Source organism: Nicotiana tabacum, chromosome 2, assembly GCF_000715075.1.
Source record: "Nicotiana tabacum cultivar K326 chromosome 2, ASM71507v2, whole genome shotgun sequence".
Lineage (NCBI taxonomy): Eukaryota > Viridiplantae > Streptophyta > Magnoliopsida > Solanales > Solanaceae > Nicotiana > Nicotiana tabacum.
The window spans coordinates 116961792-117033880 of NC_134081.1; the positions used below are offsets into that span (position 1 = coordinate 116961792).

At 40.4% G+C, this 72089-nt stretch overlaps 1 protein-coding gene across 4 annotated transcripts; it reads right to left on the reverse strand.

The window, feature by feature from the left end:
• Window positions 1-46325: 46325 nt before the first annotated feature.
• Window positions 46326-51221, reverse strand: LOC107789997 (zinc finger CCCH domain-containing protein 18). Of its 4 annotated transcripts, none has more exons than XM_016611884.2 (8): window positions 50656-51221; window positions 49039-49986; window positions 48786-48953; window positions 48519-48698; window positions 47768-47844; window positions 47517-47687; window positions 47283-47409; window positions 46326-46868 (listed from the first exon to the last, which is right to left on the reverse strand). In XM_016611884.2, exons 2-8 carry the CDS (start codon window positions 49977-49979, stop codon window positions 46796-46798), a joined length of 1737 nt encoding a protein of 578 aa, XP_016467370.1. In that variant the 5' UTR covers window positions 49980-49986; window positions 50656-51221; the 3' UTR covers window positions 46326-46795. The 4 variants fall into 4 exon arrangements, with proteins under 4 accessions (XP_016467370.1, XP_016467368.1, XP_016467369.1 ...); XM_016611882.2 differs by having other exon boundaries at window positions 47505-47687; XM_016611883.2 differs by having other exon boundaries at window positions 49030-49986; window positions 50656-50821.
• Between the last annotated feature and the right edge of the window lie 20868 nt (window positions 51222-72089).

Genomic DNA, 72089 nt, shown 5'->3' on the forward strand with positions numbered 1-72089 from the left:
TTTTATGATTCCAAACTTGTTGGTATGTTCGGGTGGGGCCTCGGGGGTCCCAGGTGTTAATCGGCGAGGCTCGGACCAAGTTGGGACTTGGGAGCAACAGCTGAAGCTCCCAGTTGCTGGTGTAATCGCACCTGTACTTGGCTAGACGCAGGTGCGAGCACATGACAGTAGGAGTGTCCCAGCATGGGCTGCCCAGCCATCGCAGAAGCGGAAGAAGGACCGCACCTACGAAGGCACAGGTGCGAAGGCAGGCATAGCAGGAGCGGGCAGCGTCGTATGGGCGCTCTTTTTGTTGTTGGTGCGTGTCCACAGGTGCGATCGCCTAAGCGCAGAAGCGAGAGGGGGCAGCTTGGCCTTGGTCCGCACCTGTGTGATTTTTGTCCGTCGAAGCGGAATCGCAGGTGCGGCAGTGGCACCAGAGGTACGAAGATCGCTGAGGGCAGACCACTTTATTTAATACAGGACTTAGGAATTTTTGCTCATTTCTTACACTTCTTGGGGGAGATTTTGGAGATGGTTAGAGAGGTATTTTCATCAACTAATTGAGGTGAGTAATTCCTATCAAATGTGAGTTAAATACATAGCTTATGGGTTGATTATAACATGTAAATTAGTGAAAATGGTGGATTTAGGTGAAAACCTAGATTTTTGATAAAATTGGGATTCAACCACGAAATGGGTTATGGAATTTAGTAAAAATCATATATTTGAGTTCACGAGGTTATGGGTAACAACTTTATTCAAATATTTCAAGAATCCGGGCACGTGGGCCCAGGGGGTGAATTTTAGGGATTCTTCAAATAGGCTTGGGAAATCACTTTGATGGTTAGGATATGAATTTTTAAACGTGTATTGATCATGTTTTTTAAATATTTGACTAGTTTTGAGTCGTTTGGCACCGAATTGAGGGTTTGAGCACAATCTTGGACCGGGAAGTAGGCTTTGAGACGAGGTAAGTCTCTTTTCTAACCTTGTAAGAGGGAATTAACCCCATAGATGAATTGATTAATATGTGCTCCTACTTGTGGGGGCTACGTACGCACGAGGTGACGAGAGTCCATTCGTAGCTACTAATTATGCAATTGTACAGGTAGTCTAGGACCCATATCATGCTATACCTACAATGTTTTCCCCACATGATAATTTAATTGCTTAAGTCATATTGAAATTTTATAAAAGAATTTTAAAAGGTTAAATTTCACTTACTTGAAGTTCTGAATGGGACACTTGACTGTTATTGAGAATTTGTGCTTCTTTAAAGTATTTTATTTTGTGGAGCGCCTTCCGAGCCGTTCTGCAGCAGCCGGAGTCTTTCTTTTGTTATTGTTCTGTCTATTTCATTTCAGACAGTAGAGTAGTAACCTTTTGTATATTCTACCAGTAGTCCATACTCTTGTGACACCAGGTCTTGGCACACACTAGTAGACTTGTGGTTTTGGTTCATCCTATGGTTATGATTTCACTCAGTTGCTTCCGTTTTATTTATTTTAAATCTATATTTCTTAAATCTTTTAAATTAAGGAAAGTTTAATTACTTGGAAACTTATTTAAAAAGAGAAATCTCGTGGTTAGTTCACTGTTGGCTTGCCTAGCGGCAGCGCTGGGCCCTCTCACGGCCTATAATAGAATTGGGTCATGACACCGACAATCTCAATAAACCATAATTTCTCTTAAGTTTGAAAGCATAATATTTACATTCAATATAAAAATCTCACAAATACTGATATAAAATACTCACAAAACCCGGTGTCACTGAGTACATAAGCATCTAAATAGTAACAAGGACTGACTGATAAGTACACTGTCTGAAAATATAGAATAGTACAATAACTGAAAGGAAAGAGAGTCAAGGTCTACAGACGCCAAGCAGCTACCTTGATAGTCTCCAACAAATAAATCATCAAATCTGGCAACCGCCGTATCCGAAAGTACCTGGATCTGCACACGAGGTGCAGAGTGTAGTATGAGTACAACCAACTCAATAAGTAACAAGACTAACCTTTGGGCTGAAAGTAGTGACGAGCTCAACATGTACAGTCCAGTAAAGAAATAACAGTACAGAAATGTAGGCATGCTTTCAAGTTCAAAAGTTAAACTCAGTACTGTATATGGTCAAATTCTGCATGATATGAGGAATATGACATCTCTATATCTACATGCCAAAATATATGTTGTATGTGATGTACCACAATGGAAACCTCGTGTACTCACACTCTCAGAATACTCAATTACTCAGTACTGTATATGGCCAATCCAGCCCAGGGAAGATCCAAGAAAAATTCATCACAATACAAATAAGTAAGGCAAGTCCATGCCCTGAGAAATCCATCCCGAATATATAATCATCTACGCTCACTGGGGGTGTGTACAGACTCCGGAGGGGCTCCTTCAGCCCAAGCGCTATATAAAGCCGATATGGCCTACTGCGGCGTGCAGTCCGATCCCACAATAATAATAAAGCCTATGAGGCATGCTGCAAGCGGGCAACACCGATCCATATAATAGTAAAGCCTATAAGACCTACTGCAGGCTGGCTGCCCCGATCCATATAATAATAATAAATATAAAGCCAATATGGCCTGCTGCGGCGCGCAGCTCGATTCCATAAATATCCTCACAATGGATGAATATGATCGGCATGTAGCCTAAACATGATCTTTAATACGAGCCTCATCTCAATTTCTCTAACACGTGGAGGATATATAGATAATGACATGATTCTCTTATACAACTCCACATAATTTATTTAATCACAATTTCTATGGTGCACGCCCACACACCCGTTACCTAGCATGTGCGTCACCTCCATATGATTCATATAACACGTAATTCGGGGATTTATACCCTCAGAACCAAGTTTAGAAGCGTTACTTACCTCAAACCGTGTAATTCTCTATTCCAATATGGCTTTGCCTCGCGAATCGGTCTCCGAATGCATCGAATCTAGTCATAATTAATTCGATTCAGTCAATACAAATTATAGGAATTAATTCCATATGAAAATACTAATTTTCCAACAAAATCCGAAATTTAACTCAAAAACCGTCAGTGGGGCCCACATCTCGGAACTCAACAAAAGTTATAAAATATGAATGTCCATTCAACCACGAGTCCAACGATAATAAATTTACCAAATTCTGACATCAACTCGATCTTCAAATCCTTAAATCTTATTTTCAAATCCCTAGGCCCAAATCCTCGAATTACACCTCAAAAACATGTAATCTATTCGGAATACTCAATGATAATTCAATATTATTGACTAATAATGATTACAAGTGACTTACCTCAAGTTTTCCCATAAATTCCCTCTAAAGAATCGCCCAAAACCGTGTTGGAAATGTCCAAAATGACAAAAATGTCAGAACCCCTCTATTTTGTAATCTGTCCAGAGGTTCCGCTTCTGCGGAATTTTTAACCGCATCTGCGGTTCCTCTTTTGCGGTGAAGCTACCACTTCTGCGGCTACCTTCGCTTCTGCGGACAAGAAGTCTGCTTCTACGGTTTGCCCAACTTCCCTTGCCTCCGATTCTGCGACCTTGGTGTCGCTTCTGCGGACTTGCTTCTGCGGACCTCACGCTTCTGCGATGCCAGGCTCGCTTCTACGAGCTTGCATCTGGGAGCAAAATTCCGCAGGTGCGATAGCATCAGTAGGCAGTGAGTTTCAACTTGTTCTAAGTCCAAATTTGATTCGTTAACCATCCGAAACTCTCCCGAGGCCCTTGGGACCTCAACCAATTATACCAATATGTCCTAAAACATCATACGAACTTAGTCGAGGCCTCAAATCACATCAAACAATGCTAAAAACCCGAATCATACCCCAATTCAAGCTTAATGAAACTAAGAAATTTCAACTTCTACATTCGATGCCAAAATTTATCAAATCAAATTTGATTGACCTCAATTTTTGCACACAAGTCATAAATGATATAACAGACCTATGAAAATTTTCAGAACTCGATTCCAACCCCGATATCAAAAAGTCAACTCCCCGTCTAACTTCCAAACTTAAACTTCCTATTTTCGTCATTTCAAGCCTAATCTAACTAGGAGCTTCCAAATAATTTTCCAGACATACTCCTAAATCCAAAATTACCATACGGAGCTATTGGAATCATCAAAACTCTATTCCAGAGTCGTTTACACATAAGTCGACATCCGGCCAACTATTTCCGCTTAAGCTTTAAGTCTTGGAACTAAGTGTTCCAAATTCATTCTAAAACCTCCCTGACAAGTCACAAAATTATAATTTGATACAGGATAATGAGTAAATGGGGAAACAGGGTTGTAATGCACAAAATAACCGGCCGAGTCGTTACAAGATTACACCTTGATAGATGTTGAAACAGGGTTATATAATTTTAGAACAGGAATAGAAAAAATAGGAATAATAAAAAATCAAAAGGATTTAGAAAATATAATAAAAATATTAGATGAAATAGAAATAATAGGAGAACATTCTTTAAAACATTGGGAAAATAATAAAAGTATGTGTAAATTAGACATAATAAATCCAGAGTATATAATCAAGACAGCCTCAATAGAAGCCACAAATCAGGATTTGGAAGATTTTAAAATTCAAATTAAAGAGCTTATGAATTTAGGCGTATTAAGGAGATACCTCTAAACATAGGTCGGTTGCGTTCATGGTAAGGAATCACAGTGAAATAATAAGAGGAAAGGCAAGAATGGTAATAAATTATAAAAGGCTTAATGATAATACTAAAACAGATGGGTATAAGCTACCTGATAAAACAAAGTTAATAAATAGAATACAAGGAAAGAAGATATTTAGCAAATTCGATTGTAAATCAGGATATTGGCAAGTAAAAATGCATGAAGAAAGTATAGAATGGACAACAATCACTTGCCCTGAAGGACATTTCGAATGGTTAGTAATGCCATTTGGACTAAAAACAGCTCCACCTATTTTTCAAAGAAAAATGGATAGTATATTTGGAGAATATAAAAGATTTATTTTAGTATACGTAGACGACATATTAGTATTCAGTAAAGATATAAAGGAACACTTAAGACATCTACAAATAGTTTTTAGACTATTCGTAGATAACAAAATAATAATTAGTAAAAAGAAGATGGAATTATGTAAAATTTATATGAATTTTCTAGGAGTAGTTTTAAGGGATGAAAAAATTAAATTACAACCCCATGTAGCTAAAAAAGCTTTAGAAATGCCAGACAAATTAGACAATACTAAAGAATTATAAAGGTTTCTAGGAATAGTATATTACGCAAGACGTTTCATAAAAAATCTAGGCAAAATAGTAGGACCTTTATATGCTAAGACATGTTCTACAGGACAAAAATATTTTAATACAGAAGATATCAAATTGGTACAAAAAATTAAAGACAAAATAAAAAATATTCCTAACTTAAATATGCCCTTGGAGACATACTATTTAATTATAGAAACGGATGAAAGTTTTGAAGGATGAGGAGCAGTCCTAAAAGCAAAACCCAATAAATATAGTGATAAAAGTGAAAAAAACAATATGTGCTTACCAAAGCGGTAAATATAAAGAAAAAGAAAATATGAGCAGTATAGATGCAGAAATATTAGTTGTAATCTATAGATTAAACAGCTTCAGACTATATATATATATATATATTAAAAAACCAAAAATATTAATTAGAACTGATTGTGAAGCTATAGTAAAGTTTCACCAAAAGATAAATGAAAAGAATAGGAGTAGAAGAAGATAGTTGAACTTCGTCGATACTATATCAATCTATAACTTAATTGTAACGACCCGACCAGTCGTTTTAAGAGTTGTAGCCATGTTCCCCCATTTACTGCTCATATTGTACTTTATAGTTGCTATATGACTTACCTGGGTAGTCGGTTCGGGTCTGGAGAGATTTCGAAATGTATTGACACACTTAGTCTCATGGATGAAAACTTAAATTGAAATGGTTGACCGGATGTTGACTTATGTCTAAACGACCCCAGAATAAAATTTTGATGATTCCAATAGCTCCGTATGGTAATTTTGGACTTAGGACAGTGTCCGAAAAATTATTTGAAAGTCCGTAGTAAAATTAGGCTTGAAATGGCTAAAATAGACATTTAAGCTTAGAAGTTTGACTGAGGAGTTGACTTTTTGATATCGGGGTCGGAATTCGGTTCTGAAAATTTGAATAGGTGTGTTATGTCATTTATGACTTGTGTGCAAAATTTGAGGTCAATCGGACTTGATTTGATAGGTTTCGGCATCGAATGTAGAAGCTTGAAATTTCTTAGTTTCATTAGGCTTGAATTGGGGTATGATTCATGATTTTAGCGTTGTTTAATGTGATTTGAGGTTTCGACTAAGTTTGTATGTTGTTTTAGGACTTCTTGGTGTATTTGGTTGAGGTCCCGGGGGTCTCGGGTAAGTTTCGGATGGCTAACGAATCAAAATTTGGACTTAAACAGCTGCTGGAAATTTTGGCCTTCTGGTGCAATCACACCTGCAAAGTTTAGCTCGCAGGCATGGGTTGAGGCCGAGGTTACGACCTGGAATGGGTTGAGGCCGAGGTTTCAGAAGCAAGAAGATGGTCCAAAGAAGCGACCAGGCATGGGTTGAGGCCGAGGTCGTAGGTGAGCAGATGGTCCAAAGAAGCGACGAGGCGTGGGTTGAGGTCGAGGTTGTAGAAGCGAACAGATGGTCCGAAGAAGCGACAAGACATGGGTTAAGGCCGAGGTCGCAGAAGCGACCAGACATGGGTTGAGGCCGAGGCCCCAAAAGCGACTGCGCGACCGCAGAAACAACTAAGCTAGTCGCAAGTGCGAAAAGCGTTGGACAGAACATATAATTCGGGGGTAGGAAATGTTTACACATTTTTGGATTTTAAGAGCTCGGGTGAGGCGATTTTCAGGAGCATTTTCAAGAAAAACATTGGGGTAAGCGTTCTTAACTTAATTTTGGTCAAATTACCCGAATCTATGATTATTTTTAATATTTAATTGGTGATTTAAGTTGGAAGATTTAGAAAAACCCTCTTGGTTTAAATTGAAGATTTGAGGGTCGATTTGATGTTGGAATTTGGTAATTTTGGTATGGTTGGGCTCGTGGTTGAATGGGCATTCATATTTGGTAACTTTTGTCGGGTTCTGATACGTGGACCCCACGGGTAATTTTTGAGTTAAATTTCAAATTTTGTTGGAAAATTAGTATTTTCATATGGAATTAATTCTAATAATTTGTATTGATTGAATCGACTTAATTGTGACTAGATATGAGGCTTTTGGAGGCCAATTCGCGAGGCAAAGGCATAGCGGAGTAAAGAATTACCCGGTTCGAGGTAAGTGACTTGTCTAACCTTGTGGGGGGGAATTCCCCTTAGGATTGGTATTGATATGGAAATTATGATGTGTTGAAAGTCGTTTACGCGAGGTGACGAGTGTGTACACGGGCTAAATGTGAAAGATTATATCTTTAAATTGTGTAGATCTCTGTCACTTATTAATTAAATTATTTTATCCTGTTATATTCATTATCATTGATCTATTTTTATATTTTAAATTTTCCTGATATTTTCTTGCTAATTTCTTTACCTGTTTAGTTAAAACTTTGTTTCTTTTATTATGTGCATTATTTGAAGGTTGGATTTATTAATTTAAATATTATTAATATGAAGTATTTGATATTTTAAAATTTGGTGTTGAGGCAACGTGTTAAAATTTTGAAATATTATTTATGTTGATTTATTCCCTCCCAAATATTTTTATGAGATTTTTGTATTCATTGTGATTGAGCCGTGAGCTCCTTATTGTGGAGAATAATATTGTTGTAGATTTAGTTTGGCAATTGAAATATTTGGGCACTTGAGGTGAAAATTGTGATATATTGTGATATTGATACACATGCGCTGGTATAAGGTCTGGGTGTTGAAACGCATGCGGTGAGATAAGGGTGGCTTGATACGCGTGGCTAGTAGAGGACCTACTAGAAGTCATGCGGTGTGATAAGGATGGCTAAAATGCGGGATGCTATTTCGGGAAAAATAATTTTTTTTAAAGTTAAATGTGAAGGTTGTAATGACCCGACCGGTCGTTTTACTTTCTAGAACCCCGTTCCCCTAAATAAGACTTCCCATATGTGCTTTTACTATTTTATGACTTGCGGCATGGTTAGTTCGGGATTTGGAAGGGTTCAGGTTGAAATCGAAACACTTGGTTCCTTTAGGTTGGCTAAAAAGGCCAAGTTTGACTTCGGTCAACATTTTAAGTAAACGACCTTGGAATCAGATTTGATGGTTCTTTTAGGTTCGTATGATGATTTCGGACTTGAGCGTATGTTCGGATCGGGTTTTGGATGACCCAGGAGCGTTTTGGCGCCTAATAGTGAAAGTTAGTTCTTTGAAGGCTTTAGAAGTTCTTTAAATTTGGTTTGGAGCGGGTTTTGGTGAGATCGAGGTCCTAACAGAATTTCGAGACTGGTAATAGTTCTGTAATTTCATTTAAGACTTGCACGCAAAATTTGGTGTCATTCCGAGTAGCCTAAGTATGATGCGGCGCATTTGGAGCAATTTGGAAAACTTGAAGTTCATATGAATTCAATTTGGTTTTGGGGTGCGATTCTTAATTTCGTTGTTGATTTTTGAAATTCGAGAGTTCGAGCAGGTCCGTATCACGTTTTCAGACTTGTTGGTGCCTTTGGACAGGTCCCAAGTGGCTCAGGTGATTTTTGGACCCCTCGGAGCAAAGTTAGAAAAATCAGAAAATTCCAGTTCAGGTTTCCTTCTTCGCGAACGCGGAAGGCCTCTCGCGTTCGCGTAGAAGGAATTGGGGCTGGGAGATTTTATGCTACGCGTTCGCGATATCTAGTCCGCGTTCTAGAAGGTCTGGGACCGGTGACCTTCGCGTTTGCGTGAGGCAACTCGCGTTCGCGTAGAGGAGTCTGGGCTGGGCTTGGGCCGCTGGTTGTTCTTCGCGTTCGCGGAGCAACCCTCGCGTTCGTGAAGGGTAGGCCAAGCCAGCCTCCGCGTTTACTATGCATTGGACGCGTTCGCGATGTGTTGTCTCCGGGGGCCAGAGCAGTTTGCCTTCGCGAACGCGAGGACCCTTACGTGTTCGCGAAGAAGGAGGCAGTTGGGCAGTGAAGTTTTAAAACGGGACTTAGGCATTTTAGGGGGTCATTTATTACACTCTTGGGCGATTTGAGAGCTTTTAAGGAGAGGATTTCGACCTAGGTTTGTAAGGTAAGTAATTCCTACCTAATGTGAGTTTAATACATATATTATGGGTGGATTTTAACATGAAAATTTGTTGAAATCATGGGTTTAGATGAAAAATCTAGGTTTTGATAAAAATGAGATTTTACCGTGAAAATGGTTATGGAACTTAGTGAAAATCATATAATTATGTTGATAAGGTTATGAGTAACGACTTTCTTCGAAAATTTTTGAAAACCGGCATGTGGGCCCGGGGGTAAATTTTAGGAATCTTGCATTTAGAGTTGGGTAATCACTTTAATAGTTGGGATATGAACTTTTGAGCATAAATTGATTAATTTATATAATATTTGACTAGTTTCGAGTCGTTTGGCACCGAATTTGGAGGTTTGAGCACGACCTTGGACCGGAAAGTAAGCCTTGAGACGAGGTAAGTCTCTTTTCTAACCTTGTAAGAGAGAATTTACCCCATAGGTAAATTAAAACTAATATGTGCTCCTACGTGTGGGGGCTACGTACGTACGAGGTGACGAAAGTCCGTACGTAGCTACTAATTATGCTATTGTCCGGGTAGTCTAGGACTCATACCATGCTATACTTGAAATGTTTGCACTCCTACTTGTTGATTTAATTGCTTAAGTCATATTGGAAGTTGATAAAAGAATTGTAAAAGGTTAAATTCACTTACTTAAAGTTGCGAATGGAACACTTGACTATAAATGAGAATTTGTGTGTTATTTGAAATATTTTCTATTTGTGGAGCGGGCTAAACGCTCGGTAGTAGATAGATGCATCTATGGTTCGTGCCGTTCGACCCTCGGTAGTGCACAGTTTAAATATTATGTTGGATCGGGTCGTACAACCTCGGCATAATATGCGCATGAAAATCTTTGAAACTATTCATGATTTATATTGCTTAAAAATGCCTTGAGATACGAGCTGTTAAATAATGAAACTAAACTCAGGATCTAATATTTGCGAAAAAAAGAATTTACTATTTCCTGATATTTGAGGTATCAGTATTGTTCATGAAATCCATGCTTAGTATAAAATTTGATATATAATTGTTGGCCCATAGTAAGTGTCAAAGTCGACCCCTCATCACTACTTCTTCGAGGTTAGACTGGATACTTACTGGGTACATGTTGTTTATGTACTCACGCTACACTTCTGCACTTGAATGTGCAGGATCTGAGGCATGTACATCTGGTTACCAGTTCGGTGTACATATTTTATATCCGCTACGAGACTCTACGGTGAGCTGCCCTTCCGAGCCATTCTGCAGTAGCCGGAGTCTTTCTTTTGTTTATTTGTTCTGTCCATTCCATTTCAGGCAGTAGATTAGAATTCTTTTGTATATTCTACTAGTAGCCCATATACTTGTGACACCGGGTCTTGGCACACACACTAGTAGACTTATGATATTTGGGTTGTATTTCTACGGTTATGATTTCATTTAGCTGCTTTCGTTTTGCTCACTTTAAATTCCGTTATTTGTTAAATTCTTTAAGTTTAAGGAAAGTTAGTTGTTTGAAAAAAACTTATAAAAAAAATGGAAATCACTAGATTGTCCACTGCCGGCTTGCCTAGCAATGGTGCTGGGTGCCATCACGGCCTAAACCAGAATTGGATCGTGATAACATTGTATCAGAGCACTAGGTTCACATAGGTCTCACAAGTTATAGGCAGACCTAATAGTGTCTTGTGGATCGGTGAGGAGACGTCCGTGCTTATCTTCGAGAGGCTATAGGGTGTTAGGAAACTACTATTTGTTCATCTCCTATCGTGCAGTTGATGGTATACTAAGTTTCTTTCTCTCATTCTCCCACAGATGGTGAGAATGCATACGGCGGACGTTCCAGGCCCAGGAGAAGTTGCTCCCCCCGTTGCTAGAGGCAGAGGCCGGAGAAGGACACTGACCCGAGGTAGGGGACGAGGACGTCCCAGAGCTTCCCCATTTGTACCACCAGCGGATCTAGTGGAGGATCCCATCATTGAGGAGCAGGGCGAGGTGCCCGCAGCAGATCCAGCCCCAGTAGATTTCATGTTAGCACCGGGTTTTCAGGAGGTCATGGGTCGTATGCTATAGTTCATGGACACTATGACTCAAGCTGGTTTATTTCTAGCGGACCCCGCCACCGCTCAGGCAGGAAGGGGAGCACAGATCCCTACCGCTGAGGCTCCTAGGCATGCAACCGTTGTATATCATACCCCATGCACTCTCCCCGTGGGTGGAGCCCAGCCAGTCGCAATAGTTCTACCTGAGCCTAGACTAGCTGCGGCCGGCGAGCCGTAGAAGCTTTTAGATAGATGGACTAGGTTTCACCCTCCGGTATTTGGGGGTGAGTGACATGAGGATCCTCGGGACTTTATTGGACAGGTATATTCCACCCTCTCACGGGGTGGACTTCACTATCTTTCAATTGGATGGCCGAGCACGTAGGTGGTGGCAGTCTTATCTTCTTGGTAGACCAGCAGATTCTCCTCCCATGACTTGGGACTAGTTCACACGCCTCTTCCTGAACAGATATATTCCACCCTCTGAGAGGGAAGAGCTGCGGTATCAGTTTGAGCATCTTGAACAAGGTCAGATGTCGGTGACCGATTATGAGGCGAGGTTCTCTAAGTTGTCTCTCCATGCACTCATGATACTTCCCATAGATACGGAGAGAGTGTGGAGGTTCGTTGCGGGGTTACACCCTACTATTCAAGCTGGCATGGCCCGAGAGGTAGAGATAGGGACTTCCTACCAGCTAGTAGTGGAGATTTTCTCGGAGGATTGAGGGTTATCGCCATAGGGGTAGGGAGTAGATGTAGCAGGACAAGAGGGTACGTTACTCTGGGGAGTTCAGAGGTGCCCCAGCTAGGGGCAGAGGTCAGTTCAGGAGGGGTCAGCCCAGTAGGGCCCCATATCTAGCATTGCCGCCTCTACAAGGTGCTCCAGCGCGACCATATTTCAGCGCTATGCCGGAGAGTTCTTACCGACCGTCAGCTGTTCAGGGTCCTTCCAGTGGGTACTCCGGTCATCAGGGTTCTTCTAGTGCTTACTTCAGTGCCATGCTAGAGAGTTCATATCGCCCACCAGCTATTTAGGGTTCTTCCGATGGGTATTCAGGCCATCAGGGTCAGACTTCAGGGCAGCAGATCACCGCGCTGAGAAGTAGTTTTGAGTGCAGGGATCTTAGTCATGAGCGTAGATTTTCCCCAAGCTTCGGTGCAAGGCAGTGCAGCAGGGCCAGCAGCCCACGATTACAGCTCTAATAGTCGCACCAGCCGTTCGGCCGTCCAGAGGTGGAGGGTAGGTGTGTAGAGGTCATCCTAGAGGTGGAGGCCAAGCAGGCGGAGGCCAGCCAGGTGGCGCTCCAGCCAGATTCTATGCTTTTCTAGCCAGGCCAGATGCAGTGGCCTCAGATGCCGTGATCACAGGTATTATCTCTGTCTGCGGTAGGGATGTTTCAGTATTATTTGATCTTGGATCTACCTATTCATATGTGTCATCCTTGTTTGCTCATTTTCTGGATATTCCTCATGAGCCCTTGGGTACTCCTGTTTATGTATCCATGTTTGTGGGCGATTCTGTTGTTGTGGATCAGATTTATCGGTCCTGTGTGGTTATATTTTGTGGATATAAGACTAGAGCGGATCTTCTGTTGCTTGATATGACCGACTTTGAGGTCATCCTGGGCATGGACTGGCTATCCCCATATCACGTCATCCTTGATTTCCATGCCAAGACCGTTACCTTAGCGATGCCAGAGTTTCCTAGATTGGAGTGAAAGGGTTCATCTGTCAGTACATCTAATCGGGTCATCTCTTTTCTGAAGGCTCGACATATAGTCGAGAAGGGTTTCCTGGCATATCTAGCCTATGTTCGGGATACTACCGTAGAATCTCCGACGATTGATTCAGTGCCAGTAGTTTGGGAGTTCGCCGATGTGTTTCCTTCGGACCTTCCAGGCATGTCACCATATCGTGATATTGATTTCTGTATTGACTTGGCTCCAGGCACTCAGCCTATATCTATTCCACCATACCGTATGGCTCCAAAAGAATTGAAGGAGTTGAAGGAACAACTTGAGGAGTTGCTAGCAAAGGGGTTCGTCAGGCCGAGTGTATCACCTTGGGGTGCACCAGTATTATTTGTGAAGAAGAAAGATGGGACTATGCGATGTGCATTGATTACCACCAGTTGAACAAAGTCACCATTAAGAACAACTACCCGTTGCCGTGTATAGATAATTTGTTTGACCAGTTGCAGGGTGCTAGGGTGTTTTCTAAGATTGACTTGAGATCGGGGTACCATCAGTTGAAGATTCAGGACTCAGATGTTCCGAAGACTGCCTTCCGTACTAAATATGACCATTATGAGTTTCTAGTGATGTCCTTCGGCTTGACCAATGCCCCAGCAGCATTTATGCACTTGATAAATAGGGTGTTCAGGCCTTATATTGATTCCTTTGTTATTTTCTTCATTGATGACATCTTGATGTACTCACGTAGCATGGAGGAGCACGAGCAGCATTTGAGAGTAGTGCTTCAGACCTTGCGGGAACAGAAGCTATATGCTAAGTTCTCCAAGTGTGAATTTTGGTTAGATTCTGTGGCGTTATTGGGGCATGTTGTATCAGACGAGGGTATTAAGGTGGATCCCAAGAAGATTGAGGCAGTTCAGAGTTGGCCTCGTCCCACTTCGGCGACTGAGATCAGTAGTTTCTTGGGATTAGCAGGTTATTATCGCCGGTTTGTGAAGGGCTTTTCATCTATTGCAGCACCTTTGACTAGATTGACCCAGAAGGGTGCTCCGTTTCGTTGGTCCGAGGATTGTGAAGCGAGCCTTCAGAAGCTCAAGACAGCTTTGACTACAGCATTGGTTCTAGTGTTGCCTTCCGGTTAGGGGATGTATACAGTTTATTGCGTCGCTTCACGCGTTGGATTGGGTTGTGTACTAATGCAGGAGGGGTGGGTCATTTCATATGCTTCGCGTCAACTGAAGATTCATGAGTGGAATTACCCTATGCACGACCTAGAGTTAACCGCGATTGTTCATGCTCTTAAGATATGAAGGCATTACCTTTATGGGGTGTCCTGTGAGGTTTACACTGATCATCGCATCTTGCAGCATTTGTTCAAGCAAAGGGATCTCAATTTGAGATAGCACAGATGGCATGAGTTACTGAAGGATTATGACATCACTATTCTTTATCATTCGGGCAAGGCGAATGTGATCGCGGATGCCTTGAGCAGAAAGGCAAAGAGTATGGGTAGCTTGGAATTTATTTCAACATAGGAGAGGCCACTTGTAATGACTCAACCGGTCATTTTACTTGCTAGAACCATGTTCCCCTAAATAAGACTTTCCATATTTGTTTTTACTGATTTATGACTTGCGGGGATGGTTGGTTCGGGATCTAAAACAATTTGGGTTGAAATCGGAATACTTGGTTCCTTAAGGTTGGCTTAAAATGCCAAGTTTGACTTTGGTCAACATTTTTAGTAAACGACCTTGAAATGCCAAGTTCGAACTTGGGCATATGCTCGGATCAGTTTTTGGATGACCCGCGAGCGTTTCGGCGCCTAATATTAAAAGTTGGTTCTTGAAGGTTTAGGAAGTTCTTTAAAATTTGGTTTGGAGCGGGTTTTGGTGATGTCGAAGTCCAAACAGAATTTCGAGACTGGAATAGTTCCATAGTGTCATTTAAGACTTGCACGCAAAATTTGGTGTCATTCCGAGTAGTATAAGTACGTTTCGGCATGTTGGAAGTAAATTGAAGAACTTGAAGTTCTTAAGTTTGATTCAATTGGTTTTAGGGTGTGATTCTTAGTTTTAATGTTGTTTCGGGAGTTCCGTGACTTCGAACGAGTCCGTTTTATGATTCCAAACCTGTTGGTATATTCGACCGGGGCCCCGAGTGCCAATCGGACGAGGCTCGAACTAAGTTGAGAATTTGGAACTACATCTGAGTGCACAAGATCTGTCATAACCGCACATGCGGTTGGTTAGCCGCAAGTGCAAGCTCGCAGAGGCGGGCCAAGCCTCGCAAATGCGGCCAATGAGGGCAGCCCCAAATTCCGCAAAAGTGGCCCCTTCTCCGCATAAGCGGGACCGCAGAAGCGGTAAAAAGCCCGCAGAAGCGGCCTAGCCTGCCCAGGAATATCCGTAGAAGCGGACTCTTGTTCGCAGAAGCGAGGGTGCAGATGCGGTCCCTTGACTGCATGTGCAGAAAAGCTGGAGGCAGTGAGATTTATTTAATACGGGACTTAGACCAATTTTTACTCATTTCACTCACTTTTTTGGCGATTCTTGAAGCTTCTTGAGAGGGGCTTTCACCTAGCTTTTGGAGGTAAGTAATTTCCACCAAATGTGAATTAAATACTTAGATTATGGGTAGATTAACATGTGGATATTAGTGAAAAACAAGGGTTTAGAAGAAGACCTAGGTTTTTGATAAAAACAAGATTTAGCCATGAAACTTGTTGCGGAATTTAGTAAAAATCATATATTTATGTTCCTAAGGTTATAGGTAACAACTTTCTTTGAAAATTTCCGAAATCCGAGCATGTGGGTCCGGGGTGAATTTTAGAAATCTTGCAATTTAGGTTGGGTAATCACTTAAATGGTGAAATTATGAACTTTTGAGCATAGATTGATTAGTTTATATAATGTTTGACTAGCTTCGAGTCATTTGGTGTCAATTTTGGAGGTTTGAGCGCGTTCTTGAATTGGGAAGTAGGCTTTGAGATGAGGTAAGTATCCTTTCTAACCTTGTAAGAGGAAATTAACCCCATAGGCGAATTAAATAAATATGTGTACCTATTTGTGGGGGGGCTACGTGCGTACGAGGTGAAGAGAGTCCGTACGTAGCTACTATTGTTATATTGTCAGGGTAGTTATCACACTTTATTCGAAATGTTTGTGCCCTTACTTGCTAATTTCAATTACTCGAATCATGTTAGAATTTGACAAAAGAATTTGAAAAAGGGCTAAGTTCACCTATTTAAAGAGTTTATTAGAATACTTGATTGTAAAATGAGAATTCGTGTTTCCTTAAAAATAATTACTATTTGTGGATCGGGCTGAGCGCCTCGGTAGTAAATAGATGCATCTATGGTTCGCGTCGTTCGACCCTCCGGCAGTGCACAATTTAATATTATGCTGGACCAGGCCGTACGACCTCCGCATAATTGCGCATGTTAATTATTTGTAACTCTCTGTGATTTATACTGCTTAAATGGCTTGAAATGTAAGTGGTTAAATGATATGACCGAAATTGAAATTTTAATTTTTGAAAGAGGTACTTATCTCTTCCTGTTATTGAACTGTCAGAATTATTCATGATATCTATACCTAGCATAACACTTTAATTATATTATTATTGGCCCTAGTAAGTGTCAAGTCGACCCCTCGTCACTACTTCTTCGAGGTTAGGCGGGATACTTACTGGGTACATATTGTTTATGTACTCATACTACGCTTCTGTACTTAATTGTACAGGATCTGAGGCTGGTGCATCTAGTTACCCGCCTGGCGCGCATACCTGATTTTGGACCGAGACTTCACGGTGAGCTACCCCCTTCTGAGTCGTTCAGCAGCATGCCAGAGTTTCTCTTTTGTTTTTATCTGTCTGTTCTATTTCAGACAGTAGGATAGTCATCTTTTGTATATCCTACTAGTTTCCCACACACTTGTGACACTAGATCTTGGCACGTATTAGTAGACTTTGATTTTTTTTGGATTGTAGTTCAATAGTTATAACTGCTTTTAGATGTTTCTGTTTGTTTGCCTTAAAAATCCATTATCTATCAAATGCTTTAAATCTAAGTAAAGCTAAATGTTGGAATTGCTTAATAAACAAAAAATGGGAAATCACTAAGTTGTTCACAGTTGGTTTGTCCAGCAACGGTGTTGGACGCCATCACCTCCTGACATGGAGTTGGGTCGTGACACCACTAGCCTTGGAAATTCTGTCCTTGGCTAACAGGCTCGTGAGGTTGGATATTTCGGAGCCCACCCGAGTTCTTGCATGCGTCGTTGCCTAGTCTTTACTATTTGAGAAGATCAAGGCTCAACAGTTTGATGATCCGCACTTGGCGGTTCTCAGAGAGACGGTACTACAGGGTGGTGCCAAGGAGATTTCTATTGGCAAGGATGGTGTTCTGCGACTACAGGGTCGTCTATGTGTTCCTAATGTCGATGGCTTGAGGGAGAGGGTCCTAGAGAAGGTGCACAAGTCCCGATATTCCATTCACCCAGGTGCTACGAAGATGTATCACGGCCTGAAGCAACATTATTGGTGGCGGCGGATGAAGAAAGACATAGTTGAGTATGTAGCTAGATGGTTAAATTTCCAGCAGGTTAAGTATGAGCACCAGAGGCCAGGAGGACTACTCCAGCAGATGACTATACCCGAGTAGAAGTGGGAGCGCATCACTATGGACTACGGAGTTGGGTTGCCGCAAACTTTGCGGAGATTTGATGCAGTTTGGGTCATTGTAGATAGATTGACCAAGTCGGCACACTTTATTCCTGTGATGACTACATATACTTCAGAGAGATTGGCCCAGATTTATATCCAGGAGATAGTTCGGCTGCATGGTGTGCCCGTTTTCATCATTTCAAACAGAGGTCCTCAGTTTACATTACGTTTCTGGAGAGTGGTACAGAGTGAGTTGGGGACCCGCGTAGAGCTCAGCACAGCATTTGATCTACAGACCGACGGTCAGTCAAAGCGGATAGTTCAGATATTGGAGGACATGCTCAGAGCATGTGTGATTGACTTTGGAGGACAGTGGGATCAATTCTTGCCTTTGGCTGAGTTTGCTTACAATAATAGCTATCAGTCCGGCATCGAGATGGCTCAATTCGAGGCTTTATATGGTCGGCGGTGTCGTTCTCCCATTGGGTGGTTTGAGCCCGGCGAGGCTAGATTGTATGGGACTGATTTTGTGAAGAATGCCTTGAAAAAGGTAAAGTTGATTCATGAGCGGCTTCGCATAGCTCAGTCCTGACAGAAGAGTGATCAGAAGGTGCATGATTTATCATTTATGGTGAGCGAGAAGGTTCTCTTGAAAGTCTCGCCGATGAAGGGGATTATGAGATTCAGAAAGAAGGGCAAGTTGAGCCCAAGGTTTATAGGCCCATTTGAGATGTTGAGACGAGTTGGGGAGGTTGCTTATGAGCTTGCTTTACCTCTCAGTCTATCGGGAATTCATCCTATTTTCCATGTGTCGATTCTCCGGAGGTATCATCCTGACTTGTCGCATGTGTTAAACTTCAGCACGATTCAGTTAGATGAGAGTCTAGGTTATGAAGAGGAGCCACTTGCCATTGTGGATAGGCAGGATCGCCAGTTAGGATCCAAGAGGATTTTCGCGGTAAAGGTTCAATGAAGGGCCCAACCAGTCGAGGAGGCGACCTGGGAGTCCGAGGAGGACATATGGAGCAGATATGCACACTTATTCAGCACTTCAGGTATGAATCTAAACACGTTCGAGGACGAACGTTTGTTTAAGAGGTGGAGAATATAATGACCCGATCGGTCGTTTTACTTTCTAGAATCCCGTTGCCCTAAATAAGGCTTCCCGTATGTTCTTTTACCGTTTTTTGACTTGCGGGATGGTTAGTTCGGGATTTGGAAGGGTTCGGGTAAAAATCAGAACACTTGGTTCCTTAAGGTTGGCTAAAAAGGCCAAGTTTGACTTCGGTCAACATTTTGAGTAAACGTCCTCAGAATCGGGATTTGACGGTTTCATTAGGTTTGTATGATGATTTTGGACTTGGGCGTATGTTCGGATCGGGTTTTGGATGACCCGAGAGCGTTTTGGCGCCTAATAGTGAATGTTGGTTCTTTGAAGGCTTTAGAAGTTCTTTAAATTTGGTTTGGAGTGGGTTTTGGTGAGATCGAGGTCCTAACAGAATTTTGAGACCGGAAATAGTTCCGTAATGTCATTTAAGACTTGCACGCAAAATTTGGTGTTATTCCGAGTAGCCTAAGTATGATTCGGCGCATTCGGAGCAATTTGGAAAACTTGAAGTTCATATTTTGATTCAATTTGGTTTTGGGGTGCGATTCTTAGTTCCGTTGCTGATTTTCGCGTTTCGAGAGTTCGAACAGGTCCGTATCATAATTTTAGACTTGTTGTGCCTTTGGACGGGGTCCCGAGTGGCTCGGGTGAGTTTCGGACCCCTCAGAACAAAGTTAGAAAAACCAAAAAATTCCAATTCTAGATTCCTTCTTCGCGAATGCGGAAGGCCTCTCGCGTTCGCGTAGAAGGAATTGGGGCTGGGGGATTTTGTGCTACGCATTCGCGATAGCTAGTCCGCGTTCACAGAGGTTTGGGACCGGTGACCTTCGCGTTCGCGTGAGGCGACTCGCGTTTGCGTAGAGGAGTCTGGGATGGGCTTGGGCCGCTGGTTGTTTTTCGCGTTTGCGAAGCAGCCCTCGCATTCACGAAGGGTAGGCCAAACCAGCCTCCGCATTGCCAATGCCTTGGACGCGTTCGCGATGTGTTGCCTGTGGGGTCCAGAGCTGTTTGCCTTCGCGAATGCGAGGACCCTTCCGCGTTCGCGAAGAAGGATGCAGCTAGGCAGTGAAGTTTTAAAACGGGACTTAGGCGTTTTTGGGAGTCATTTATTACACTCTTGGGCAATTTGAGAGCTTTTATGGAGAGGATTTCAACTTAGCTTTGTAAGGAAAGTAATTCCTACCTAATGTGAGTTTAATACATAGATTATGGGTGGATTTTAACATGAAAATTTGTAGAAATCATGGGTTTAGATGAAAAACCTAGGTTTTGATAAAAATGATATTTTACCACGAAAACGGTTATGGAACTTAGTGAAAATCATATATTTATGTTCCTAAGGGTATGGGTAACGACTTTCTTTGAAAATTTCCGTAATCCGGGCACGTGGGCCCGGGGGTGAATTTTAAGAATCTTGCATTTAGAGTTGGGTAATCACTTTAATAATTGGGATATGAACTTTTGAGCATAAATTAATTAATTTATATAATATTTGACTAGTTTCGAGTCGTTTGGCACCGAATTTGGAGGTTTGAGCACGACCTTGGACTGGAAAGTAAGCCTTGAGACGAGGTAAGTCTCTTTTCTAACCTTGTAAGAGGGAATTTACCCCATAGGTAAATTAAAACTAATATGTGCTCCTACGTGTGGGGGCTACGTACGTACGAGGTGACGAGAGTCCGTACGTAGCTACTAATTATGCTATTGTCCAGGTAGTCTGGGACTCATACCATGCTATACTTGAAATGTTTGCACTCCTACTTGTTGATTTAATTGCTTAAGTCATATTGGAAGTTGATAAAAGAATTGTAAAAGGTTAAATTCACTTACTTAAAGTTGCGAATGGAACACTTGACTATAAATGAGAATTTCTGTGTTATTTGAAATATTTTCTATTTGTGGAGCGGGCTAAACGCTCGGTAGTAGATATATGCATCTATGGTTCGTGCCATTCGACCCTCGGTAGTGCACAGTTTAAATATTATGTTGGATCGGGTCGTACGACCTCGGCATAATATGCGCATGAAAATCTTTGAAACTATTCACGATTTATATTGCTTAAAAATGCCTTGAGATACGAGTTGTTAAATAATGAAACTAAACTCAGGATCTAATATTTGCGAAAAAAAGAATTTACTATTTCCTGATATTTGAGCTTTCAGTATTGTTCATGAAATCCATGCTTAGTATAAAATTTGATATATAATTGTTGGCCCATAGTAAGTGTCAAAGTCGACCCCTCGTCACTACTTCTTCGAGGTTAGACTGGATATTTACTGGGTACATGTTGTTTATGTACTTACGCTACACTTCTGCACTTAACTGTGCAGGATCTGAGGCAGGTACATCTGGCTACCAGTTCGGTGCGCATATTTGATCCCCGCTACGAGACTATACAGTGAGCTGCCCTTTCGAGCCGTTCTGCAGCAGCCGGGGTCTTTCTTTTGTTTATTTGTTCTGTCTATTCCATTTCAGGCTGTAGATTAGAATTCTTTTGTATATTCTACAAGTATCCCATATACTTGTGACATCGGGTCTTGGCACACACACTAGTAGACTTATGATTTTTGGGTTGTATTTCTACGGTTATGATTTCATTTAGCTGCTTTCGTTTTACTCACTTTAAATTCCGTTATTTGTTAAATTCTTTAAGTTTAAGGAAAGTTAGTTGTTTGAAAAAAAACTTACAAAACAAAATGAAAATCACTAAATTGTCCACTATCGGCTTTCCTAGCAACGACATCACGGCCTAAACTAGAATTGGGTCGTGACAAAGGCTCCCGCAGTGATATAAGGAAATCAGATATTGTCAATTTATTTATGATTTGGGACTACGAGGCTGTATCTCGGGAGTGCCCTTGTTGATGTTTCTTTATTGTGATTTTCATAAAGTTGAAGGAAATTCTGTTTTGATTTCCACGAGATATTATTTGCAATTATTTGGTGTCATTAAATGTGACATACTATTTGATTCATTTTCAATGTCATTTTATTTTACTACATTGATAAACATTTTACCATGCCATTATTATATTCCAGTAGGGCCTCACCTGACCTCGTCACTACTCTACCGAGGTTAGGCTTGGTACTTACTGGGTACCGTTGTGGTGTACTCATACTACGCTTCTGCACATCTTTTTGTGCAGATCCAGGTACATTTTACCAGCCTAGACGTCATTGAGTTACCTGCGCACGGAGACTTCGAGGTATATCTGCCAGCGTCCGCAGACTCCGGAGTCCCCTTCTATCATTTTATGTTGCTTCCTTATATTTTATCTAGACCTTGACATATAGAGACATTGAGAATAAATTCTTAGAAGCTTGTGACTTATTTCTACCGGGTTTTGGGAGTTGAAATTGTTTGAATTGTAGTTTATTTATTTCAGATATTTATTATTATTCCGCATTGATAGGCTTACCTAGTCTTAGAGACTAGGTGCCATCACGACATCCTACGGAGGGAATTTGGGGTCGTGACAAGTTGGTATCAGAGCACTAGGTTCATAGGTGTTATGAGTCACAAGCAGGTTTAGTAGAGTCTTGCGGATCGGTACGGAGACGTCTGTACTTATCTCCTGGAGGTTGTGGAACTGTTAGGAAATGTTCACTTCTTTGATTCCTTATCGTGCGCATTTGTTTACTTCGAAATTCTAAACCATTATCTTCATATTCTCTCACAGATGGTGAGGACACGCACAACTGGATCCGATGATCAGACACTCGCGCCCCCCTATTAGAGCCGCAAGAGGTCGGGGCCGGGGGCAGAGGCCGAGGAAGACCACGTGGTGCAGCCAGAGCACCTGCATGAGCTGCTGCAGAGGAGCCACCAGTAGCTCCAGTTGGAGAGCAGGCACCTGAGACATCTGTTACTACTCCTGCACTTCAGGAGACTTTTGCCTAGTTTTTGAGCATGTTTGGCACTCTAGCTTAGGCGGGGTTGATTCCACTTACTCCTGCCACATCTCAGGTCGAGGGAGGAGCACAAACTCCCGCCGCTCGTACCCCAGAGCCACGGGCCCAGGTTGACCATGCCCCAGAGGTTATACCAGTGCAGCCAGTTGTTCCAGTTTGGACCGAGGTTGGGGCAGCAGTTTCGGAGGGGGAGAAGATCAGGCTCGAGAGGTACAAAAAGTACCACCCTCCCACTTTCAGCAATTTGGCTTCAGATGATGCTCAGGGTTTTCTTGAGGAATGTCACTGTATCCTCCGTACTATGGGTATTGTGGATTCTAGTAGGGTTTTTTTCACGGTATTCCAGGTTAGAGGAGCGGCCTACCAGTGGTGGCGAGCATACGCGTTGGATAGTCTAGCTGAGGTAGCTTCACTCACTTAGACTCAGTTTTCAGATATGTTCTTGAGGGAGTATGTTCCTCAAAGTCTCAGAGATGTATGGCGCGCAGAGTTTGAGCACTTGCGCCAGGGATCTATGACAATATCGGAGTATTCAGTCCGGTTCGGTGATTTATCCACGCATGCACCTGCCCTGGTTGCTACTGTCAGAGAGCGTGTCCGTCGATTTATTAAGAGGCTCCACCCTAGTATCAGATTCAGTATGGCCCTAGAACTGGAGATGGACATCACATACTAACAGGTGGTGGAAATCACCAAAAGATTTGAGGGTATAAAGACCCGAGAGAGAGAAGAGAGTGAAGCTAAGAGGCCTCGAGATTTGGGTACATATAACATTTCTCATGCCCCAACTGCAGCCCGTCATGGTAGAGGTTATGTGGGTCATCCTATTCATTCAACACTTCCAACTTCCAGCGGTATTCCGGCTACTCCCACACCTCAGGTTCCCTATTATGCACCACCGGTGCCTACTGTACCTCCTCTACGGGGTGCTTTTAGCGGTCAGTCCAGTCGATTATGCCCGATCCAGTCCCAGCAGCCACGTCCTCTGAGGGCTTGTTTTGAGTGTGGTCACTCGTAATATAATGAGGGATTGCCCCATACTTAGGAGGGGTGCACCTCCACATATTTCTCAGGCCCCACCCATTCCACATGTCCCTCAGGCTTCTCAGGCCATGACTACTGCACCAGTTGCCACTCCACCTGCACAGCCAGCTAGAGATGGAGGTCGGACAGGTAGAGGTCGCCCTAGAGGGGAGGCCAGGCCATATATTATTCCCTTCCTACTAGGACAGAGGCTGTTGCATCCAATTCTATTATCACGGGTATCATTCCGGTCTGTCATAGAGATGCATTAGTCTTATTTGTTCCAGGCTCCACTTATTCTTATGTGTCATCTTATTTTGCCCCGTATTTGGGCGTATCCTGTGATTCTTTGAGTTCTTCTATTTATGTAACTACATCTGTGGGTGATTCTATTATTATTGATTGCGTGTATCGATCATGTTTGATTGTTATCAGTGATTTTGAGACTAGAGCTAATTTATTATTGCTCAGTATGGAGGATTTCGATATTATTTTGGGCATGGACTGGTTGTCGCCCTATCATGCTATCCTTGATTGTTACGCCAAGACGGTGACGTTGGCTATGCTAGGTCTACCATGACTAGAGTGGAGAGGTACCTTAGATTATGTTCCTAGCATGGTTGTTTCATTTCTTAGGGCTCAACGAATGGTTGAGAAGGGGTGTGATGCGTATATGGACTATGTATGAAATGTTAGTGTTGATACTCCTACCATGGAGTCAGTTACGATAGTAAGAGATTTTCCAGATATATTTCCAGCGGATCTTCCAGGTATGCCACCCGACAGGGATATTGATTTTGGCATTGATTTGTTACCGGGCACTCAGCCCATTTCTATTCCACAATATCGTATGGTCCTAGCAGAATTGAAGGTATTAAAAGAGCAGTTACAGGAGCTGCTTGATAAGGGTTTTGTTAGGCCCAATGTATCGCCTTGGGGTGCTCCTGTCTTATTTATGAAGAAAATGGATGGTTCTATGCGGATGTGTATTGATTACCGCCATTTGAACAAGGTTACAGTGAAGAACATGTATCCATTGCCACGTATTGATGACCTATTTGATCAGCTTCAGGGTGCCAGAGTGTTCTCAAAAATTAACTTGCGTTCAAGCTATCACCAGCTAAAGATTCGGGAGCCAGATATCCCGAAGACTACTTTCAGGACTCGGTATGGTCATTATGAGTTCCTTGTGATGTCTTTTGGGCTGACCAACGCCCCAGCAGCATTTATGCATTTTATGAACAGTGTATTTCAGCCCTATCTTGACTCATTTGTCATTGTGTTTATTGACGACATTCTGGTGTACTCCCGGAGCCAGGAGGATCATGAGAAACACCTAAGGACTGTGCTTCAGACTTTGAGAGAAAAGAGGTTATATGCAAAATTTTCAAAGTGTAAATTTTGGCTTGATTCAGTGGGATTCTTGGGTCAAATAGTTTCGTGTGAGGGGATCAAGGTAGATCCGAAAAGAATTGAGGTAGTGCAGAGTTGGTCCAGAACGTCCTCAGCTATGGAGATCCAGAGTTTTCTTGGCTTAGCGGGGTATTATCGCCGATTTGTAGAGGGTTTCTCTTCTATTGCTGCACCTATGACCAAATTGACCTAGAAGGGTGCTCCGTTCAGGTGGACTGAGGAATGTGAGGAGAGCTTTCAAAAGCTCAAGACAGCTTTGACTACAGCCCCAGTATTGGTGTTGCCTACTATTTTAGGGTCTTATACTGTGTATTGTGATGCGTCATGTATTAGTCTCGGCGCAGTGTTGATGCAAGACGGTGGGGTGATTTCCTATGCGTCCAGGCAGTTAAAGGTACATGAGAAGAATTATCCTGCCCACGATCTTGAATTAGCAGCTATTGTTCATGCCTTGAAGATCTAGCGGCACTATTTGTATGGTGTCCCTTGTGAGGTCTACACCGATCACTGGAGTCTATAGCATCTGTATAAATAGAAGGATCTTAACTTGCGGCAATGGAGGTCATTGGAGTTGCTTAAAGATTATGATATCACCATTCTCTATCACCCCGGGAAGGCCAATGTAGTGGCTAATGCCTTGAGTCGTAAGGCAGAGAGTTTGTGTCACGACCCAAAATCCGTTAAAGGTCGTGATGGTGCCGGACACCACTGTCAGACAATGGCGCCGGACACCACTGTCAGACAAGCCAGCACTAAATAGTCAATTAAATTCGCATTTTAATATTTTTGGAATCGTATATTTAATTCAATTCAACTATTAAAAGATGAATTTACATAATAGATACAATATTTTCCAATTCCAATACTGAACATCTCATAATTATCCCAGAACCCGGTGTCACAAGTGCATGAGCATTCTCTAAAAATTTAAAATAAAATACAATAACTGTCCGGAATACAAATTTGGACAGGAAAGAAAATACAATACTCTGAAAGAGACTCTATTGGCTGCGGAGCGTCGTATAGAATGCAGCTCACCTAAGTCCCTGTAATAACCGCACCTTTGCGCCCACAAGGCCACTAGTCATATATGTACCTGCACAAAATGTGCAGCAAGTGTAGTATGAGTACGTAAATCAACGCGTACCCAGTAAGTATCCCGCCTAACCTCAAAGAAATAGTGACGAGGGGTCGACTTTGACACTTACTATGAGCTATAAGTAAATAGAATAATATCATTAAATTAGACATGGATTAATTAATACGGTTGCAAGCCTATTATTCTGAAGTAAGTAAGCAGTTCTTTTATAATTAAGAACTCTCCAAATTGATTTTCCATTATTTAACAATTTATCTCAGGCCGAGAAGGCAATATCAATTATTACAATTTTCAAAACAATCAATTAAATCAAGCTCAAATCATGCCGAGGTCGTATGGCCCGATCCAACAAATATGTAAATTGTGCACTTCCAGAGGGTCCAATGGCGTGAACCATAGATGCATCTATTTACTACCGAGGCGCTCGGCCTGATCCATAAATAACATTTTTTTTCAAGAAAACACAAGTTTCTCATTTACAGTCAAGTATCTCATACAAACCTTCAAGTAAGTGAATTTAACCTTATACAATTCTTTTATCAATTTGTATCATGACTAAGTGATTAGATTAGCGAGTAAGGGCACAAACATTCCAAGTATAGCATGATACGGGTCCTAAACTACCCGGACAATAGCATAATAGTAGCTACGTACGGACTCTTGTCACCTCGTACGTATGTAGCCCCCACAATTAGGTACAAACATTTATTTAATTTACCTATGGTGTTAATTCCCTCTTACAAGGTTAGAAAGGAGACTTACCTCGCTCCGAAGTTTCATAACCGGCTCCCAAGCCATTCAATCAACTCAAATCGATGCCCAACGCTCCAAAACTAGTCAATAAGTAAGCAAATCCATAAATATATACTCTAATACTCATTATAATCCTAGTTACAATAATTCCCAACTCCGTTCGAAAAGTCGATAAAATCACCCTCGGGCCCACGTACCTGGATTCTGAAAATTTTCAAAAATAATTATTACCCATAGCCTTATGAACTCAAATATATGATTTATTCCCAATTTCATGCCCAAATTTCATGGCAAAAATCCAAAATACCAAGTGTTAGGTCTTTCTTCAAAATCTCAAATTTCTAGTAGTTTTCATATCTAAATCCGTATATAAACCTTGTATTTAGCTTGCAATAGGTGGGAATCACTTACCTTGATGTAGATGATGAAAATGGATCTCCACAATCGCTCCAATACTGGCTCCCATGGAGGAAATGAAGTGCAAATGAGCCAAAACCTCGATTTTAAAAGAACATTGCCCGGGTCTTTCCCCTTCGCGATCGTGGAAAATCCACTCGCGATCGCGAAGGCCAATCAATCAGCTGCTTACAAGCTTCCTTTTCGCGAACGCGATGCCCAGAATGCGATCGCATTGCTCATCCCCTTCCACTTTCACGATCGTGAACACCTCTATGTGATCGCATAGAACAACCTTCACCAAACGGGCCAGCCCCATTAACACATCGCATTCGCGATAGTACCGACGCGAACGCGAATAACCTCCCGCTCGACCCTCCGCGAACATGAACCATTATACGCGATCGCGTAGAGTAAAAATACCACCAGTCTACTTAACCTTTCGCGATCGTGGCCCTTTCTTCACGATCGCGTAAGAGGAAACCAAATGCCCAGAAACTAGCAATTCCTCAAAGTCCAATATCCATCTGAACTCGATCTGAGACACACCCGAGACCTCGGGACATCAACCAATTATGCCAACACATTCCAAAACACATTACGAACTTAGTCAATCACATCAAATAACATCAAAATAATGAATCGCACCCCAATTCAAACTTAATGAACTTTGAAACTTCAACTTCTATAATCAATGCCGAAACCTATCAAATCACGGTTGATTATCCTCAAATTTTGCACACAAGTCACATTTGACATTATGGACCTACTCCAACTTCCGGAATCGAATTTCGACCCCGATATCAAAAAGTCCACTTCCGGTCAAACTTCTCAAAAACCTTCAAATTTTTAGCCTTAGCCAAATGACTCCAAAATGACCTATGGATTTCCGAATCCACTTCCGGACGCACTCCCAATACCAAAATCACCATACGGAGCTATTCCCAGACTCGGAATCTCAAACGGACATTGATAACATTGAAATGCACTTCAACCCAAATTTATGAAATTCTTCCAAAATGCCAACTTCCCCAATAGGCGCCGAAACGCTTTCGGGTCATCCAAAACCCGATCCGGACATACGCCCAAGTCCGAAATCATCATACGAACCTGTTGGAACCTTAAAATCCCGATTCTGAGATCGTTTACTCAAAAATCCAACCATAGTCAATTCTTCCAACTTAAATCTTCCAAAATGAGAATTTTCTTTCCAAATCAACTCTGAATTCCCTGAATCTCAATTCCGACTACGCGTACAAGTCATAATACCTGAAGTGAAGTTGCTCATGGCCTCAAATTGCTGAACGACGCGCTAGAACTCAAAACGACCGGTCGGGTCGTTACAGTTTGGGCAGCTTAGCATATTTACTGGTAGCAAAGAGGCCTTTAGACTTGGATGTTCAGTCCTTGGACAACCAGTTTGTTAGAGTGGATGTTTCTGAGCTAAGCAGAGTTTTGGCTTATGTGGTTTCTCAGTCTTCTCTTTATGATCATATCAGAGAGCGTCAGTATGATGACCCACATCTGCTTTCCTTAAGGACACAGTTTAGCACGGTGATGCCAAGGAAGTCACTATTGGAGATGACAGTGTATTACGGATGCAGGGCAGGCTATGTGTGCCCAATGTAGATGGTTTGTGTGAGGTGATTCTCTAGGAGGCTCATAGTTTGCGGTACTCTATTCATACGGATGTTGCAAAGATGCATCAAGACTTTAGACAGCACTATTGGTGGAGGCGGATGAAGAAAGACATAGTGGAATATGTAGCTCGGCGCCTAAATTGCCAGCAGGTGAAGTATGAGCATCAGTGACCGGGTGGATTTCTTCAAAATTTAGAGATTCCAGAATGGAAATGGGAGCGGATCACTATGGATTTCGTTGTTAAGCACTCAGAGAAAGTTCGATGCAGTTTGGGTAATTGAGGATAGATTGACCAAGTCAGCTCATTTCATTCATGTGGTCACTACTTACTCTTCGGAGAGGCTGGCTCAGGTTTATATTCGCGAGATTGTCACGCTTCATGGCGTATCGGTATCTATCATATCTGACCGGGGTACGTAGTTTACATCACCGTTCTGGAGAGCCGTACAGCGAGAGTTGGGTACATTATTTTACTCTCAGACGGACGGACAGTCTGAGCGCACTATTCAAATATTGGAGGATATGCTTTGTGCGTGTGTGATAGATTTTGGGGTTACTTAGGATCAGTTCTTGCCACTTGCAAATTTTGCATACAACAACGGCTACCAGTCAAGCATTCAGATGGCTCTGTAGGAGGCCTTTTATGGGAGGCGGTTCCGGTCTCCAGTGGGTTGGTTTGAGTCGGGCGAGGCTAGGCTATTGGGTACAGACTTAGTTCAGGATGCTTTGGAAAAGGTTAAATTGATTTAGGATCGACTTCGTACAACCCAATCTAGACAAAAGCGTTATGCATATCGGAAGGTTCGGGATGTTGCATTCATGGTTGGTGAGCGGGTCTTGCTCCTGGTTTCGCCTATGAAGGGTGATATGAGATTCGGGAAGAAGGGCAAGTTGAGCCCTAGGTATATTAGGCCTTTTGAGATTATTGAGAGAGTTGGAGATGTGGCTTATAGACTTGCACTACCACCTACTCTCACTGCAGTTCATCCAGTGTTCCATATTTCCATGCTCTGAAAGTATCACGGCGATCCATATCATGTGTTAGACTTCAGCTCAGTCCAGTTGGACAAGGATCTATCTTATGTTGAGGAACTAGTGGCCATTTTGGACAGACAGGTTAGAAAGTTGAGATCGAAGAGCATTGCTTCAGTAAAAGTACAGTGGAGGGGTCATCCGGTCGCGGAGGCGACTTGGGAGACCGAGCATGATATGCGCAGTTGTTATCCCCATCTTTTCACCACTCCAGGTATAAGTCTAAATCCGTTCGAGGACGAACGTTTGTTTGAGGCGGAGGTCGCAGAAGCGACTGCTCGACCGCAGAAACGGCTAAGTTAGTCGCAAGTGCGCAAATCCCTGGACAGAACATAAAATTCGGGGTTTGGCCATTTTTATCCATTTTTGGATTTTAAGAGCTCGGGCGAGGAAATTTTCAGGAGATTTTTCAAGAAAAGCATTGGGGTAAGTGTTCTTAACTCAATTTTGGTCAAATTACCTGAATCCATGGTAGTTTTTAATATTTAATTGGTGATTTAAGTTGGAAGATTTAGAAAAACCCTCTTGGTTTAAATTAAAGATTTGAGGGTCGAGCTGATGTCGGAATTTAGTAACTTTGGTATAGTTGGACTCGTGGTTGAATGGGCGTTCATATTTTGTAACTTTTGTCGGTTCCGAGACATGGTCCCCACGGGCGATTTTTGAGTTAAATTTCGGATTTTGTTGGAAAATTAGTATTTTCATATGGAATTAATTCTAATAATTTGTATTGATTGAATCGAATTAATTGTGATTAGATACGAGGCTTTCGGAGTCCAATTCGCAAGGTAAAGGCATAGCGGAGTAAAGAATTACCTGATTCGAGGTAAGTGACTTGTCTAACCTTGTGTGGAGGAAATTCCCCTTAGGATTGGTATTGATATGGAAATTTGTGATGTGTTGAAAGTCGTATACGCGAGGTGACGAGTGTGTACATGGGCTAAATGTGGAAGATTATGTCTTTAAATTGTGTAGATCTATGTTACATATTAATTAAATTATTTTATCCTATTATATTCACCATCGTTGATCTATTTTTATATTTTAAATTTGTCTAACCTTTTCTTGCTAATTGCTTTACCTGTTTAGTTGAAACTTTGTTTCTTTTATTATGTGCATTATTTGAAGGTTGGATTTCTTAATTTAAATATTATTAATATGAAGTATTTGACATTTTAAAATTTGGTGTTGAGGCAACGTGTTAAAATTTTAAAATATTATTTTTGTTGAGTTATTCCCTCCCGAATATTTTTTTGAGATTTTTGTATTCATTACGATTGAGCCGTGAGCTCCTTATTGTGGAGAATAATGTTGTTGTTGATTTATTTTAGCAAGTTGAAATATTTGGGCACTTGAGGTGCAAATTATGATATATTATGATATTGATACGCATGCGGTGGTATAAGGTCTGGGTGTTGAAACGCATGCGGTAAGATAAGGGTGGCTTGATACGTGTGGCTAGTAGGGAAACTACTGAAGTCTTGCGGGTGATTAGGGTGGCTAAAATGCGGGATGCTATTTCAGGAAAACTGATTTCTTTAAAAATTAAATGTGAAGGCTCCCGCGGTGATATAAGAAAATGAGATATTGTGAATTTATTTATGATTTGGGACTACGAGGCGGTACCTCGGGAGTCCCCTTATTGATGTTTCTTTATGGCTGCATTTGCCTTTGATTATTTTTGTGTTTTCCTTAAAGTTGTAAATTTTGATTTTCCTTCTACGAGGTATTATTTGCCCTTATTCTGGGTAGTTAAATTGTGACATACCCCTTACATGTTTCATTTCCATTGTTATTATTATTAGTACATTGTTAAACTTTTTACCATGTCTTTTATTATTCCAGTAGGGCCTGACTTGACTTTGTCACTACTCTACCGAGGTTAGGCTTGGCACTTACTGGGTACTGCTGTGGTGTACTCATACTATGCTTCTGCACATATTTTTGTGCAGATCCAGTTATTTCCTATCAGACCAGGCATCAGTGAACTACCTGTACGCGGAGACTTCAAGGTATATCTGCCAGCGTCCGCAGACCTCGGAGTCCCTGTCTATCCTTATTATGTTGTTTTTTCTTATTCTCTTTAGACTCTGATGTATAGAGACACTTAGAATAAATTCTTAGAAGCTTGTGACTTATTTCTATCGGGTTTTGGGAGTTTTAACTATTCGAATCGCGGTTTGATTTATTTTATATGTTGAGATTTGAGTTTTAGTTTTGTATTCCGCATAATTGATAGGCTTACCTAGTCTTGGATACTAGGTGTCATCACGATATCCTACGGAGGGTGAATTGGGGTCGTGATATTAATATTTGAACATATTAAAGGAAAAGATAATAACTTAGCAGACCAGTTTAGTAGGTTAAAAATTATTGTTAACTAATAGACATGTTTTGCATTTACAACATGAAACCAACAACCTCAAAGACTGAAGACAAGGGAAAGGGCGTCAAAGCCTCACCCTCAGACACATATTTTCAGATAATGTTAGGTAACTTTCAATTTAAGCCACAAGCATTAGTAGAACATACTAGTATGGATAGAATATAGTTCGGAAAATATAATTTAATATTTTCCGCCGTCAAATATGTCATTTAGAGTTTTAGCAGAATGTATAATAGAGACCACAGAGATGCCTGATAGATAATTTATGGATATCATATAATAAAAAAGATACTAAATATTTTATAGCAGTTCTAAATGCTTTATGCTAATATTTTACAGACAAAAGCCAAGAAAGAAAATTTAAATATTATGTGGTGATACATGGTAAGACAAATGGTATTTTTCAGACTTGATTAGAAGTTTTAGACTCTATAAAAGATTTAGATAAACCTCTTTTTAAAGGTTTTAATGATTTTACTGAAACATTAGACTATGCAAGGGGTATATTAGGACCAAATTACTATATCTCTCCAGCACTCAGAATCAACCTAGAAAAAATACCTCAATATAATATTAAAAAAGATACAGACAAGATAATTTTCTATGATCATTGTTCCTCAATGACTGAAGCCTTCAAGAGACTCAACCAAAAGAACGAGTCTTTAGTACAAGAAAAGGCAAGACAAGTGGAGCAGGTGAAAGTATTAGAACATAAACTCCAAGCAGTAAAGTTTGAGTTAGTGCAGTCCTGGACTCAAGTGGTCTCTCAGCAAAGGTGTAGTCCACAACAATTGAGTTCTCCATATCAATTTCAAAATAAAATGGATGAGATGGGTGTGCATTCTCCAATGAATGCAATGAAACCCACTGTATCGGATAGAGATACAGCTAGTCCGGTTCAAATGGTAGCCGGTAAAGATTTATCAAATCTGTTTATGGCTGCCACTTGGCCAAAAAGTGAAGATGAAGGTTCATCAAGCCAAACAAGAAGAAGACTACCTAGAATATTGGTACAAGGAGAAGCATTGAAAAAGAATAGGAATAATCTCAAAAAAGAAAAGAAAAAGAGAAAATAGAAGATATAGTTAAACAAACATTAGAAAAATTCTTTCAAGACAGGGAGAAGCAAAACAAGCATATGATCAGAAATTACAGTCGAGAAATATCTCAGAGCTCGGGTGTCACGACCCAAAATCCCAACTTGTCGTGATGGCGCCTATCTCGTTACTAGGCAAGCCGATAATATCAATAAATCACAGTTTTTTTAAGTTTGAAAATTTTAATAATTAAATACAATACAAAATCCCACAAATACTGATATGAACGCTCCCCAAAACCTGGTGTCACTGAGTACATGAGCATCTACTATGAATACCAGTCTGGAAAAATAAGGTCTATAATAGTCTAAGACCAAAATACGGTAAATAAGGAGATAGGGAAGGAGAGACAAGGTTTGCAAAACACGGAAACTACCTCTGAATCTCCGGAAGATCAACTGTACGAGAGAATCAATACTCGCTATGTCCAGAAGCACCTGGATCTGCACACGAAGTGCAGGGTGTAGTATGAGTACAACCAACTCAGCAAGTAACAATAATAACTAAAAACCTGAAGATAGTGACGAGCTACACAGTTATAGTTCACTTATAGTAATTCCAGCAAAGAATAGACATGCATTCAAATCCAGCAGTTTAAGTCAAATCAATTTTATACAGTTCATGTTCATGTAATCGAGATATAGAATCTTTCAGAGAATTTCACAACAATGACAGATAGCAACTAAATGCAATAACAAATGAAAAGCAAGTACAGCCTCTCAGGCAACAGTCACTCAACTCGTCACAACAGCTCAACCACTCGGCTCTCATCCCTCAGCACTAAAACTCAATGGGCACACGCGCTCACTGAAGGTGTGCATACTCCGGAGAGGCTCCTACAGTCCAAGTGCCATAATCCGCACGGACAACTCACGTGCTATAATATCCTGCACGGACAACTCACGTGCCATATATCCTTACCTCACCGACAGGCCCTCGGCCTTACTCAGTCCTCAACCTTTCTAGTCTCTCGGGCTCTCGGAAATCACAAAGATCAGCCCAAACAAAGATAACATAGTAAATCAACAAATATCAAGAAAGACTGAGGTATGATGTATAAGTAAAATCATGACTGAGTACAAGACAGCAATTAGCAAATAATTCAACAAGTACGCGACCTCTGTGGGTCCCAACAGTACTATCACATAGCTTAAGCATGATTTTTAACATGATTAACAGTCAAATTTCTTCAACACAAAGAGAGCTTATAGCTAACAACAAGGTATTCAACTTTACAGTTTCACGGGACGGACCAAGTCACAATGCCTTCGGTGCACGCCCACATGCTCGTCACCTAGCATGTGCGTCACCTCCAAAATAATCACATGACACAAAAATTCGGGGTTTCATACCCTCAGGACCAGATTTATAACTGTTACTTACCTCAAAACATGAAATCCTTTACTCTGGTATGCCTTTGCCTCGCAAATCGGCCTCCGAATGCCTTGAATCTAGTCAAAAATAATTTATTTCAGTCAATAAAATTTATTGGAATTAATTCCAAAAGAAAATACTAATTTTTCATAAAAATCCGAAATTTAGCTCAAAAATTGCCTGTGGGGACCACGTCTCGGAACCCGACAAAAGTTACAAAATCCGAAAGTCCATTCAACTACGAGTCTACCCATACCAATTTTACCAAAATCCGACCTTAACTCGACCCTCAAATCTAAAAAACTTATTTCCAAATTTCTAAGTTCAAATCTCTGATTTACACCTCAAAATCATGTAATCTAGTCGAATTATTCGATGATAATTCAATATTATAGAGTAGAAATGATCACATGGGACTTACCTCAAATTTTCCTTGAAAATCTATCAAAAATTGCCTCTCATCAAGCTCCAATTTGTCAAAACTGGCGAATGGGACGAAGTTCCCTGCTTTATAATTCTGCCCAGACAGCCCTCGATCCTGCCTCGATCCTAGGCCTTCGATCATGTTCCTCGATCCTGGTCCTTCGATCGTGTTCCTCGATTCTGACCCTCGATCTTGGCCCTCGATCATGGCCCTTGACTCTGGCCTTCGATCCTGGCCCTCGATCATGACCCTCGACCCTGCCTTCGATCGTGGCTTTGGTCCCGGGCTCGATCATGGCCCTCTTCTGGGCACGATTCAGGGCTCTATTCTGGGAGATTTTGGGCTCGATTCTAAGAGATTCTGGGCTCGATTCTGGAAGAAGGAATTTGCAGCAGAAAGAAATTGCAGCAACTATTTTAGTCCACTTTTTGATTCGTTAACCATCTGAAACCCACCCGAGGCCCTCGGGACCTCAACCAAATATACCAACAAGTCCTAAAATATCATACGAACTTAGTCGAGTCTTCAAATTACATCCAACAACACTAAAAACACGAATCACACATAGATTCAAGCTTAATGACCTTTGAAACTTTCCATTTCTACAAACAACGCCGAAACATATCAAATCACGTCCAATTGACCTCACATTTTGCACACAAGTTATAAATGACATAACACACCTATTAAAATTTTCATAATCGGATTTCGACCTCGATATCAAAAAGTCAACCCCCCCGGTCAAACTTCCCCAAAAATTCAACTTTTGACATTTCAAGTCAAATTCTACTACGGACCTCCAAATAATTTTCCGAACACGCTCCTAAGTCCAAAATCACCATACGGAGCTATTGGAATCATCAAAATTCAAATCCGAGGTCGTTTACACATAAATCCATATTCGGTTAACTTTTCTAACTTAAATTTTAAATTATGAGACTAAGTGTCTCATTTCACTCTGAATTCCTTCCGGATCCGAACCAACTAACCCGATAAGTCATAAATCAATTGTAAGGCTTAAATTGAGCAGTAAATGGGGGAACGGGGTTATAATACTCAAAACGATCGGCCGGGTCGTTACATTATCCCCCTCTTAAACAAATGTTCGCCCTCGAACGGGTTTAGAATAATACTTGGAGTCTCAAATAGGTGTGGATATTTGTTCCGCATCTCCTGCTCAATCTCCCAAGTAGCTTCTCCGACTGGCTGGCCTCTCCACTGTACCTTCACTGATGTTATGTTCTTTGACCTCAGCTTTTGAATCTGCCGGTGTAAAATAGCCACCGGCTCCACATCATAAGTCAGATTACCGTCCAACTGTACTGTACTAAAATCCAGAATGTGAGACGGATACCCGACATACTTTCGAAGCATGGATACATGGAACACTAGATGAACACCTGATATACTAGGTGGCAAGGCAAGTTCATAAGCCACCTCTCCAATTTTCTTAAGTATCTCAAAAGGCCTAATATACCGAGGGCTCAACTTGCCCTTCTTTCCGAACCTCAACACACCCTTAATGGGTAAAATCTTGAGCAGAACCTTCTCCCCAACCATGTAAGTAACATCACGGACCTTCCTGTCGGCATAACTCTTCTATCTAGACTGCGCCCTGCGAAACCGTTCCTCAATCACTTTGACCTTCTCTAAAGCATCCTGAACCAAGTCAGTCCCCAATATTCTAACCTCACCCGGCTCAAACCAACCCACCGAAGACCGACACCGTCTCCCATATAAAGCTTCATACGGAGCCATCTGAATGCTTGACTGGTAGCTATTATTGTAAGAAAACTCCACGAGTGGCAGAAATTGATCTCAAGAACCCCTAAAATCAATGACACAAGTGTGTAGCATATCCTCTAATATCTGAATAGTGCACTCGGACTGTCCGTCCGTCTGAGGGTGAAATATTGTACTCAACTGAACCTGTGTGCCCAATTCTCGCTGCACTGCTCTCCAAAAATGTGATGTAAACTGCGTGCCCCGATCTGAAATGATGGACACTAGCACACCATGTAGGCGAACAATCTCGCGAATATAAATCCCAGCCAACCGCGCTGAAGAATAATTAGTACCAACTGGAATAAAATGCGCAGATTTGGTCAACCGATCTACTATCACCCAAACAGCATCAAACTTTCTCAAAGTCCGTGGGAGCCTAACTACGAAGTCCATGGTAATAAGCTACCTCTTCCACTCCGGAATTTCAAGTCTCTATAGTAATCCGCCCGGTCTCTGATGCTCGTACTTTACCTGTCGACAATTTAAACACCGAGCTACAAATCTAACTATATCTTTCTTCATTCGCCTCCACCAATAGTGTTGCCTCAAATCTTGATACATCTTCGCGGCACCTGGATGAATGGAGTACCGCGAACTATGAGCTTCTTGGAGAATCAACTCACGCAAACCACCTATAATACACCGTCATCTCCAATAGTGACTTCCTTGGCATTACCTTGCTAAACTGTGTCCTTAAGGACAAGCAGATGTAGATCATCATACTGGCGCTCTCTGACGCAATCATATAAAGAAGACAGAGAAACCACACAAGCCAAAACTCGATTCGGCTCTGAAACATCCAATCTAACAAACTGGTTGGCTAAGGCCTGAACATCCAATGTTAAAGGCCTCTCTGTTACCGGTAAGTATGCTAAGCTGCCCAGACTCTCCGCCTTACGACTTAAGGCATCGGCCACTAATTGGCCTTTCCGGGATGATAGAGAATGGTGATATCATAATCCTTAAGCAACTCTAACCACATTCGTTGTCGCAAATTAAGATCCTTCTGTTTAAATAAATATTATAGACTCCGATGATCGGTATATACCTCACACTGGACATCGTACAAGTAATGTCGCCAAATTTTCAAAGCGTGAATAATAGCTGCTAACTCAAGATCATGGACTGGATAATTCATCTCATGCACCTTTAACTGTCTAGACGCATAGGCAATCACCCTACCGTCTTGCATCAGCACTGCGCCGAGACCAATACGCGACGCATCACAATACACAGTATAAGACTCTAAACCTATAGGAAACACCAATAGTGGGGCTGTAGTCAAAGCTGTTTTGAGCTTCTGAAAGCTCTCTTCACATTCATCCGACCACCTTAACAGAGCACCTTTCTAGGTCAATTTAGTCATAGGCGATGCAATAGACGAGAAACCCTCCACGAAGCGACGATAATAACCGGCCAAGCCGAGAAAACTCTGAATCTCAGTAACTGAAGATGACATGGGTCAATTCTGAACTGCCCCTATTTTCTTCGGATCTACCTTAATTCCTTCATTGGACACTATATGTCCCAAGAATGCCATCGAACTAAGCCAGAACTCAACTAAGAGAATTTGGCATAAAGTCTCTCCTCTCTCAGCCTCTGTAATACAATACCCAAGTGTTGTGCATGCTCCTTTTGGCTACGTGAGTACACCAGAATATCATCAATAAATACTACGATAAAAAAATTAAGATATGGCTGGAATACCTTATTCATCACATGCATAAATGATGTTGGGGCATTGGTTAGCCCGAAAGACATCACAAGAAATTCGTAGTGGCCATAACAAGTTCTGAATGCCGTCTTTAGAATATCTGAATCCCAAATTTTCAACTGGTGATACCCCGATCTCAAATCAATTTTGGAGAATACCCTTGCTCCCTGAAGCTGGTCAAATAAGTAATCAATACGCTGCGAAGGATATTTATTCTTGATTGTAACTTTGTTCAACTGCCTATAATTAATGCACATCTGCATAGTACCATCTTTCTTCTTCATAAACAGAACCGGTGCACCCTAAGGTGACACACTAGGCCTAATAAACCCCTTTTCAAGGAGTTCCTGAAATTGCTCTTTCAATTCTTTTAACTCAGCTGGTGCCATACGATATGAAGGAATAGAAATGGGCTGAGTGCCCTGCACCAAGTCAATACCGAAATCAACATCCCTGTCGGGTGGCATACCCGGCAGGTCTGCAGGAAATACATCCGGAAAATCTTGCACGACCGATATTGAATCAATAATAAGAGTATCAGCATCAATATCTCTCACAAAGGCCAAATATGACAAACATCTCTTTCCAACCATACGTTGGGCCTTCAAATAAGAAATTACCCTGCTAGGAACAAAATCTAGAGATCTTCTCCATTCAACCTTTGGCAACCCCGGCATTGGCAACGTCGCGGTTTTTGCGTGACAGTTCAGAATAGAATGACATGGAGACAGCTAATCCATACCTAGGATTACATCGAAATCAACCATACCGAGTAATAAGAGATCAACTCTAGTCTCCAGTTCCCCAATAGTTACCATACACGACCGATACACACGGTCCACAGTAATAATATCGCCCACCGGTCTAGACACACAAACAGGTGAAACTAAGGACTCACAAGGCATGTCCAGATAATGAACAAAATACGATGATATATATGAATAAGTGGATCCAGGGTCAAATAATCTAGAAGCCTCCATGTGGCATACTGAGACAATACATGTGATCACTGCATCTGAAGCAACAACATCTAGCCTGGCAGGAAAAGCATAGAATTGGGCTTGACCGCCACCTGACCGGCCTCCCCCTCTTCGGCGACCCCTAGCTTCCTGAGCCCCACCCCGAGCTGGATGGGCGGGTAGTGTAACTGCTGGTACTGATGCCGTTGGTCGAGAACTCTGTTGTGGAGCCTCACTCAACAACCTAGGACAATCTCTCTTGAAATGACCCAATTCTCTGCCCTCGAAACAACCCCTCCTCTGACGAAACTGTTGCTCCTGATAACCCAAAGAATTACATATAGAAGCCTGAGCGGACGAGGCATGATGAGAACTCTGCGCTGGTAGTACACTGAATGAAGATTGGCCTGAGTGAGCACTGTAAGAACCGTGGCTGGCTGATGCACCACGATGAGCTGGACGGCCCGTCTGAGCGTGTTTGTAAGAACGACCCCTACCGCGGTAAAACTAACCCCTGAAGGAACACCGTTGAAATCACCTGAACCACGAGGCCTCTTAGCCTCCCTTTCAACCCGTTCCTGACTGCGAACCATCTCAATCTGACGAGCAATGTCAACCACCTCGTCGAAAGTAGCGCCAGACACTCTCTCTCTCTAGTCATGAGTAATCGCAGCTGAAAAGTGAGGCCATCTATGAACCTCCTGATCCTTTCCCTGTTTGTGGGAATCAACCAAATAGCATGACGGGCCAATTCTGAAAATCTCATCTCATACTGTGTCACGGACATATCACCCTGACGAAGTTGCTCGAACTGTCTGCACAGCTCCTCTCTGCGGGACTAAGGCACGAACTTCCAGGAATAAACCGGAGAATTGCTGCCAGGTAAGGGGTGCTGCACCGATCGGCCTACACCTCTTGTAAGCCTCCCACCATCTGAAGGAAGCCCTAGAAAACTGAAAAGTAGTGAACGAGACTCCACTGGTCTCTAGAATACCCGTTGTCCGATGCATCTGTTGACACTTATCCAGGAAACCCTGAGCATCCTCTAACTCAGCACCGCTAAATGGTGGAGGTCTAAGCCTCTTAAATCTCTCAAGTCTCCTCTGCTCATCGTCTTCTATAACAGGAACTACCGGGGACTGAGCAGCTGCAACCGATTGGGCTGGTAGTGCCCCTGGTATATGAACTCCTTGCACTACCTGGTCTGGAGTACGGGCAACCGGGGTATAAGTACCTCCCCCTGCCTGAGAAGTGGCAAGTGCGGCCTGAGCCGAAACCACTTGAGCAAGACCAATGCAAACTGTCAATATATGGGCCAAAGTATCCTGAAGGCCTGGAATCTCAATGGGCACAGCTAGTGCCTGAGCTGGTCCTGTCGGCTCAGCTATATCTAGAATCTGCTCCTGAGCTGGAGCAACTGGTGGTACTACAGATGTGGGTCTAACTGTGGTACGAGCTACACCTCGACCTCTACCTCGGCCTCGGCCTCTCGCGACCCTAACTGGTGGCACTGGTGGCTGGCCGTCCGATCCGGTAGTACATTTCCTCACCATCTGTGAGAGAAGAGAATAACAGAAATTTAGTTTCGAGAATCAACAAATTCGCACGACAAAACACAAGAAAGTGAAATTTTCCTAAGGGTTTTGCAGCCTCTCGAAGATAAGTACAGACGTCTCTGTACCGATCCGCAAGACTCTACTAAACCTGCTCATGACTCCTGAGACCTATGTAACCTAGGCTCTGATACCAACTTGTCACGACCCAAAATCCTAACCTGTCGTGATGGCACCTATCTCGTTACTAGGCAAGCCAATAATATCGATAAACCACAATTTCTTTTAAGTTTAAAATTTTAAATAATTAAATACAATACAAAATCCCACAAATACTGATACGAACACTCCCCAAAACCTGGTGTCACCAAGTACATGAGCATCTAATATGAATACGAGCCTGGAAAAATACGGTCTATAATAGTCTAAGACCAAAATACGGTAAACAAGGAGATAGGGAAGGAGAGACAAGGTCTGCAAAATACGAAAACTACCTCTGAATCTCCGGAAGATCAACTGTATGAGAGAATCAACACCCGCTATGTCCAGAAGCACCTGCATCTGCACACGAAGTGCAGGGTGTAGTATGAGTACAACCAACTCAGCAAGTAATAATAATAACTAAGGAACTGAAGATAGTGACGAGCTACACAGTTATAGTTCACTTATAGTAAATCCAGCAAAGAATAAACATGCTTTCAAATCCAGCAGTTTAAGTCAAATCAATTTTCATGTAATACGGATATAGAATCTTTCAGAGAATTTCACAACAATGACAGATAGCAACTAAATACAACAACAAATGAAAAGCAAGTACAACCTCTCAGGCAACAGTCACTCAACTCGTCACAACAGCTCAACCACTCGGCTTTTATCCCCCAGCACTCACACTCAATGGGTACCCGCACTCGCTAGGGGTGTGCAGACTCCGGAGGGCTCCTACGGCCAGAGCGCCTTAATTCGCACGAACAATTCGCGTGCTGCACGGACAACTCATGTGTTATAATATCCTGCACGGACAACTCACGTGCCATATATCCTTACCTCACCGATAGGCCCTCGGCCTTACCCAGTCCTCAACCTCTCTAGTCTCTCGGGCTCTCGAAAATCACAAAGATCATCCCAAACAAAGATAACATAGTAAATCAACAAATATCAAGAGAAAGAGTGAGGTATGATGCACAAGTAAAATCTTGACTGAGTACAAGACAGCAATTAGCAAATAATTCAATAAGTACGCGACCTGTATGGGTCCCAACAGTACTATCACATATCCTAAGCATAATTTTTAACATGATTAACAGTCAAATTTCTTCAACACAAAGAGAGTTTATAGCTAACAACAAGTTATTCAACTTTACAGTTTCACGGGACGGACCAAGTCACAATCCCTTCGGTGCACGCCCACACGCTCGTCACCTAGTATGTGCGTCACCTCCAAAATAATCACATGACACAAAAATCTGGGGTTTCATACCTTAAGGACCAGTTTATAACTGTTACTTGCCTCAAAACGTGAAATCCTTTACTCTGTTATGCCTTTGCCTCGCAAATCGGACTCCGAATGCCTCGAATCTAGTCACAAATAATTCGTTTCAGTCAATAAAATTTATTGGAATTAATTTCATAAGAAAATACTAATTTTTCATAAAAATCCGAAATTTAGCTCAAAAATCGCCTGTGGGGATCACGTCTCGGAACCCGACAAAAGTTACAAAATCTAAAAGTCTATTCAACTACGAGTCTACCCATACCAATTTTATCAAAATCCGACCTCAACTCGACCTTCAAATCTACAAATCTTATTTTCAAATTTCTAAGTTCAAATCTCCGATTTACACCTCAAAATCATGTAATCTAGTCGGATTATTCGATGATAATCCAATATTATGGAATAGAAATGATCACAAGGGACTTACCTCAAGTTTTCCTTGAAAATTTATCAAAAATCGCCTCTCCTCAAGCTCCAATTTGTCAAAAATGGCGAATGGGACGAAGTCCCCTGCTTTATAATTCTGCCCAGACCGCCCTCGATCCTGCCTCAATCCTGGGCCTTCGATCGTGTTCCTCGATTCTGATCCTCGATCCTGGCTCTCGACCCTGGCCTTCGATCCTGGCTTCGATCGTGACTTCGATCCTGGCCCTCGACCCTGCCTTCGATCGTGGCTTCGATCCTGGGCTCGATCATGGCCCTCTTCAGGGCTCAATTTTGGGAGATTCTGGGCTCGATTCTGGGAGAAGGAATTTGCAGCAGAAGGAAATTGCAACAAGTATTTTAGTCCACTTTTTGATCCGTTAACCATCTGAAACCCACCCGATGCCCTCAAGACCTCAACCAAATATACCAACAAGTCCTAAAACATCATACGAACTTAGTCGAGTCTTCAAATCACATCCAACAATACTAAAAACACGAATCACACATAGATTCAAGCCTAATGAACTTTGAAACTTTTCATTTCTACAAACAACGCCGAAACCTATCAAATCACGTCATATTGACCTCAAAGTTTGCACACAAGTCATAAATGACATAACAGACCTATTAAAATTTCCAGAATCGGATTTCGACCCCGATATCAAAAAGTCAACCCCCCAGTCAAACTTCCCAAAAAATTTAACTTTCGGCATTTCAAGCCAAATTCCACTACGTACCTCCAAATAATTTTTCGAACACGCTCCTAAAGTCCAAAATCACCATACAGAGTTATTGGAATCATCAAAATTCAAATTCGAGGTCGTTTACACATAAATCCACATCCGATCAACTTTTCTAACTTAAAATTTTAAACTATGAGACGAAGTGTCTCATGTCACTCTGAATTCCTTCCGGACCCGAACCAACTAACCCGATAGGTCATAAATCAATTGTAAGGCATAAATTGAGCAGTAAATGGGGGAACGGGGTTATAATACTCAAAATGACTGGTCGGGTCGTTACATCGGGAGAAGATAATAATCTAAATTATCAAGATACTCAAGACCCAAATGATGACTTAGGAATAAATTATCAAGATTCTCAAGACTCAAATGATGACTTAGGAATAAATTATCAAGATGCTCAAGACCCAAATGATGATTCAAGAATGAGTTTTGATTCAATAGCTTTATATAATCTTGACACGTAGAAGTATATCATCATCATAATAGCAAGAATAAAACAAAGAAAAAGACAAAGATAGTGAGGAATCAAAAGAAAGACTCTTGCAAAGGTACAATAATGCAATAAAGATCCATCTTCTACAATAAATCAAGGACAATAATGCAAGACAGACTCTGAAAATTTCACGTGAACAAGAAAAAGGAAAGATTCTTCAAACAAAATGAAGTCCGGAAGTGAAGTCCTCAACACCTATAAATTGAGTGTTCTATGAAGACAGAAAACACAACTACAACAACCATCTGAAGAAAAACATACTCTCTTCACCATTCCCTTCACCTACACCAGAAAAACCATCCTCCACACCTCTCTTTTTAAAATATTTCACTATATATGCTTTAGTATTTTCTATCTCAAACATGTAAAATAAATAAAGATTTATGCTTTAGTGTGCAAGTTTTTAAGTCCAGTAAACTCTTTCGAGTTTACCGAAAGGGAAATCCCTCTCCTGTAAACATGTAAGTTACTGTTTTTATAAATTATATTTCTGTTTATTACCCCGATTTATTTAAAGCTTTTATATTATGTCTTATATCTTTAATTTCTTAGTTGCTAGTTTGTAAATAACTAAAAAAATCACTCTAAGTATATGGTTATCTTTCCAACTTCTTAATAACTCTGATGGATTAACCTATAAATTTCTAGGAGAGACCAGTTAAAATAAGCCCAAAATATTATCAGAAAGGTGTTAAAGTGGGCAAATATATTTAACTACGGCCATGGTGAGGTTTAAAAAAAAGTTGTGTTAAGAAAAAATTTATATCTTTAAAAGGTTGGAAAGAACAGATGAACAGAGTGAAAAAAATATATTTATATATATAGTCAGTCTACTTTGATAAATAGCAAACTTTACACATTTCAGGTAAATAACTTTATAATTTAGCATATGTATGAAAAGATCCTAATTTTTAATCCCAAATTGGCAAAAGTTGTTTATTATCTTTTGTCCTAAATTAATTTCCTGCTACATTATTTTATAGATAATTCTATGAATTTCCAAACTATTCTATTTTAGTGAAGAAATATCTCACAAACTACCAAATGGAGCTTAGTTTTGATTTTAAAAAAATATAAATCAATAAAACTAGTGGATGCGAAGAGAATCAAACTACTTTTGAAGTATGAAGTGTGTTTGTGGCTAAGAAATGTATGAACAAAAACATTTATGGCCATAGACATGTAACATCTGTGTCGTATAAAAGATTAAAAAACAGATAGTAGATACGTCGGTCCTACAAATCTAAAATTAAAATTCACATAATGTCCACAAATCTAAATAATTGTCGCACTTCAGCACCACTACTTTATCAAAGTCAATCTCACAAATTGCAAAAAAAAAAAAAAACAATATTTTTCAGTTGTATAATGGTGAAAGCAATAAATAATAAAGTAGATCAACGTGGATGAAAGCGACAAAATAATAACTTTCTAAGATGGTCAATTTACTTAGTTTTGGCATTAAATATAATTTTAAAAAAATACAACTTGCATCAGTTCCGCATATCAAGGGTCTAATATACATTTTCTTTACTATTGGGGACCCTTTTGTACAACTAAGAGAACAAGCAGTAGAGGACCACATATATGATCCATATTCAACTACTTTATATTTACATTTTTAGCAAACAAAGAGGATTACCCGAGGTGCACGCAAGCTGATTCGAATACCACCTATGCATGCAAGCTGATTCGGATATCACCGATGTACTAAGCTCCCGCTATGTGCGGGGTCTGGGGAAGGGCTTGACTACAGGGGTCTATTGTACGCAGTCTTACCCTACATTTCTACAAGAGGTTATTTCCACGGCTCAAACTCATGACCTTCTGGTCACATGGAGTCAACTTTACCGGTTACGCCAAAATATAAATGACAAATTTGTGTTCAGAAAGTAAACAGAGACTAGAAATGAAAACTATGTATAACTTTATTGTTAGCAACATTTAGCATTTCTGTCAAGTAGCAGAGAGCTCTACAATGGACACCAAACTCTGAATCTGAGCCTATTTTCTTCTCCATCACACTTAGAAAAAAAACCATAATTACATTTTAACTTCTAAAACCTGCAAAGCAAGCATCAAACTTGCTCCCTATCATTAACTTCTTATCAAAGCTGAAAACCTATGAAACTTGTTACATGTCGCGATTCTTTTTCTATGTAATTCTCTTATGATGTTCACCTAAAAAATGAAAACGAATAACTTCTCGCGCTTTCTGTAGGATCAGGTGTATTTGCAGGCAGTTGAGCAACTATTTAATAGTAACTGTTTTATGGAAATATTTAGGAAGAAAAGTACTTTTATGTGTCGAACCAACGAACTGCTTTCCAAAACTCAGTCCTCTTTAAACTCTATAATCCTTCTGTGTTTCTGAACCTAAATGACAGTTGAAATGCCATTCCTTATTGGAGATGCAAACGGGCTATCTGGAAGATTCAATCCTTGACCACTGCAACATCCCGAAGAACTGATTAAATAAGAACAAATATCGACAACAAACTCAAAATGATACAAAGCGCATACGACAACAATAAAGCGCAGCCCGATGCACTAAGCTCCCGCTATGCGTGGAATACGGGGAAGGCTGGACCACAAGGGTCTATTGTACGCAGCCTTACCCTGCAATTCTGCAAGAGGCTATATCCACAGCTCGAACTAGTGACCTCCTGGTCACAAAGAGCATACGACAACAACAACCTAGTGAAATTCCACAAGTGGGGTCTGGGGAGAGTAGTGTGTATGGCTGTACGCAGACCTTACCCCTTCCTTGGGAAGGTAGAGAGGCTGCTTCCTATAGACCCTCGGCTCAAGAAAATGATACAAAGAGCATAAAACTCAAAACGACAGTATCAAAATGTCTTACCCTTCTTGGTCACAGTGACTCATTTTAACGTGCCTAGCTTTGTCCTCGCTGGTGGAACCATTGTTATATACATCTAGCAGGTAATTAAAACTCTCGGCTGATGGGAACTCCAGTTTTTCGCTACGGCCTATACAGGAGGAAGCACGAAAAGCAAAGAAAAGAACAATGTCAGGTAAAGATGGATAGTCGAGGATCTTAGGGGAGGATATGCTTCAGAATTACATGTTAAAGAACCTTCTCTAAGCTTCAAATCCTCTACTGAGTAACCAAGGCGCATTTGATGATGCAAAGTTTTTGCAGCTAATTGCAACTCTGGAAAATGCTGCCTCTCAAACTCAATTGCACGCTCTTGTTCCTCCATGAGTTGTTTTTTCATTAGTCTTGAATTTTCACAGACTCTAGGTGCTAAAAAAACGATAAAAATTATTACTTCTATGACAAAATATAAGGTAGGTTTTGATTGTTTGAGTTGAAGTGCATCTTACAAGATTGGAGTTCGGATTCTGCGTCAATGAACGAGGAATTATAGTAGGAAGCTTGATAAGCTTTCTCGAGGCATTTTCTGCAGAGATAAGATAAAGATCATATCAAATGCAAATCTATACAAAAAGTTATACGCAATCCAATGAAAAGTTTTCACAAGACAATATATTTTGAAGCATCACTCAATCACGACATCAACAGTTGAGGGAAATGTGTAAACATTAATTTGATTTGTATGAAAGATGTTTGCTGAACAATATGCTAGGTGAGTTAAAATAAACAAATAAAATAGATTGGACAAGAATTAAGCCAATGCTCCTCAAGTATCTCAGTTGTCTGACAGATTATTATGATCATAATCTTCAACAACAACAACAACCCAGTAAAATCCCACTAATGGGGTCTGGGGAGGGTAGTGTGTACGCAGACCTTACCCCTACCCCGAAGAAGTAATCTTCAATAGAAGATAATATTGTTAGATAGGGAAACAAATGAGATTCCATTTAACCAACCACAGATCTGAAAATACAGGTTCACATATCAATGAGAGTATTCAAAGAGCCATCACTGCTAATATCAATACATTAAACTACAAACACAAAAGGCATTAGCAACGCAACATCATTGCATCCCAACATTCCACACACAATGTTAAGTAGGGTACATTGAAAATGAGGATCTTTGATCTATAATTAACAAATATGCAAATAAACTATTAGAAGCCTTCATAATAAAAGAAACCAGGAAATATACCTATCTACAAGCTTGGACTTTTCCCTGTAAGGTTTCACCAAAACACGTGCACCACAAACTAAATGAGGATTCCCCTTTGCCAGGATCTGCTTAACTGTCTCTGGGAAAACAAAAGTTACAAACCCAAACATTCTCTTCTGCTGACAAGGAATCCTAACATCTTGTACTGGTCCAAATTGACTGCATAAACATGAGAAGGCTCTAATAAGTTGTGAAGACGGAAAACAGCTACTAATCGTAGATGTCAATTCACTTGGAGTAACTTACTTGAAATAGTTGGAAACATCTTGCTCGCTGAAGGTACTCTCAGCCGGAAAGGTCAGATAAATCTGGCGAGAACCGGCTACAATTGCTCCGTGTTCATTTCTTTCGCCACTGTACTCCATATATTTTGGAACATCCTCAGCTAAAATAACGGCATGCTGTCCATGGGGCCTGTCTCAAATACAAACATTTATATCAAATAAAGTCTATGTCAAAGAACATAATCCACCAAAGGCGAGAACTATACAAGTTGGACCTGTCGATGACACGAATGCTATTTCTTAATCGAGCGAGGAGCTTAGTCAGGCTATATCCAGCTTTCCCATGTCTTTGACTTTCGGTCAAATAACCCTCAGCCTGAAGTGTCCTCCCATACTTCTCATAGTACAACATAGGCAACGAAGCAATTGAAACAGGAAGACCCCGTCTAGATTTGAGAAGCTCGGTAAGTTCCATCTCTATTTTCTCTAGAGATCCAGGCTTGAAGATATGTTCATCACTTCCCATTTCATTTAAGTTTGAGTTGAAGACTTGGGAGAAGCTTTCCGGATTTGGATGGCCGTGAAAGTACCGACAGTTGGTTCCATGCTTACAAAAGCCTTTGTTAAAATAATGGCAGACCTTAACAGGAAACTCGGGCAAGCTTGGAGACCTTCGACTCGATCTTGGGCCTAATGCAGATACAGAGAAATAGTGGTCGCCGGAGAATTCTGAATTAACATGGTCTGACTGATCATCTAAAGATAAGAACTGAAGTTGGTTTGGGAGTTGGCGTTCATCGGTCATAGTATCCGAGCAACCAACAGGTAGAAAATCCAAGGTATGAATTGGATGATTTTCGGCATGACCTTGAGGCTCCCAGTATGGATTTCCAACTTGAAGAGTCGAAAAGGGACGAGGTGAAGCTGATGAGAATGGAACAAAGTTCAAGGGAATGTCTGAAGATAATGCTCGATTGACTAAGGGGGGTGAAAGAGGACCAGAAATGGCTGGTTTGGATGATAATCCAAGATCTTTCTTAGCTTTATTAATCAAGGAATGGATCAAATTGTCGGGACTAAACGCTAATCTAATCATATCCTGTTCACCATGATCTTGTAAAAGGAGATAACCAATTATCTTAGACACATTTTCTGGCTCTAGTTTCTGAATTCGATTATATACAACTTTTGTAGACTCGGAAAAGTCCATGTTCATCTTCAACCTAAGAAATCAACATGAATGTTTGACTTAGACACAAAACCAAATACTTACAATACCATAAAACACAACTGCATTTCCAGCATATATATCAAAGAACAGTGGTTACTAATTGGAATGGAATCAGCATACATTTATATTTGGTTTTGAGATAAAAATCAAAATCATTAGATTCTTGAATAAAGGAGGGGCAGAATGAAGTAAAAATAAAAAATAAAAAATCTTTAAAATGAGATAAAAAAGGAAGACACAGCAGCCTACTTTATCTGACAGTACTTCATATAAACATTAACCTAGCCATAAATGGTAATGGCAATAATAAGCAATCATCAGTTTTACCAAAAGAGTCAAAACACTAAAAATTATGGAGATTCAAACTACTGGACAGCACTAATTTCTATGTTTGATATAGAAACTAACCTAAAACTAGAATTAAAGCAACAGAGACATAACCAGATTTTGAACATAAAAAAACTTTCTAGTATATAATAAAATCAAAATTTTAACAATTCTCTGAACACTGAAACACCAAAAGTTGTCTCATTTATTCATTGAAACAACATGAAAGACTTCAAACCGTTCCATAAAATAAAATAAAATAAAAACACAGAGAAGAATAAGTGACAGGAAATAAAATGAAAAGCCATTTTCAAGAACACAAAAATAAAAATACCTTTGAAGTGTCTGTGTAGAGTACAACACTGAAAAATAAAACCCAGTCAAAGCAACCAATCCATGCTCTCAATTCTCAAACTTCCTCTTGCTATTCTTTTGCTGACGGTTTCTTACTTGCTATTCTTTGCTTTAGACCCCCAAAACTTTTGGGGCCAAAAAATTTTGATTTCCTATGTTATTTTGGATTAAATAATATTAAATTCGTTAAAAAAACTACAAAAGTTTTATTAAGAAAGATACTAAGAAGATTGTCTATTTTTAACAATAAAAATATTTTGGAAATCTAAATTAAATTATTTAAATATCATATTAGTAATATTTTTTAGGACGAGATCGAAAGAAACATATTAAAAATACATGACTATCATCTTGTTAACTTGAATTAGCATTCACAATATATATTTAATACTATTAATAGCTATTATGAACTTATAAGTTTTATATCTTATAAAAGTATAACGTTATAAACAAAAATTACATAAAACAAATCTTTTATTTAAATTTAGTTTTAGGCTACTAATTTTATTGAGCCGTCATTAATTGTAACAACACTACTCTTTGTTTACTCTTTAAAAAAGAAAGACAAAAAATGATGAAAGGATAGACTTTAAATCAAAAAGCAAATTTTAAATACAGTATCATATACCCAAACAATAACCCCACATGAGTACTACTGATATATCATATTTAAATATTCAGGAAAAAATAAAAAAAGGTCATTGAATCATGATCAGTCTTTAATACTGATAGGAAAAGTGGATAAGATAAACTTGTACACAATTTTTTAAAATTATTTCATTTACAGGTTGTATTGTCGTTATAAAAAAATACAGTCATTTAATAAGAAATGTGTCTGGGTTTTCTAATTTAACTAGAATGTTTACCAGCTTATAAAATGGTATAAATACGCCTCATCCGTTAGTTAGTTTTTTAATATGTCTATGTGGCTAAGCCTTACCCAAATTCGATTTAAATTTTAAAAAATATAATATGTTGGCTTACGTGTATATGGCATAACATAACTTGAATGTTTGGGTCCATTGGTAATGCCATGTGATATTATTCAGTCGTGTTGATGATCTAGGTTGAAATAACTTTACTTCTAATTATTGTCCTTTTGCTGTTAAATGGGTTGGAAAAAAGAAGTAGATGAAAATATTTGTTGTTTACAATAAGTATTTTCTTATCTCATTGAAAAATGTTTGTTTAAAATATAGAAAGAAGTAATTAAAATGTGAGATAAAATTTTACTTCAAAGTAATGTTGGTTAAGGTAAAACAAAAGGAAATGAGAATATATAATGTTTATTGTACATTTATCTTCTCGTTTATTGAAAAATAAGTAATTATTAAGAAAGTAAGAAAAAAGATTGTAATTAAGAAGTAAAAACGTGTTATCATTTTTTCGAATATAATGGTATTAATGACTTTTTCAATAAGATGTGATTTTTTCATTTTTACTACCCTTTTCATACAAAATAAAACTTTTTTCATTTCAGAAAGAAGTTTTTTTTCTTCTTCGTTTTGGATAAATTAGATGAAAAAAATACTTTAAATTAAGGAATTAATGAAATTGTGAATTTTGTTCCCTATTATTTATTATGAAATTTACAAAGCAGCTATTATTGGTATCCTCTTCTTTTTTTTTGGCTAAAGAAACCAATTTTGTTTTTGTTCAAAATATGATTGTTTTACTTGAAATTAATGTTTACTTAAATGGGGCCCATAGTTTGAGGTTGTATGATAAATGGCAAGCATGCAATCAATTTCTTCTCATTAAAAATGTAGGAATTTGCATGTGTGGCACTTGTCAAATTCATCTCACAAATGTGACAGTATTTGGATTTTGGATAGTTTAGGCCAAAGTACAGATAGGAAAAAAAATCCCAACAGAAAGTCTCCTCCACACATGTTCAGAAGTAGGGCCCACATGTTTCTTACTCAGTATCTACCTGGCAGTTTGTGGGGTCCATCCGATCTGTGTTTGTAGATTGGAAATTGGAGAGGGAAATTTGGTTTAATTTTTGAAAAAAGGATTGCCGTGTTATTTGAGAAAGGTCAAAAAGCCAAATATACCCCTTTATTTTTATATATTATTCATATTTACCCTTTATTATACTATCGGGTCAAATTTATCCTCTTCGTTAACAAAGTTTTTAAATTTATCCTCTAACCTAACGAAAAGCCCCAAATCCCTTCTATTTACTGTAATTCTTCTCACAAATCAGTCATCTCCTTCGTGTGATCCACCAGAGAAGAAAAAAGGTCCATATTAAATGAAAGTGTGGAGTTACAGTATAATTATTCCCCTTGTCTTTGGTTATGCTCAAACCATAAATGAAATGCAGAATTCATAGTTTATGGATATGTCTCCAACGGAATGAGGATGTGTGAAATACCGCAGATAATTTGGAAGAGATTTATTTGACTCTTCAGGTGGTCGAAATGCATTCGCTTATGAAGTTGTTACTAATATTTACTATTTTTTATGGACAACAGGCATAACAAGGCCGTAAGTATCCATATAAATACATTCCCTTTCGGATTTAGATTTAGCATGTCATTTGATGCAAATTTTATTTGCGCAAGCACTTCTACATGAAATTTGTGACATATGATTCTTTAGTATTGTTTGAAAAATCCTAAATTAAATGATCTGTTTAAATTATGTCCAACTTCAGAACATTCTTTCAAAGGAATACTTACTAGTGCTCTCATGCGTGAAGGTGGCGAATTTGTTAAGACTTCCTACTCTAAATAATCAAGTGGAATAAGAAATCAACTTGTCGAGAATATTTTCTTATCTGGTAGAGCATACGCAGGGATAAGTAATTTGTAAGAAAAAATTATAATAAATAGAAGAAATTTGGGATTTGGGGACTTTCATTAGATTAGATGGTAAATTTGAAAACTTTGCTAATGGTGAGGGTAGATTTGACCTGATATTATAATAGAGGGTAAATATGAACAGTATATCAAAATAGAGGGGTATATTTGACCATTTTTCCTGTTTGAAATTGAGCAATTTTATTCTCCATCTTCGTTATACTTTTGATCTAATATTACCTTCGAAGAAATTTTTTTATATTGCTAGTGATCCTTAACGTAACTCTAATTTGATAATAATTGTAAAACATAGTAAAAAGTTAAAGGGTAAATTTAGATCTTTTTCTCAAAAAATTTGAGCACAAGAGTCAAAGGGAAGACTAGTGAAGCTTTGCTTTAGGCCCCAAAATTTTGAGATCCCAAAAGGTATATTTGTAGAAAAGTTGTAGAAAGAAATACAAAAAATAAAAGACTGTCCACCTTTTAGCAATAGAAATATTTTTAAACTTGAATTAAACTAACCAAATCTTCAAATTAGTATATAAAATTTCTTTTACAACAAGATCCAAGATAATACATTGAAAACACATGACTAGAATTTTATTAACTTAAATTAACTATTATTAATATAAATAATAATAATTTATATAAAGTTAAAAAAATTGTGTCTTGTAAGAATACTATGCTACAAATTACATAAAAACACTAGATTTTTTATACTGTATGTGTTTATTGGAAAAGTTTATGTTCTCTTATTAAAATTTGGTTATAGGCTACTAATTTGATGGAGCTTATTACTATCCAATTCATGTTCTTCTAGCGAGAAAGACCACCACCATTGATACATTAATGGCGGACATCTAGTATATTGAGCTCACGTTAGGATTCATTAAAAATAAAGACAAATACGAGTACTAATAATAAGTATATAAATGAAAAAAAATGTAATAAATTACAAAATTAAATAGTTTCGAATAATACATGACAAAATAAAAAAAAATCCTTTAATTTCTTAAGGCCAATGGAGTAAATGAGAAGTTTCTTTTTCTTTTTTCATGAAAGAGAAATTAGTTTTCAGTTTTTTCCTAAGTAAAAGAAGAGTTACTGATCAAATGGGAATTTGTGACATTGTAGCGGCGAGAGAATAGGTATCACTTTGTTGAATAAGTCAACATTCATAAAAAGAAATTCCTTTTTTTCAAAAAAAAAAATCAAAAATATGTTTGTCCATGAAATTTTATAATTTTTTGGAAAATGAGTTTTTCAATAACCAAAAAAATAATTTTGACCACTTTTTCAAAATTTTCAGAATTATTTTTCCCCACTCACAAAACTACAATATTTTTTCAAGTGAAATACATGAACAAACATAATTTCAAATTTCAAATATTATTTTTTAACTTAACTTCAAATACTATTTTTTTTCAAAATATAATTTTTATGTCCAAACGCCTACTAAGCTGAGCTAAATGTGATAGAATTCTTTTTCTTTTCTCCCCCAAATATGACAAATTTCCATACGAGAAGGTAGGAACTACCCGCCAATGTTTCTTACTAGATTTCAAGATTTTTGTTTCTTTTTATCATTCCAATTTTACCAAATGTACTTGAAGGACGAGTTAAAGAATTTCTAGTAAGTTATTTGATAAACTTTTAGTAATACTCAAGATAATTGATTGATTCGTAATTATTTATGTAAGACTAATAAAATAGTTGAGCAATTCGTAATTATAAATGTACATCGATTCGGAAAAAAAAATGTATGATTACTTCTCACAATGTGAAAATTGTGGTGTACAAAAGATACTCATGCAAATTAAAGTTTAAACTGGATGTTGAATTTAATTAACAATCACCACTAATGAAGGTGGAGAAATGATTGAACTCTCTTCATCGTTAATCAAATATCTAAGTTTTAGTTTTGGAATCTCTTATCCCCTAATGCCCGTACGTCTGACGCAAATCTGGATTAGTACGGCCGTTGTGGCTTGAAAAATCAAATGATTTGACATTTGCCATCTTATAATTTCTCACTAGATAGTGTAATGCTCCAAATAGTTAAGTGAGATGATAATCGTAATTCACCCCACCTATAATAACTTTTTTAGTCCATTTTTACTTTTATAAATATCAGCGCATACCACCCTAGAAAATAGCTCTAATTAATTACTTTCAACTCTACGGTTAAAAAGATTTGGTTTTTATTCTACCCTAAACAAATAGTTTTAGCTAATGCACAATCCCATTTTTTAGGGGATGAGTCCTTTAATATATACACACCAGCTTTTTACCTTTTACCTTTTACCTCTCCCCTCTATCCTCCCCCCCCCCCCCAACCCCCCAAAGATCTCTCCCTCTCTTCATAATTTTAATAGATTTGGGATTTTTGAATACGGATAAGTGTTTTTGTTTCTTTGTTCGAATACTAGTAGCTAAATTTTTTATTGGAATATTGGTGTGTATAAGTTTAATTTGATTGAAATACTTGTAGATATAATTGAATACTGATAATCTTTTATCGTATATGTCACGACCCAATTTCACCTATAGGTCGTGATGGCGCCCAACATCACCGCTAGGCAAACCAACTAGTGAATTAGACAAATTATTCCTCTTTTAAATAAGTTTTCGAGTAATTAAATTTTTCTTATTGCGATTTAAGAAAATAAAAGGGTTTAAATAAATAAAATCAAGTAATAATTCAAACCATAATTCCACTAGTGTGTGTGTCAAGACCTGGTGTCACAAGTATATGAGCATCTAGTAGATTATACAAAACTCAACTACTGTCTGAACATAAAATAGACAGAATACAAATACAAAGAAGAGGCTCTAGGAGCTGCAGAGCCAAAGCAGCTCACCACTAAACCTCGGGATATCTGGGATGCGCGCCGGTAAGACCGCCTGATGCACCTGTCTCAGATCCTGCACAAAAAGTGTAGCAAGTGTAGCATGAGTACGTAAACAACCTGTACCCAGTAAGTATCAAGTCTAATCTCAAAGAAGTAGTGACGAGAGGTCGACTTCGTCACTCACTATGGGTCAATAATTATTCAAATAAAATCTTAAATAAATACTGGATGTATAAATAAATTTAAATCTTCTCAACAAGCAGGAGCAAATAATTCTTTCACAATTATATAATTTTCAAATAAGTCATTCCTTTTAAAGGCTATAATCTTACCAGCTACAACAAAATATCAAGACACCAAATATTATTATTAAGCACGATTTATGCCGAGGTCGTACGGCCCGATCCAAAGTGACGTGTACACTGCCAAGGGACGTGCGTCATAATCCATAGATGCATCTATCTAATGTCGAGGCGTTCGGCCCGCTCCACAAGAAAAGAAGGATACTTTATAAGCATTTGACTTAACGTGATTAAGGATTTATATACAAAGTAATACAAATTTCATTAACTACCTTTCACATTTTCTCCAACAAATACCAATATAATTTAGGCATTTTAAACTAACAAGCATGATGCAAAAATTTTAAATAGTTTATGAATTGGGTCCTAAATTACCCGGACAATAACGTAATAGTGGCTACGCACGGACTCTCGTCACCTCGTACGTACGTAGCCCCCACATTTATGAACAATTATTTATTTAAAATACCTATGGGGTAAATTCTCTCTTACAAGGTTAGACAAGAGACTTACCTCGTCTCAAAGCTCACTTCACGGTCGCTATTTCGTGCTAAAGCCTCAATTTGGTGCCGAAAAATCCGAAACTAGTCAAATATTATATAATTTAATCAATACATGCTCAACAAATTTGAAATTAAATTATTAGATTAAAACCTAACCCAAATTGATAGAATTCCTAAAATTTACCCCGGGACCACGTGCTCGGATTTCAAAAATTTTCGGAGGAATTCGTCACCCATAACCTTAAGAACTCAAATATATACAATTTTTACCCTATTCCATAACTATTTTCGTGGTTAAAATCTCATTTTTATCAAAACCTAGATTTTTCATCTAAACCCTTGATTTTTACAATTTATATTTTATAATCTACCCATAATCTATGTATTTAACTCACAATAGGTAGAATTAACTTACCTCCAAGTTACAAGGTGAACACCCCTCTCAAGAAGCTCCAAAATCGCCCGAGAATGGAGAAAATAGGCTCAAAAATGGCTGAGCCCCGTTTTAGGACATTCTGCCCAACAGGTCTTTCGCACATGTGAAGCCACTGCCGCACATGTGGTTCCGCTTCTACGGAAATATCCTCGCAGGTGCGGTCCTCCCCAGCTGGCCAAACTCCGCACCTGCAGACCTAAGGACCACTTCTACGACGCTTCTTCCGCACCTGCGGCCCTTGCCACTTCTACGCTCTCGCAGGTGCGCCAAAAACTCTGCTCCTACGATCCCTGGGCTGACCCTGGCTAGTCCGCTTTTGCGGCTTGTGGCTCGCTTCTGCAAGCTCGCACATGCGGCTGGCCAAGCGCAGGTGCGATTACACCAGAAGCAGGAAGCTTTAGCTGCTGCTCCTAAGTCCAAACTTGGTTCGAGCCTCATCCGATTAATACCTGGGGCCCCACCCGAACATACCAAAAAGTTTAAAATCATATAACGGACTCGCTCAAACCTTCGGAACGCATAAAACAACATCAAACTAAGAATCATACCCCAAACCAAATTGATTCAACTTAAAAACTTCAAGTTCTTCAAGCTTACTCCAAACGTGCCGAAACATACTTAAATTACTCGAAATGACACCAAATTTTGCCTGCAAGTCTTAAATCACCATACGGAACTATTCTCAAGCTCAAAATTCCAAACGAACCTCGATTACTCCAAAACCTAGTCCAAACCAAATTTGAAGAACTTTAAACCTTCGAATAGCCAACTCTCACTATTAAGCGCCGAAATGTTCCCGGGTCGTCCAAAACCCGATTCGAGCATATTCCCAAGTCCAAAATCATCATACAAACCTATTGGAACTGTTAAATTCCAATTCCGGAGTCGTTTAGTCAAAACATTGAGCGAAGTCAAACTTACCCTTTTAAAGCCAAACTAAGAAATCAAGTGTTCCGATTTCAACTCGAACCCTTCAAATTCCTAAACTAGCCATCCCCGCAAGTCATAAAATAGTAAAAGTACATACGGGGAGTCTTATTTAGGGGAACAGGGTTCTAGAAAATAAAACGATCGGTTGGATCGTTACAGTATATATTGAATATTGTGTGAGTTTAGTTTGATTGGAATACTTGTTTGTATAATGTAATACTAACATTTTTTATAGTATTTTATTAGTACAATTACAATAATATAACTATTTAATTCAATAAATATAAAACAAGAGTAATATATATTTGTACATAGCCATTTGAGGAGAGGAAAATGCGCCTAAAAGTAATTAGAGTTTCCACAACCAAGACTACTCTTAAGGGATATTTCCCTTTAGTTTCGGTTCTCTTTAATTGGGGTTTGACTTTTAAATACAGTCGATGTTAGGCCAAAATGCTATACTTTTAGCACATTACTCGCCCCATATTTTGTTGGTTTAGTGAGTTATTGTGCGGCAATTGCGCTAAATTGTGTTATTTTATGGGTAGGAACATCGGAATGAATCATCGAATGAAAGTTTCACAAAACGTAGACAAAAAACGCAAGAAAAGAGCCAAAAATACCAAGTACCCAAATCGTGCTACAGACCAGGCTTTACGAGGTCTATAGCCAGGTTGACCGTGCTATAGACCAGGCTTCGCGAGGTCTATAGCCAGGTCGACCGCACAATAGACTAGGCTTCGCGAGGTTTATAGCCAAGTTGACTGCGCTATAGACCAGGCTTTGCGAGCTCTATAGCCTGGTCGACCGCGTTATAGACCAGGCTTCGCGAGATCTATAGCCAGGTCGATCGCGCTACAGACTAGGCTTCGCAAGGTCTATAGCATGATAATTAAAAAATACGGGTTAAAAGACCCAAACCCGAATTTGGACCGGGAGATTGACATAAATACTCCCCAAACGAGTTATTCTAGGGCTGGACATGATTTTGGAGAAGAAAAAGGCTGCCAAGCACAAGAGGGGTCGTTTTTAGGGTAGATTCAACCAAAGGGGTATTTTTGGAGATGGGATTTCGATCTAAGGAGGAAAGAACACACCAAGAGCAAGACGGAGATTTCTTCTATGAGTTTTTCACTTCCTTCTTCCTATTTTCATTGTTGGTTATGAATTCTAGTGTTGTAGTTTTGCATACTATTATGAATAACTAATTTGTTATATCTAGAGTTTTGATAGAACTTTTTGTAGGATAAATTATTGTTATATTTTTATATAATTGAGCCGTTGAATTCCTCTACTTGTTCAACTACGTATTTATTGTTGTTGATTGAATGACCATCAATTAACTGTGCCTATTTAGTGTGTATATTGTTAGAGAGAGAGTACGCATTTAGGTAGTTGTTGAATAACATCACTCCTAACGTATGTGAGAGATCAATACGGAGGGTTTAAAGGTGAAATTAGAGATACAAAACCTTGGTGCGATCGTAGTGAGCAGTGAATTAGTGCCAACTAGCGTAGTTCGAGAGAATACGTCTAGTAAATTGTGGTAGTTTCTCGAGAGAGAATTACGACACCCGAAGTACTCACGATCGGTAGAGAATACTTAGGCGAAATTATGAAAAACATAGGGGGAAGGATTACGACAATTGGGAAAATCACAACTCCGGACCTCCTTAGTCTTATCTCAAATTTCATCCTTGTTAGTTGATAATTTTATTGCTTTATAATAGTTGTTAGTTAATTAGTTAGAAATAAACATTATAATCTTTATAATTATAAAATTATTTGGACTTGTGTTTCTTAGCAATATTGAACAACTGTAGCTAAACCTTATTGTGGGATTCGACTCCGAACTTGTAAACCGGGTTATATTTGCAACGCCCGCTTAGTCCTTTTTATAAGACATAGTTGGGCGTGATCAAATTTTGGCGCCGTTACCAGGGAACTAACGGTGTAGATGTAGGTGTATATATTGCTAGGTTTCAAGTTTGAACTTTATTTTATTTTGTTTTATTTTATTTTTTATTTTATTTTATTCTACTTGAAGATTTAAGAAACATGACATCTTGGAATTATGGGAGTTTAGGTGTTGGTAATTCTACAATTGATCCTCATATATATTGTGAAGGAAACCATCCGTGGCAAAATTATCAAAATATTCCTGAAAGCGAGTTATATGCACCAACTAAATCTTATGTGTGGAATATATGTGATATTTGTGGTGGTCAAGATGGTCACTTTTATGATTGTGCTTGTATTTCTTATCCTCCCCCAACCCCTTATTATGATGGTGCTACATTTTCATGTGAAGTTAATAGGAACAAAGAACCTGGGGAAGCTGACCTGAAGGAGATCAAAGATAAGTTGAAGTGCCTTGTGGAAAAATATGATGAGAAACCACTACAGATACAAAGGCAAGAGGCAACTATTCACAACTTGGAGGCTCAAGCGAATAAACTAATTGAACCTTGTAGAGCGCAACAAGCTTACATTGTGGATAGTAGCCAAGAAGAGCATGAATTGGCTGTAGAAATGTCACGACCCAAACTCTCTCCGTATAATGTCGTGACGGCACCTAGTCTCTACGACTAGGTAACCCTAACAAATTGCGGAAAATAACAAAACGAAAGTAAAACTTGGCAACTAACAGCAGTGGATAACTGAATAACTAGTAACAATGCCGCACAACATGTACAATAATCAATACTCTATAAATACACAATCTTTCTAAAACCCGGAACATCATAAGTCACAAGTTACAGGAGGAAACTAGTATCTCTATACACCAGAGTCTAATAAAAGAAGTACAGAAGGTAATTGACATAAGAGAGGATAGAAAGGGACTCCGAGGTTTGCGGATGCGACAGATGTACCTTGAAGTCTCTGTACCGCAGATGGCACTATCAGCTAATAACGGGGCTGATAAAAAGTACATGGATCTGCACACAAAAATATGTGTAGAAGAGTAACATGAGTACACCACAATGGTACCCAATAAGTGCCAAGTCTAACTCCGGTCGAGTAGTGACGAGGTTAGATCGGGCCCACTGGTAAATAATAAATAAGGCAGGAGAATATACAGTATAATGAGAGACTAGAATTTAACAAAAGGAAACACAGCAAGGCAACAGTACAACACACAGGGGTAAACAGCGGGTAATATCCCGAGATACCGTCTCGTAGTCCCAAAATAAATATACACGGAGAACTCCCGAGGTACCGCCTCGTAGTCTCAAAAGTAAATATACAGGGAAAACTCCCGAGGAACCGCCTCGTAGTCTCAAAAGTAAGTAAATGTGCAGGGAGAACTCCCGAGGAACCGCCTCGTAGTCTCAAAAGTAAATGTGCAGGGAGAACTCCCGAGGAACCGCCTCGTAGTCTCAAAAGTAAACACATAGCTCAAACCGATAAATACAACAATTAACAGTAAGATTTCTACAGTTATACTGATAAAGAACAAGGAAAAGCAGGAAATCAACTAGGCATGCTTCACAGAGTTCAAATAAGCAGTTAAAGCACGTAGATATGCGATATTGGACTAAACAGGATAACTACACATATTGGAATAGCTCAATTAAGAATAAAAACAGACTAATACTCATTTAAACGGTATAACATAAATTAAATGAAAGACAGGTTGCTACTCAGTAAAATAAATAGGGTTTTACAATAAATAGCCCGTGTACGTAATCGTCACCTCACGTACACGTCTCTCACATATTACAACAGTACCAAATCCTAAGGGAATTTTTCCCACATAAGGTTAGGCAAGCCACTTACCTCGAACCAAGCTCAATCAATCAGTAAGAATGCCCTTTCCTCGATTATCTGACTCCAAATTGCCCAAATCTAGCCAAAAATATTTTCATACCATAAATACAACTACATTAGACTAATTTAATTAATGAAATCAAGGCTTTAACAAGAATTTCGAAAATCATCCTAAAAAGCCTCCCCGGGCCCATGTCTCAGGATCGGATAAAAGTCACAAAATATGAACACCCATTCACTCACGAGTTCAATCGTACCAAAAATATCCAAATCCGATATCAAAATCTCAATCAAAACCCAAAATCTTAGTTGAAGAACTTCTTCCTATTTTTTCCAAATTTTTCACCCAAATCCGAAATTAAAAGATGAAATTAGTGATAGATTAGTGGAATATAACCATAAATGGGTTAGGAATCGTTACCCAAAATCTTCCACTGAAAATCTCCCAAATTATCGCCCAAATCCGAGCTCTCAAAGTCCCAAAATTGAAAATGGGATAAAACCCTCGAACTTGGCCTTTTATGCCCAGTGATCTCTCATCTGCGGGCCTAAAATCGCACATGCGATGTCGCACCTGCGGAAATTCCATCGCAGGTGCAGACTTAACTTAAGTCCCCTGAGTCCGCATCTGCGAGAGAAGCGCCGCACCTGCAGATGCGCTCCCGCGACCAAGGAACCGCACCTGCGACCCTCACCGCTTATGCGCACAGACCAACCGCAGAAGGGAGGCCGCTTCTACGCAATTACCTCCGCACCTGTGAACCCAGCTTGGGCTGCCAAATCCCGTATCTGAGCTACTTCATCCGCACGTGCGAGTCCGCACCTGCGGTCTCCCCTCCGCAGGTGCGAAAACACTAGAAACCAGAAAATCTTCAAAAACTAGTCTAAGTCCAAATTCAATCCGTTAAGCATCCGAAACACAGCCAAGGCCCCCGGGACCTCAACCAAACATACCAACCAGTTCTAAAACATTATACGAACTTAGTCGAGCCCTCGAATCACATCAAACAATGCTAAAAACACGAATCACCCTCAAATTCGAACTTAATGAACTTGAAACTTCAAACTTCTAAAATCGATGCCTAAACCTATCAAATCACGTCCGATTGACCTCAAATTTAGCACACAAGTCATAATTGACATTACAGACCTACTCCAACCTTCGGAATCGGAATCCGACCCCGATATCAAAAAATCCACTACCGGTCAAAATCTCCAAAAATTCAACTTTCGCCAATTCAAGCCTAAATCAGCTACAGACCTCCAAAATACAAATCGGACACGCCCCTAAATCCAAAATCACCCAACGGAGCTAACAGAACCGACGAAACTCCATTTCGAAGTCGTCTTCACACAGTTCCGACTACAGTCAAAATCCTAAGGCTTAAGCTTTCGTTTAGGGACTAAGTGTCCCAAAAATTCTCCGAAGCCAACAACACAGCCTCATGACAAGTCACATAAGCAAAAAAAAAAGATATGGGGGAAGCAATTAATAGGGGATCAGGTCTATTACTCTCAAAACGACAGGCCGGGTCGTTACATCCTCCCCCTCTTAAAATAATTGTTTGTCCTCGAACGAGCATAGAGACATACCTGAAGTGGTGAAAAGATGAGGATAACGGCTGCGCATACCCTGCTTGGTCTCCCAAGTCGCCTCTTCAACTGGCTGACCCCTCCATTGAACTTTCACTGAAGCAATGTTCTTTGACCTCAGCTTTCGAATATGCCTGTCCGAAATAGCCACTGGCTCCTCAACATAAGATAGATCCTTGTCCAACTGGACTGAGCTGAAATCCAGCATGTGAGACGGATCACCGTGATACTTCTGGAGCATAGAAACATGGAATACCGGATGAACTCCTGCTAAACTGGGAGGTAAGGCAAGCTCATAAGCAACCTCCCCAACATGTCGCAACACCTTAAAGGGACCAATGAACCTTGGGCTCAACTTGCCCTTCTTCCCAAACCTCATAACGCCCTTCATAGGCGAAACCCGGAGCAAGACCCGCTCTCCAACCATGAATGCAATATCGTAACCTTCCGATCCACATAACTCTTTTGTCTGGACTGGGCTGTGCGAAGTCGATCTTGAATCACCTTCACCTTATCCAGGGTATCCTGAACCAAGTTTGTACCAATAATGTAGCCCCGCCCGGCTCGAACCAACCCACTGGAGACCGACACCGCCTACCATACAAAGCCTCATATGGTGCCATCTGAATGCTCGACTGATAACTATTGTTGTAGGCAAAGTTCGCAAGTGGGAAGAACTGATCCCAAGAACCTCCAAAATCTATCACACATGCACGAAGCATATCCTCTAATATCTGAATAGTGTGCTTGGACTGTCCATCCATATGAGGGTGAAATGATGTGCTCAGCTCCACTCGAGTACCCAACTCATGTTGTACGGCCCTCCAGAATCGTGATGTAAACTGCGTACCCCGGTCAGAGATGATAGATACGATACACCATGAAGCCTGACGATCTCGAGGATATAAATTCGAGCCAGCTGCTTAGAAGAAAAGGTAGTCATCAAAAGAAGAAAATGAGCTGACTTGATCAGCCTATCCGCAATCACCCAAACTGCATCAAACCTCCGCTGAGTCCGTGGGAGTCCAACAACGAAATCCATAATGATCCGCTCCCATTTCCACTCTGGAATCTCTAACTTCTGAAGCAACCCACCTGGCCGCTGATGCTCATACTTCACCTGCTGGCAATTGAGACACCGAGCTACATACTCCACTATGTCCTTCTATATCCGCCTCCACCAGTAATGTTGCCTCAAGTCCTAGTACATCTTCACGGCACCCGGATGTATGGAGTACCGCGAGCTGTGAGCCTTCTGGAGAATCAACTCACGCAACACATCTACATTGGGCACATATAGCCTGCCCTGCATCCTCGATGCACCATCATCTCCAATAGTGAACTCCTTAGCATCACCGTTTTGAACCGTTTCCTTAAGGACAAGCAGATGGGGATCATCATACTGACGCTCCCTGATACGATCATAAAGAGAAAATCGAGAGACCACACAAGCCAATACTCAACTCGGCTCAGAAAAATCCAATCTCACAAACTGGTTGGCTAAGGCCTGAACATCCAATGCTAATGGCCTCTCTACTGCTGGTAGATATGCTAAACTCCCCAAACTCTCTACCCGGCGACTCAAAGCACCGGTCACCATATTGGCCTTCCCCGGATGGTATAAAATGGTGATATCATAATCCTTAAGCAGCTCCAACCACCTTCGCTGACACAAGTTAAGATCCTTCTGTTTGAACAGATGCTGCAAACTCCGGTGATCGGTGTAGATCTCACAAGGGACACCGTACAAATAGTGCCGCCAAATCTTCAAGGCATGAACAATAGCTGCTCACTCAAGGCCGTGGACAGGATAGTTCTTTTCATGCACCTTCGGCTGTCTGGACGCGTAGGCAATCACCCTACCGTCCTGCATCAAAATCATGCCGAGACCAATCCGCGACGCATCATAATATACAGTATAAAACCCTGAACCTGTAGGAAATACCAATACTAGGGATGTAGTCAAAGCTGTCTTGAGCTTCTGAAAGCTCTCCTCATACTCCTCTGTCCACATAAACGGAGCACCCTTCTGGGTCAGCCTGGTCATAGGTACTGCAATATATGAGAATCCCTCTACAAAATGACTGTAATACCCTGCCAAACCAAGAAAACTCCGGATCTCCGTAGCTGATGACGGTCTAGGCCAACTCTGTACTGCTTCCACCTTCTTCGGATCCACCTTGATCCCATCGCTCGATACTACATGACCCAAGAATGCCACTGAGTCTAGCCAAAACTCACACTTTGGAAATTTTGCATATAACTTCTTTTCTCTCAAGGTCTGAAGCACAATCCTCAGGTGCTGCTCATGATCTTCCCGAGTCCGGGAGTACACCAGAATGTCATCAATAAACACAATGATGAAAGAGTAAAGATAAGGCCGGAACACACTGTGCATCAAGTGCATAAAAGCGGTTGGGGCATTGGTCAGCCCAAAAGACATCACAAGGAACTCGTAGTGACCATACCGAGTCCTGAAAGCAGTCTTCGGGATATCTGGCTCCTGAATCTTCAACTGATGATAGCCTGAACGTAAGTCAATCTTCGAAAACACTCTGGAACCCTGTAACTGATCAAATAAGTCATATATACGAGGCAATGTATACTTGTTCTTCACTGTGACTTTGTACAAATGGCGGTAATCAATACACATCTGTCGGGCGGCATGCCCAGAAGACTAGCTGGAAACACATCTGGAAAGTCCCTCACTACTGGGACTGACTCAATTGTAGGGGCATCAATACTGACATCTCTTACATAAACTAGATATGCGTCACACCCCTTCTCAACCATTCGTTGAGCTTTAAGAAATGAAATAACTCTATTGGGAGTATACTCTAAGGTACTTCTCCACTCTAATCGCGGTAGACCTGGCATAGCCAGCGTCACGGTCTTAGCATGATAATCAAGAATAGCATAATGGGGCGACAACCAGTCCATGCCCAAGATAACATCAAAGTCTACCATAATGAGAAATAATAAATCGGCTCTGGTCTTAAAGCCACTAAGAGCAATCAAACATGACTGATACACATGGTCCACAATAAGAGAATCTCCCACAGGAGTAGACACATAAACAGGGGAACTCAAGAAATCCCGAGATACGCTCAAATATAGGAAAAAATAAGAGGACACATAGGAATATGTAGAGCCTGAATCAAATAAGACTGACGCGTCTCTATGATAGACCGGGACAATACCTGTAATGACAGAGTCGGAAGCAACTGCCTCTGTACAAGCCGAAAGAGCATAATACCTGGCCTGGCCTCCCCCTCTAGGGCGACCTCGACCTCCCCAACCTCCACCTCGAGCTGGCTGAGCAGGTGGGGCGGTAGTTGGTGCTGGAATCATGGCCTGAGGACATGGTTAAGCACGTAGTGGCTGAGAAGTCTGTGGAGGTGCAACCCCTCCTAAGTCTGGGGCAATCCCTCACCATATGGCAAGTGACGCCACACTTAAAACAAGCCTGAGGGCGTGACTGCTATGACTAGCTCGGGCCAGGTCTGCTGGACTGGCAGCTAAAAGCACCCCGTGCAGGAGGTGCACTAGATACTGGCAGTGCATAATAAGGCTCCTGAGGCCTAGAAGGGACCGGAATACCATTGGCGGCTGGAAGAGCTGAATGAACGGGGCGACTCACATAACCCCTACCATCGCGAACTGCAGCTGGGGCATGAGTACCATTGTAAGTGCCCGACTCTCGAGACCTCTTGGCCTCCCTTTCCACTCTATCCCGAGCGAGCATGCCCTTCAATTTCCTAGCAATACTCACAACCTGCTGGTAAGAAATATCCATCTCCAGCTCCCTGACCATATAATCCTGATACTAGGGTGGAGTCCCTCAATAAACCGACGAACCCTCTCTCGAACTGTGGCAACCAAGGCCGGTGCATGTCGGGCCAAATTACTAAAACGAACTGCATATTCTGACACAGTTATAACACCTTGGCGCAATTGCTCAAACTTCGCGCGCCATGCATTCCTGAGGCTCTGAGGGACATACTATCTCAAAAATATGTCCGAGAACTGAGTCTATGTAAGTAAAGTTGCCTCAGCCGGACTACTCAACTCATAAGCACGCCACCACTAATAGGCTGCTCCTCTAAGCTAGAATGCAGTAAAAGAAACCCAATCAACTCTGCTATACCCATAGTACGGAGAATACGGTGACACTCCTCCAGAAAACCTTGGGCATCCTCTGACGCCAATCCAGTGAAGGTAGGAGGGTGGTACTTCTTGTACCTCTCAAGTCTGAGCTGTTCCGCCTCAGAAACTACTGCCCTAACCTCGGGCTGAACTGGAGCTACTGGCTGTATCGGAAAAATCTCTGAAACCTTGTTAACCTGAACCCACTGCTCTGGAGTACCGACGACGGGAGTTTGTGTTCCTCCCCCGGCCTGAGATGTGGAAGGTGCAAGTGGAATCAATCCAGCCTGAGTTAAGGTGTTGAACATGCTCATAAACTGGGCTAGAGCCTCCTGGGGGGTTGGTGCAGCAACAGGTACCTTAGGTGCCTGCCCTCCAGCTGGAGCTACTGGGGAATCCTCTGTCGCAGCTCACGCGGGTGCTCTGGCTGCACCGCGTGGACGTCCTCGGCCTCTACCTCGGCCCCGGCCCCGGCCTCTCGCGGCTCTAGCAGGGGGCACGGGTGCCTGGTCATCAGATCCTCCGGTACGGGTCCTCACCATCTGTAAGAAAGAATAGAATATAGAAGTTAAGAATTTTTAATGTCAATAAATTTCGCACGGCAAGGAATCAAAGAAGTATAGTTTTTCCTAACAGTTCCATAGCCTCCCGAATATAAGTACAAACATCTCCGTACCGATCCGCGAGACTCTAATAAATCGTCCTGTGACTCATGACACCTATGAACCTAGAGCTCTTATACCAACTTGTCACGACCCAAACTCCCTCTGTACAATGTCGTGATGGCACCTAGTCTCTACGACTAGGTAAGCCTAACAAATTGCGGAAAATAACAAAACAAAAGTAAAACTTAGCAACTAACAGCAGTGGATAACTGAATAACTAGTAACAATGCCGCCCGGGATATACAATAATCAATACTCTATAAATACACAATCTTCCCAAAATCTGGAACATCATAAGTCACAAGCTACAGGAGGAAACTAGTATCTCTATACACCAAAGTCTAATAAAATAAGTACAGAAGGTAATTGATATATGGAAGGATAGAAGGGGACTCCGAGGTCTGCGGACGCGGCAGATGTACCTTGAAGTCTCCATACCGCATGTGGCACTCTCAGCTAATAGCGGGCCTGATAAGAAATACCTAGATATGCACACAAAAATATGTGCAGAAGAGTAGCATAAGTACACCATAATGGTACCCAGTAAATGCCAAGCCTAACCCCGGTCGAGTAGTGACGAGGTCAGGTCAGGCCCACTGGTAAAAAATAAATAAGGCAGGAGAATATACAGTATAATGAGAGACTAGAATTTAACAAAAGGAAACACAGTAAGGCAACAGTACAACACACAGGGGTAAACATCAGGGGATCTCCAGAGATACCGTCTCGAAGTCCCAAAATAAATATACAGGGAGAACTCCCGAGGTACCGCCTCGTAGTCTCAAAAGTAAATATACAGGGAGAAATCTCGAGGTACCACCTCGTAGTCTCAAAAGTAAATATGCAAGGAGAACTTCCGAGGAACCGCCTCGTAGTCTCAAAAGTAAATGTGCAGGGAGAACTCCAAGGAACCGCCTCGTAGTCTCAAAAGTAAACACACAGCTCAAACCGATAAATACAATAGTTAACAACAAGATTTCTACAGTTATACTGATAAAGAACAAAGAAAAGCAGGAAATCAACTAGGCATGCTTCACAGAGTTCAAATAAGCACCTAGAGCACGTAGATATGCGATATTAGACTAAACAGGATAACTACACATATTGGGATAGCTCAATTAAGAATGAAAATAGATTAATACTCATTTAAACGGTATAACTCAAATTAAAGGAAAAAAAGTTGCTACTCAGTAAAATAAATCGAGTTTTACAACAAATAGCCCGTGTACGTTATCGTCACCTCACGTACACGGCGCTCACATATCACAATAGTACCAAATCCTAAGGGGATTTCCCTCACACAAGGTTAGGCAAGCCACTTACCTCGAACCAAGCTCAATCAATCAATAAGAATGCCCTTTCCTCGATTATCCGACTCAAAATTGCCCAAATCTAGCCAAAAACAATTTCATACCATAAATACAACTATATTAGACTAATTTAATTAATGAAATCAAGGATTTAACAAGAATTTCAAAAATCGCCCTAAAAAGCCTCCCCGGACCCATGTCACGGAATCGGGTAAAAGTCATAAAATATGAACAATCATTCACTCACGAGTTCACTCGTACCAAAATTATCCAAATCCGATATCAAAATCTCAATCAAAGCCCAAAACCATAATTGAAGAACTTCTTCCCATTTTTCCCAAATTTCCACCCAAATCTGAAATTAAAAGATGAAATTAGTGATATATTAGTGGAATATAACCATATATGAATTAAGAATCGTTAACCAAAAGCTTCCTCTGAAAATTTCCCAAATTATCGCCCAAATCCGAGCTCTCAAATTCCCAAAATTGAAAATGGGATAAAACCCTCGAACTTGGCCTTTTCTGCCCAGCGATCTCGCATCTGCGGGCCTATAATCGCACCTGCAATGCCGCACCTGCAGAAATTCCATCGCAGGTGCGGACTTAACTTATGCCCCCTGGGTCCGCATCTGCGAGAGAAGCGTCACACCTGCGGATGCGCTCCTGCGACCAAGGAACCACACCTGCGACCCTCACCGCTCATGCGCACAGACCAACCGCAGAAGCGAGGCCGCTTCTGCGCAATTACCTTTGCACCTGCGAACCCATCTTAGGGTTCCAAATCCCGTATCTGCGCTCCTTCATCCGCACGTTCGAGTCCGCACCTGCGGTCTCCCCTCCGCAAGTGCGAAAACACCAGAAACCAGAAAATCTTCAAAAACTAGCCTAAGTCCAAATTCAATCTGTTAAGCATCTAAAGCACACCCGAGGCCCCCGGGACCTCAACAAAACATACCAACCAGTCCTAAAATACCATACGAACTTAGTTGAGCCCTAGAAGCATATCAAACAATGCTAAAAACACGAATCACCCTCCGATTCGAATTTAATGAACTTGAAACTTCAAAAACCGGTGCCGAAACTTATCAAATCACATATGATTGACCTAAAAATTTACACACAAGTCATAATTGACACTACAAACCTACTCCAACCTCCGTAATCAGAATCCGACCCCGGTATTAAAAAGACCACTACCGGTCAAAATCTCCAAAAATTCGACTTTCGCCAATTCAAGCCTAAATTAGCTACGAACCTCTAAAACACAAACCGGACACGCTCCTAAGTCCAAAATCACCCAACGGAGCTAACAAAACCGATGAAACTCCATTTCGAAGTCGTCTTCACACAGTTCCGACTACAGTCAAAATCCTAAGGCTTAAGCTTCCGTTTAGGGACTAAGTGTCCCAAAAATACTCCGAAGCCAACAACACAACCTCCTGGCAAGTCACATAAGCAAAAAAAGATACGGAGGAAGCAGTTAATAGGGGATCGGGGCTATTACTCTCAAAACGACAGGCCGGTCGTTACAAGAAATTGCCATGATAATGGAGGAGTTGAGAGTAGAATATGACCAAACCAATCAACTAGAATTTGATAATGTCGATGTTGAAGAAGTGGTACTGGAGTCAACTGAGGACCTTACAGATACGACTTTAATTGATTCTAGTTTGTGGCAAGAAGAGGAGGTCGATAACAAGTTAAATTTTCAGTTAGAACGCATTGGTCCTCACTCCAATCATTTTTCGACATTGTGTTCGGAAGGAGGTATAGAAATTGATCTGTATGAGCCAATGCAAGAGTCAAAGGAAGAGGTGGATGTTCTGAAATTTTCAAGGCCGTCTAGGAAAGGTGACACTCCTCGGTCGAAAGCCAAAAAGTGCATAAAGAATCACTTAATTTTTGGCTCGCAACAATTTGTATCGCCTCAAGAGCATGGTTATAGAGCATAATCAAAACGTAGGGTCCAATTCATAAGTTCGAAGTGGAGGTAGAAAGTGATTCACGACGTGCCACAACGTTAAATCAAGCGCTTGTTGGGAGACAACCCAACTTTACTGCTTTATTTTATTTTTTTTTATTTTTTTTATTTTTTTA

What these genes read in the sequence shown, in the direction of transcription:
- LOC107789997 (XM_016611881.2), bottom strand. Translation starts at nt 49,979, where the DNA reads ATGAACATGGACTTTTCCGAGTCTACAAAAGTTGTATATAATCGAATT. An exon ending in GTCATCGACAGGTCCAACTT is followed by an intron (nt 48,954 to 49,029) that starts GTATAGTTCTCG and finishes TATTTGAGACAG; the next exon opens with GCCCCATGGACAGCATGCCG. An exon ending in AGTCACTGTGACCAAGAAGG is followed by an intron (nt 46,869 to 47,282) that starts GTAAGACATTTT and finishes GGGATGTTGCAG; the next exon opens with TGGTCAAGGATTGAATCTTC.